This window comes from Chanodichthys erythropterus, chromosome 23 (assembly GCF_024489055.1).
Source record: "Chanodichthys erythropterus isolate Z2021 chromosome 23, ASM2448905v1, whole genome shotgun sequence".
NCBI classification, from domain to species: Eukaryota; Metazoa; Chordata; class Actinopteri; order Cypriniformes; family Xenocyprididae; genus Chanodichthys; species Chanodichthys erythropterus.
Genome location: NC_090243.1, coordinates 20559491 through 20631579, shown reverse-complemented (window position 1 = coordinate 20631579; position 72089 = coordinate 20559491). Strand labels below are relative to the sequence as shown.

The 72089-nt window shown below is 37.0% G+C and overlaps 4 protein-coding genes across 7 annotated transcripts; 3 read left to right on the top strand and 1 right to left on the bottom strand.

The window, feature by feature from the left end:
- Positions 1-26437: 26437 nt before the first annotated feature.
- LOC137014014 (uncharacterized) lies at positions 26438-32617 on the top strand. Of its 2 annotated transcripts, none has more exons than XM_067378098.1 (5): positions 26438-26486; positions 26861-26938; positions 27861-27961; positions 28264-30926; positions 31243-32617. In XM_067378098.1, exons 2-5 carry the CDS (start codon positions 26898-26900, stop codon positions 32374-32376), a joined length of 3939 nt encoding a protein of 1312 aa, XP_067234199.1. In that variant the 5' UTR covers positions 26438-26486; positions 26861-26897; the 3' UTR covers positions 32377-32617. The 2 variants fall into 2 exon arrangements, with proteins under 2 accessions (XP_067234199.1, XP_067234200.1); XM_067378099.1 differs by having other exon boundaries at positions 26447-26486; positions 26864-26938.
- Positions 32618-44007: 11390 nt separating this feature from the next.
- On the bottom strand, positions 44008-47331 carry LOC137014099 (uncharacterized). Of its 2 annotated transcripts, XM_067378243.1 has the most exons (3): positions 47294-47331; positions 46923-47001; positions 44008-46840 (listed from the first exon to the last, which is right to left on the bottom strand). In XM_067378243.1, exon 3 carries the CDS (start codon positions 46831-46833, stop codon positions 45253-45255), a length of 1581 nt encoding a protein of 526 aa, XP_067234344.1. In that variant the 5' UTR covers positions 46834-46840; positions 46923-47001; positions 47294-47331; the 3' UTR covers positions 44008-45252. The 2 variants fall into 2 exon arrangements, with proteins under 2 accessions (XP_067234344.1, XP_067234345.1); XM_067378244.1 differs by having other exon boundaries at positions 44008-47001; positions 47294-47312.
- A 2473-nt stretch (positions 47332-49804) lies between these two features.
- LOC137014204 (uncharacterized) lies at positions 49805-52518 on the top strand. 2 transcript variants are annotated; one of them, XM_067378400.1, is made up of 3 exons: positions 49805-49822; positions 50035-50110; positions 50225-52518. In XM_067378400.1, exon 3 carries the CDS (start codon positions 50232-50234, stop codon positions 51777-51779), a length of 1548 nt encoding a protein of 515 aa, XP_067234501.1. In that variant the 5' UTR covers positions 49805-49822; positions 50035-50110; positions 50225-50231; the 3' UTR covers positions 51780-52518. The 2 variants fall into 2 exon arrangements, with proteins under 2 accessions (XP_067234501.1, XP_067234500.1); XM_067378399.1 differs by lacking the exon at positions 50035-50110 and having other exon boundaries at positions 49809-49822.
- Positions 52519-56214: 3696 nt separating this feature from the next.
- LOC137014284 (uncharacterized) lies at positions 56215-59535 on the top strand. The gene is made up of 2 exons (XM_067378528.1): positions 56215-56236; positions 57542-59535. Exon 2 carries the CDS (start codon positions 57550-57552, stop codon positions 59116-59118), a length of 1569 nt encoding a protein of 522 aa, XP_067234629.1. The 5' UTR covers positions 56215-56236; positions 57542-57549; the 3' UTR covers positions 59119-59535.
- The last annotated feature ends 12554 nt before the right edge of the window (positions 59536-72089 follow it).

The following is a 72089-nucleotide window of genomic DNA, read 5'->3' as shown; positions in this document are numbered from 1 at the left end:
CCACGCCTCCTTATACCCGGAGGTTTAGATAGACTCTTTCGTTCCATTACCATCAAGCCTGATCCGCCTTGCGGTTTAGAGTCGTCGTTATTTGATCTCGACAGAGCGTTCGAGACTACGTCTGTCACTATATTTTTGGCTGCCGATTTTAGGTGAGGTTTGGCAATGCTGAACCCTCTTTTGAGAAATGGTATGGCCATCCTAAACAAACCTCTGAACAATCCACCAAGACCGGCCCCATACATAACTCCGCCCCCTGCGTATCCAGGCAGACCTCCGCCGGCCTGATTTCGGTAATAATTGACATATTCCGCAGCTTTCGTCTCACGGGGTTATAATAATTCATTTTTAAGAATAGAATGTTTCGACGGTTTAAAGTGAAGTTTTACAACAACTTTTCCGTAAGAAAATGGTATTTCGCAGTTATGATCGTCCTTCAATTCCACGACAATGTCCGTGATGAGCTCCTTGTTGACCGGTACGTAATGAGGTTTGTCGTATCTAACACTAACCGTTTCCTTGTTTTCACCCGATATATGTACGCATCTCAAAAGGGGAACGTGCAAATCCCCGACGGCCTGATATTGGATAATGTCTGTGTAAACGTAGGTCGCATAGAGACCCGCGTTAATATCAGCCTGATAAGGGGCGTATGTATTAACACTCGTTGTAAAATCAGCTTCAGCATGGTAGTCCTCACGTCCGAGAGGATCATCCGGCTTCACCCCTAAAATAGTGGCGAGTTTTCCATAGAACCCTACCGCTATGTTACGTATTGCCACTAGATACACCTTGTTTCTCAATTCATCATAACGCAGTTCTCCGTTCTTTGCAAGAATCTTATTTACCTCAAGGATTACATCGTAAATGATCGCGTAGTATCCACCATTTATTTTTAATTCCTTCCTTACAGTAGTCCCCGATATCTTTCTAATCTTTTTCTTTTCCCCCGGTTTATCTCCTTCCTTTTCCGTAGGGAGTGGGGCCTTGTAAAGCGTGAAACCCCCATCCTTATCACTTAAGGTGTACCAACTTTTAGGATATTCAATTTCAGCAAGCGCAACATCCCATTTTCCTTTCAAGTTGATGGTTGTAGATAGCCTTGTTCTGTAACTAGATATACGGTTTTCAGGATAGACGTCCAAAGATGCGTTGCACGGCAACGTAACATAGAAACCTTGATCTTCCATGATAGTAGCCTTTACATGAATGAACCGATCCGTAATGAGTTTACGCGTTTTAAGGCTTTTGCAAATCCACCAGAGTTTTTTTGTCAATATAGCTATTAAATTTCGACGGCCATCCTAACCATTTCACTAAAACGAGCGTAGACCTCCCCTGTTTTTTCTCCCCTAAAACCTTTTCCACCTTAAACGACTTGTTTTTGCTCACAATGATCTTTTGTAGCTCTTTTTCATAAAAAACTCCTTCGATGATCTCACCATCGTAATCAGATAGTCTGTAGACAGGTGGTTGACGAGGAATGCATGCGGATATTGTGAAAAATTCCTCCGTGTAGTTCTGCTCATACCCTTTGGCGAATGGCCCTCTCACATTAGAGATCCTAACAAGATCTCAGACTTTATATTTAAATAAAACCTTTTCATTCTTCTTTATATCACCGTACAAGTTTTGAAACACACTCGCCTCATTTTCTTTGTTGACGTCCAAAGGTCGCATCCTAATACTCCGGTGATAACTGCTGTTGTACCCCTCCATAATATCTTGTAAAACATCTATGTACCGGTGGGAGTTTGTGGTCGTTAAAAATCTCCACATACGACTTTTTAATGTTCGATTAAAACGCTCCACGATGCTAGCTTTCAAATCCGTAGCCGTTGCGAAATGAGTGATGTTATGCTTTTTCATTAAGTCTTGAAAACGCTTGTTAAAAAATTCCGTCCCCTGATCAGTCTGTAATTTCTGCGGTACACGTCGCTCTTTGAGTATAGACTCAAACGCCTTAGTGACCTCTGCACCGCTTTTATTCTTTAGTACACGACACCACGCATACTTGCTAAATACATCGATGCAAGTCAACAAATATCATTATCCTTGGAATACGCAGTCATATCAACAAGATCCGCTTGGAACTGCGCGTCGATACCATAAACCACAACTCTATTGCGTTTGTATTTCACAGGCGCGGTTCTGTGTAATGTGTAAGCGTCCTCACCGGCAAGCCAATCTGAAACCTCTTTATCGCTTAGACGGACGCCACTATCCTTAAAGACCGTGTCTTTTAGGCGTTTTTTCCCCCCTAATGATCCGGGGTTGGAAGGTGTATAATAAGCATCTTTCATGAGCTCTGCCATGTTATCGGCTCAACCTTTTGCAAAAGAATAAGACAAAGGCTGGTATGCGTTAAACTTTTTATTAAAAAATCGTTACAGGATATATGATAGGATATATGATAATGACAACTATCTCAAAGTAATAAAACAAGAAAGTATACATGATAGGATTTATGATAGCTATCTCCGAGTAATAAGACAATAAAATAAGAAAGACAAGATATTACATGCAGAGTATGAAGAGTAAAATTTTGTTAGATACACTCTAACCAGAAAAGAAATTCACGACATGTCTTTAAATCACAATCTAAGAAATGATCAACCGCTGTTTCAATAAAAGGATTTACATCGAAATCAGCATCTTTTAACACCAACTCCTCACAAACATCAGTTACAAAGGCACAGATACATGTGATGTCGGCAAAACGCAACTCTGCTTCACACACTATATCCAGAACATTTCTTAAAACAGAAAGCGGTTCATCGTTATTGGCACATTCATTAATTATTCTTTACACGCTTATCTTCATCATCATCATCATCATCATCTTCTTCATCATCAGAATTTGAAAATATGATCACTTCTTCCAGCAATCTCTCGAGTTCTCTTCTGTAATGTTCTTTGAACATATTTCCCATAAAATCTTTTAGGCTATATACCAGACCCATGTTGTTAGTGTCGGTGGTGCTGCTGACGGTTTCTTGGTTACTCTCCATCCGTAAGGGGTTTACCCGACCAGATATCGACCGCGTCGTAGACTGCTTTCTTGCACGATTCGTCCACAAGCTCGTCCCTGATTGCTTGCAGCCTGCTGCCAATGTACGGCTCTTCTTTTAATTCATGCAGAATAGCTCCGGTTGTTCCTTGAATCCGTTGAGGGTGCGACTTTAGTCCGCAGCGTTGTAGCGCGTGAGCGATAGCGCGGCGAAGGCTGGGTTTAAACAGCTTGCGGGTCAGTTCGTCAAAGTGAGTATCGAAGAAAAATGTAGGTGGTTCAAACAGGCAGGAGTGTTGGAGCTGGCTGGGGTGATCAATGGCACAGCCCTCACAGTCTTCCTTCAACTTGTTGCTGATGATGTGCTGCAGCAGCGCTGCGATCGTGGCTTTCACGGTCTTGAATCCGATATCGGTAAAGCAGCCGTCTGTCACGTCAAAATCCTGTTTAGTAGCGAAAGGTGTGTCGGCGCAGAGTTCCGTCAGGAAGGAGAGGTTGCGGTATCCGAGCTCTGTGCAGAATTTATCCAACCATTCTTTCGAAGTGTCCGTTGCAGAAGTGTTTTCTGTTAGAACATGATCCGTAGCATTATCATCAGGATGATCGAGATCGCATTTGTATGAGTTGATGAAGCAGTGCATCTGCTGTGGAGACATGTCTCGAGCCATGGCTTATAAATGAGAAGTGTTGGTGGGTTAGACTTACCCGCTCTTTTAATGGCTGTAGTGAATGGGCGGGGCCGGCAGTTCGTACATGTCGCTGCGGGGGCATCTCTCTGGGTGGAACAGGGCCACTTTAATTTTCTTGTAACCATCATGTATGTTGCACCAATTGAACATCTTGTTTATCGCCGAGAAAAAGCCACTCAGCAGATCCAGATCACGCCACGTGAACAAAAACTGCATCTCGTACAGTTTGTCGTGTTCTTCCTTTTCCACAAGGCGTCGGGGTGGGTCACGGAGCTTTGTCTTGTCTTTGCAGCAGAAAATGTAGACATATTCGTCGTCATTCTTCATAGAATGGTCTCCGACCACACGGAACCGGGTATTCGGCACCTCACCGTCAAACTCAGAGATGTACAACGGCATCCCCCGGCAGTCATTCAGATCCTTCCAGACACGGCCGTAAAACAGCACCCAGTCTTTCTCATGAAACACCACACACGGATCCCCCCGGTAAAAATCACTGAGGGTATCTGCTGTGTAGAGAGTCACGACTCTGGATGCTTTATGAAAGATGTAGCCAAATACCCGCTTATTGGACATTATATTCTCCTTTTTCACGACATCCGTATTGTCATGGAGAAACTTTGTTATACTCGTATGTCTGCAATGTTTTTTTGGTGCCATTTCCAGCCCGTCATATATCGAGTCATCATCGCTATCCATATCAGGAGTTCTAGGTGAGTTTAAATGCGCCATGTCTATGTAGCTCATAGCTCCTCTTCTCATTTTTGCAGAATGTCTGAACCTCTATTTATATAACCCTGTGACGGAATGCGACAGCCCCGAAATATCTGTTCAAACAACCGGGTCAAACGATCATTCACTCCCGGAGGTCACGGGTCAACAGCCAGATGGACAAACACAAACAACATTACATTCATCCTAATATCCGAAGGTCACAGGTCAACAGCCAGATGGACAAACACAAACAACATTACATTCATCCTAATATCCGAAGGTCACAGGTCAACAGCCAGATGGACAAACACAAACAACATTACATTCATCCTAATATCCGGAGGTCATAGGTCAATGACATCGGGGTCAAAGGTTGTGTTGACACAGCTGGACACTCAAGGTCATGTGGGGGAGGGGGGGCGACATGGGTGGTCCGGAAGGGCGTGGTACCGGAAGCAATAAATCACTTTTTGACACATGCCCCAGGGTAATGACTACTTTTAACTGCATTAAAACCAACCAGACAAGCAAAGTTAAAAGATGATCAGGTGTTGGTTATGTTTTCTCAAAATCATTATTTGATCTGAATCACTGAGCTCATTTAGAGCCCAATCTCTGAGTTAGTTTTACATTATTGATTACAGCAGCACTGTGATTCTGCAGAAGATCAGCTTTTTTTTAAAAAAAGTTGTCCTTATCACAAAAAAAAAAAAAAAAAAAAAAAAAATTATTTTAGGCACACACAAACATCAAGTATCAGCCTGTGAATCTCAACAACGGTGACAAGCAACATATTCTGATCAACAGATCAACTCTGAACATTAGAAAACAAGCTACTAAAAAGTTTAAAAAGAGAAACAGAACTCATTTAAACACATAGACATCAAGAATCAGTCTGTGAATCTCAACAGTGGTGGTCATCATAAAGCATGTTGCAGTGCATTCTGGGAGCCACCAATCAAAATTCATCCATGTCTCCCATCATGCATTGCTGCATGAATAAATTATGAGCGGAATTGTCTTAGTAATTTCCTTTATTCTCACTATTAAAATTTTGCTGTTTTTCTGTGACTTTTTAGTAGCTTGTTTTCTAATGTTCAGAGTTGATCTGTTGATCAGAATATGTTGCTTGTCACCGTCGTTGAGATTCATACGCTGATTATATATATATACACACGCACACGCACACGTATTAGTGATGGGATTTATGGCTCTTTGAGGGGATCCGGATCTTCGCGATCCGTTCCTTTCAAAGAGCCGTTCAAAAGAATGGCTCTTTTGGCTCTTTTTAAATATTTAGTCAGTTTTAAGAAGCCAGCTTGGGGGCATCTCAGTTTATCCTGGAAATAATCACTGGGAGGAATGATGAGGTGAGATTTGTAGTCAAATAATTAAAACTCGGATATCACACACCAATATTTGAGTTTGAATTATTCTGAAATATTGATTATTACCTCATTTGTCATGTGTGGACTATATTCCATAGGGTTGCACAAATCCCTCTGCTTAGACAGTGACATCACTATTTTGGATTTACCTTTAGTACAAAGTGTGTGTGTGTGTGTGTGTGTGTGTGTGTGTGTGTGTGTGTGTGTGTGTGTAAAGCTACGTTGACTTATGTTATTCATACAATACCTACTCACAAATAAACATCAAAAACAAAGCCAGGTGCAATGAATTTCTGTGCAAAACAGCTTTTACTACAAACACTTCCACACAAGAACATTGTTATCACACAAGAACATTTTGATAGAAAACAAAAAATATTTAAAGTAGATAAAATTAGAATAAATAAAATGGAAATGTCTACATACTACATACTATTACTACTGTAAACTTTGCAAATAGGACATCAGCCCCTTCAAGTCAATGAACAATAACAAAGTGGGCTGCAATGAATGTCTGTGCAAAACAGCTTTTAGTGAAAAATTTCAATACAAGAACAGTATCACAAAAGAACATTTTTTTTTAACTGGAGTAAGCATGTGACGGCAGCGTGCACACGTCATGGCTCCGCTCCTAGCCAATGACAGAGGAACGCAGGGTTTTTTTCCACTGGAGTACTCACGTGAAGGATGCGTGCACAACTAATAACTAATATCATCACGCTATAAAGGGTTGGCCTGCGCTGGGTGCGCCCCTCCCCCTATAACTGTTCTGTCTCGCGGAGGAGCTCATTTGTGTGCATCTGTGTGAAACACGCATAGGAAAAAAGAACGACAGAAAGAACGGCTCCCCTCCAGCCGCGACTCGGCTCCCATCGTTCATGTTTATGAGCCGTTCAAAAGAATCGGTTCGTTCGCGAACGTCACAACTCTAATATGTATATATATATATATATATATATATATGTATGTGTATATATATATATATATATATATATATATATATATATATATATGTATATATATATATATATATATATATATATATATATATATATATATATATATATATATATATATATATATGTAGGTGTATATATATATATATATATATATATATATATATATATATATGTATATATATGTGTGTATATTTATATTTTTTTTTTTTTTGTGAGGATGACTTTTTTTTAAAAAAATTCTGTATTGATAAAGCTGATCTTGTGCTGTAGAATCACAGTGCTGCTGTAATCAATAATGTAAATCTAACTCAGAGATTGGGCTCTAAATGAGTTCAGTGATTCAGATCAAATAATGATTATGTGAAAACATAACCAACAACACCTGATCATCTTTTAACTTTGCTTGTCTGGTTGGTTTTAATGCAGTTAAAACTGCCCAAACAAAAGCTAATATTACAAAAAATTGTGATTTTCTCCTTTGGTGATTCTGCTTGTTATCATCAGGTGACTTCAATAATGGTCAATCATCACTCAATTAATCACTTATTTATCTCATTAATGCTTCAGTGGGTGGAATAAAAATATGGCAGGACTTTTACTCTTTGACCCCTGGACTACCCACCTCTGCTTAACAGTACAAAGACAAGTCAAACTACCTAACTAAAATAAACAATGATCACCATGATGGTGACATTCTGAAAACATTGTCTTGTTCTTCACACACTCAGATGGTGGTTAAAATGTCCTGAATGCTGTTAAAGAGGCTAAAATCAAGTCTGCAGTAAATGACAAGAATCAGCCAGTGTATTTCCTGTTTAACAAGTTAACCCCCTGATGAAAAATGTGATGAAGAATATGAACAGACGCTGCAACAATCCTGGCGTCGCAGTGATCGAGGGATGACAGGATTTTTCAAATTTCTTGACAGTGTAAAACAAAAAACCTTAAAGATGACTTAAAATGTGTTACAGAAACAAGAATTTGGAGGCAAATATCTCCAATTTACGATTACGAGTTCAAGAGATGGAACTAAAAGCAAAATGAGCTGAAACAAACTCAAGAAGCTCTGGAAAATAATAAGAAAGATGTAGAAAAAATAAAAACTTTGAGTTTGAAGTTGAAGTGCCCTACAAAGAGAAGGTTGATATTGATCCTTCTGTAGCCAAAGCAGCGATGTGCTGCACCGTCTGTGAGGAGAACTGTCATTATCCAGGATGCTGGTGGGCCAAAAATCCCTTATGGTGCGAAGTGATTAAAGATGGTCACTGCACAGTGTGCACAAATAAATGCCACTACAGCAAACACATCAAAGAAGCAAAAATATATGTAACAAAGAAGGAGAAGAGGACATATGAAGAATTAAAGAAGAAATATGAAGACACAGTTGGGAACAGTGTGTCTGTGGTCAAGAAGTTGGAAGAAGAACTGAAAGAATTAGAGGCAAAGAAAATAAAGCTGGTGAATGAAGCTTTTCACTGTGTGGAAACTCTGCAGATGATCGCTCTCAATGCTGATTCTCTGTTCATACTTCAGAACATTGATTTTATGATTGAGAAACTGAAGGAAATAAATGAGCCTGCAATAAATGAGAAAACACTGGAAAACATCAAGAAGAGAGCAGGAGAAGAAAAACTAGAAGGACTTGAATTCATAAAAAGATATCTCCAAAAAATAAAATAAAATAAAATAAACATGAATAAAACGCTTCAGCTAGTCAAATCTTGCTGAAAAAAAATCAAATCAGCATATGCTGTTCTTAAAGGTTATATACATAGATTAAATGTTTTTATTATTACAAAATGAAATAAAGGATAAATGTGAATGTACCCATTTGTGAGGAGGAAATTTAAGGGTAAGATGTTTTAGTCTAGTGGTTGAAGTTTCATTTAGAATGCAAGGGGAGGTTCTAAATTTAGTTTACCCTCATCCATCCCTCCCATATAGCAACAAAAGTGTCCTTCATGGGTCAAAATGATCTGAAGCTCTAAAATTTTACTTCTTTTCTTTTCTTTTCTTTTCTTTTCTTTTCTTTTTTTTTGGAAAGCGTATATCATTTTGTTTTGATATTTTTTTCTATTTTAGTGCAATTTGTTTTGGATATTTTTTTATTTTAATTACCGTCAAATTGCTAGATTTTATCAACAAATAATAAGTAAATCATAATTTAAGCACATTTTTTACATTCTTTCAACTTGAATTCAAAATAACTTACAATTTCATGCATAACTGTTGATTCAGCTCAAAATATCTCACATTGGGTGCCGACGTCTTGTGGAAAGAAAATAATATAACCTGATATTTCATGACTCTTGCCACTAGATGGCTTTATAGCTCTATATGGAGCAAATTATTATTAGCAAATTTTTACATCATAAAAACAGGCATGTGGACTTTTTATATCCACTGTAATATGACAGCAGAAAAATGTAAATAGTTAAAGGGTTAGTTCACCCAAAAATGAAAATTCTGTCATTAATTACTCACCCGTAAGACTTTGTTCATCTTCGAAACACAAATTAGGATATTTTTGATCAAATCTAATGGCTCAGTGAGGCCTCCATGCCAGCGGGTTAATTTCCACTTTCAGTGCCCAGAAAAGTCCTGAAAACATATTTAAAACAGTTCATGTGATTACAGTGGTTCTATCTTAATGTTATGAAGCCACAAGAATACTTTTTGTTCACCAAAAAACAAAACAAAATGACAACTTTATTCAACAATATCTAGTGATGGGTGATTTCAAAACACTGCTTTATAAATCTTCGAAGCTTTACCAATCTTTTGTTTCAAATCAGTGGTTCAGAGCGCCAAAGTCACGTGATTTCAGTAAACAAGGCTTTGTTACATCATAAGTATTTTAAAATTTCAATAGTTCACGTGACTTTGATATGCGTTTAGAACCACTGATTTGAAACAAAAGATTTCAATAGTTATAAAACTATATTTAGAGAGGCTGTTAATTATCTTGGTGATTCAGGTCAAATAATGATTATGTGAAAACATAACCAACACCACCTGATCATCTTTTCTCTTTGCTTATCTGGCTGTTACAACTCAGGTACAGCAGACAAATAAAATCTAATGTTAAAAAGTCAAGGGTCAAGAGCTCAACTAAAGTAAACACTGATAATCACTCAATTAATCACTTATTTATCTCATTAACTTTAGCACTGATTCAGCGTTAATTTAAGGCTCTTATTTTAACACTTTAACACTCTTGATTATGGTCTCACATATACTCTCAGGAGAGATAATTTATCACTGGGTTTTTTTTTTGCAGTTAATTATGTGTTTGTGTATCAAATTTGAGCATTTTTGTGTAATCATTTTGCAGAAATCATTAAAGAAATTGGAACATGTAAAAACAGTGAAATGTGTGGTTTGGGAAATTGTGCTAACTGAATGAGTTATAGTGTGTTAGCAACTGAGAAACTGAGCACTGCCACCTAGAGGCCATATGAGAAAACACAGAGTACCATCTTGCAGGGGGAGAAGAAAGTCAAATGCCTCATCATTCCTCCCTGCATTGTGATTTCGGACACAACAAATCATATGACTTTCAGAAAATGGGCGTTGACATCAGTACTATAAATAAGCATTCTGATCCAGTTATTTGTCTAGTTCTCCTCATCTGCTGAAGAAAGATGGACTGTTTAACACGATCATATTGTAAGTAATTCTATTTTACTGGAAAATATCTTAAACTAATTTTTGTCTGATTGTTAAGACATTCTTTGCAGTATATGACAATATCTTTTATGCCTACATGAAGTATATAACTGTATATGTGTACGCTAAGAATTTGCAGTGTATTATTAAATTACATTATTGATGTTGATCTTAATTAATAATGAAGTACTGCAAGTATAATATTTGCTAATACCCGATACTAATAAAAATAGCAATAAAGTGAGAGGAAAATTTAATGTTCACATTCATTTAAAATAAATATTTGTTTTATTTTGTCTTTTTTTTTTATTATTTAACATTAAATTGCTTTATAAGCTGAAAGACCCCAAACCTCTGAACCAGTTAAGACAGAATCTCAGTTGTTATCAGAAAGGTAAGAATATCATTATTCAGTGTCATCTGTCTTCAGTTGTAACATTCTGTTCCTTTTGCTTTTTCTGTTGTTTATTCATCCTGATTTAACCAATTCCAATTCCCGTGTGCACTATCCTTCTTAGTTGACAGTTGAAGCTGTAAATAATTTTTATGAGGTCTGTAAACAAATCAACATTTAAATGCTGAGTTATAATTTGATTTGCAATCATGCAGTAAGATCATTTATCATCAAACATCTCGTGGCATGGATGTACCTAATATAAAAGAAATAACTCAAGTTAAATAGCCATTTGTGTGTTTGTGTTAAACAAGAGGCGATCTGGTGCCAGAGGTGTAAAGTCCAGGTTCAAAAAGTAAATGTTCTCCTCAGTATTTTGTTCCAGTCACCTGGATTTGTTAATTAGCACAGTTTTAATAGCCAGTAGGTACACAGCAAAAGCTCCAGTGTTAAAATAACTATATATGTGAGACCATAATCAACAGTGTTAAAGTGTTAAAATAAGAGTGTTAAATGAACACTGAAGCAGTGTTAAAGTTAATGAGATAATTAAGTAATAATTGAGTTATGATTGAGCATTATTGAAGATACCCAGCTAGAAGTTTCCCATGTGGACCCCAACGTCACCCCTAGACATGAAATTTTGATGGAAAATGAAAATCAGGTTGATGTCAATCAGGATAAATCAGGGTATCTTCCGTTCATTCATGTTTTGATTTGATATTGAAATCAGAAAAATGAGAAAACCACACTTTTTTTCGTTTTTCATTTTCAAAATGAAAACGAAAAAACAAAAAATTGGCTTGATTTTTCTTTTTTCGTTCTGGGGTTGGAAACAAATAGGCAGTTTGAATATTCGATCTCTACATGTGGGCGGGAATGAAACGCCTCTTTCCGCTGATTGGTCAACCAGACGTCAAACCATGTCGTCATCAGTTGTTCATCGGTTCAGCTCAACAGAATAAAAGTCCCTCGTTCTACAGCTGTACTGATTCTTAACGCGTTTATTCTACATTTTATCTCTTTCTCATCAAATAGCCAGACTAGTGAATGTTGACACAAATCGTTCTGATGCAGAGTCAGGGCTTTATTCTGTGTAGACATTAATTCATCACGTGAAATATTAGTTTATCTCATAAATATTAATTTACTTTGCAGCTGCACACAACTACCCCCAGCCTACAACTTTGATACATTGAGTGTAGAAATGTCTTTTGTTTTAGACAACATGGGATGGAACTGAAATGATAGATAGGCTATGAATATATATATATATATATATATATATATATATATATATATATATATATATATATATATATATATATATATATATATATATATATATATTTGTGTGTATTTTACAGTCACAGCACATCTATTATGCCTATTCTATTTTGAGTTTTTTTCATAGAGAAGTGTAGGACATGTCAAATGTCAAATATTAAGTTATCATTCTGTTTCATAATATATGTGCAACATGCTATTTTTTTCCTTTTCTTAAAGCTATAACTTTTGTTTAAGGCAATATTCTGAGTTTATTTCATTAATATTGAGTATTAATGAATGTCACACAAACCGGTGTTTTAATTTCTCTGCCGACTAAACTTCCAATGCAGATCAGAACCGTTGTCTGACTGACTCGTAGCGCACAGAACAGTGTTTCATTCCTGAATGAATCAGAGTCTTTGAACAAATCAGTTGACCGAGTGATTCAATGGCCCAAAAGATTATAGAGCTCCAATTGATATATTCTTGAATGAATCAGGGTTTTGAACGAATCGCTTAAATAAATGAATCATTAACACAAAGACTTGCTGACACCTACTGGCGACATTAATTTCATAATCCAATTATCATTTCATTTTGTCATTTAAAATTTTCTCTATTCAAAATGATGTGTAAAACATTAATATCATTACATTATGCAGTTGTAATTCGTACACATATACTGCCCTCTCTGAGCAATCTAACAACTCATAAATCTAAAAGCAACTTCAGGTGCTGCTTCTTTGACACCTCTGCAGGCCTTTGTTTGATACTGATTTAATTGGTAACAACCTATAGCATCATATTATTGTAATTTAAATGACAACATTTAAGAACTTAACATTAAAGAAAGCATACATATCTAATAAGATTAGGAAAAAAATCCTAAAATCCCCTGTAAATCAATTAATCAATTTAATCAATTACAGTTAATTTCTGACACAGACAGATGACAATAAATAGGCTATAAAATACTCTTTATCTCATTATTGTTAGTGTTATTTCAGGGTTTTGATATATAGCCTAATATTGATAAAGTATAATTGATATCTTCTTAAGAGAGCACTATTATGGTTATTTTTAACACTGTTTTATCATTTTTCCCTTTATTTATTTATTTTACTTTTTTTTTTAAATGTGTGAAAGCCTATTTCAAATGGGCATAAACGAGTTCACCTCCATCATCAAATCATCCAATTCGCATTTTAAGTCCATCTCTCTATAGCACCGCTTTGATGAACTAATAACATGTAATATATTTTCATATCTGTCATATTTCAAATTCATCCTAGATCCCAAAACTCAAGGGTGTTGTCTACAACAAAAGTTATGACTGCTGCATATTTACATCGGCTACTGATTTGCACTTTTTAATTCAATGTGTGCCTATACATTCGCTGCCCAGTGCGTTGAGCAGCTTCGCTAGATTTTTATAGTTGGTCACTTCAATAAAACAGGCATTGTGCCAACATTGTAGAATGGACGTAATTGTGTGCAGCTGCAAAGTAAATAATTATTTCATGAGAAAGAGATAAAATGTAGAATAAACGCGTTAAGAATTCGTACAGCTGTAGAGCGAGGGACTTTTATTCTGTTGAGCTGAACCGATGACGACACGGTTTGACGTCTGGTTGACCAATCAGCGGAAAGAGGCGTTTCATTCCCGCCCACATGTAGAGATCGAATTTTCAAACTGCTTATTTGTTTCCAACCCCAGAACGAAAAAAGAAAAATCGAGACAGTTTTTTGTTTTTTCGTTTTCATTTTGAAAATGAAAAACGAAAAAAGGTGTGGTTTTCTCATTTTTCTGATTTCAATATCAAATCAAAACATGAATGAACGGAAGATACCCTGATTATTCCCGCCCACATGTTGAGATCAAATATTCAAGTTGTATATTCATTTTCTACCCCTGAACGAAAAACGAAAAATCAAGCCGAATTCTTGTTTTTCGTTTTGTTTGAAAAAAATGAAAAACGAAAAAGGTGCCGTTTTTCATTTTTTGATTTCATTATTAAATCAAAAAACGAATGACCAAAAGATACACGGACCGCTTTAGTTGAGCTCTTCACCCTTGGCATTTTAATATTAAATTTTGTTTGGGCTACTCTAATTGAGTTATAACAACCAAACAAGCAACAAGCAGAGATAATTGGATGTTGTTTTCACATGATCATTATTTGATCTGATTTACCAAACTCATTTAGAGCCCAATCTCTGAGTTAGATTTACATTATTGGTTACAGCAGCACTGTGATTCTACAAGAGAAGATCAGCCTTTTCAATATAATCCAAAGGACTTAAAAGTTGTTCAGATAAAGAATTAAACAAAACTCCCATTAGAGACACATACATCAAGAATCAGCCTGTCAAACTCAACAGCGGTGACCATCAAAAAGCATGCATTACTCCAACACCACCATAATCTTTTTCTTTGCTTGTCTGGCTGTTATAATTAAAATTACAACATCTCAAAAAAAAATCATCTTTTCTATTTGCTTGTCTGGCTGAAAAATGAAAATAGTTAAAGGGTTAGTTCACCCAACAATTCAAACAATGTCATTAATTACTCACCCTCATGTAGTTCCACACTCGTAAGACTTTGTTCATCTTCAAAACACAAATTAAGATATTTTTGATAAAATCTGATGGCTCAGTGAGGCCTGCATTCTGTTATGGTTTGAGTTGTGTTTTGTCCTGTTTAGTTGTATATATCTAGAGTTTGTTTTTTCTTTGGTCACATGTTCCCCTTTGTTCTCAGTTTACCGCCACTTGTTTGTTTTAGTGGTTTCTGATTTGATTAGTGTTTGAGTTCAGCTGTGTCTTGTTAATTAGTATCATTAGATCTTCTGTTCACTGTGTATTTAATGTTTGTTCAGTTCCTTTGTCAGTTCTCTGTTGCATTTACCCGGTTGTTCTGTTCCTTATTCAAGAGTGTTCTGTTTTTGTTTAAGTTATTGTAAATAAACCTCACTGCTTGCAATTAGATCCTACAGCTCATCCTTTGCTTCAACCAGCGGTTACACATGCCAGCAGGTTAATTTCCACTTAGAGTGCCCAGAAAAGTACTGAAAACATATTTAAAACAGTTCATGTGACTACAGTGGTTCAACTTTAATGTTAAGAAGCCACAAAAATACTTTTTGTTCACCAAAAAACAAAACGACAACTTTATTCAACAATATCTAGTGATGGGTGGTTTGGTACATCGTAAGTATTTTGAAATTTCAATATTCACGTGACTTTGGTAGTTTGATAAGCTCTGAACCACTAATTTGTAAATTATGTAAATTTGTAAATTATTTAGGTGATTCAGGTCAAATAATGATTATGTGAAAACATAACCAACACCACCTGATCATCTTTTCTCCTTGCTTGTCTGGCTGTTACAACTCAGTTACAGCAGCCAAATAAAATGTAATATTAAAAAGTCAAGGGTCAAGAGCTCAACTAAAGTAAATATTGATCTCCATGATGATGACTTACATATGATTTCGTCCTTTGGTGATTCTGCTTGTTATCACCAGGTGTCTTCAATAATGGTCAATCATCACTCAATTATACACTTAATTATCTCATTAACTTTAGCACTCCTTCAGTTTTTATAGCCAGTAGGTAAACAGCAAAAGCTCCAGTGTTAAAATACCTCTATATGTGAGACCATAATCAAGAGTGTTAAAGTATTAAAATAAGAGAGTTAAAGTAACACTGAAGCAGTGTTAAAGTTAATGAGATAATGAGTTAATTAAGTAATAATTGAGTGATGATTGACCATTATTGAAGATAGCTGCTGTTAACAGGCAGAATCACCAAAGGAGACGCTCACAATTTACCATCATGGAGATCGGTGTTTGTTTTAGTTGAGTTCTTCACCCTTGACATTTAATATTAGATTAACTCTAATTGAGTTATAACAACCAAACAAGCAACAAGAAGAGATAATTAGATGATGTTTCACGTGATCATTGTTTGATCTGATTTACCAAACTCATTTTAGAGCCCAATCTCTGAGTTAGATTTACATTATTGGTTACAGCAGCACTGTGATGCTACAAGAGAAGATCAGCTTTTTCAATATAATCCAAAGGACTTAAAAGTTGTTCAGATAAAGAATTAAACAAAACTCCCATTAGAGACACATACATCAAGAATCAGCCTGTGAAACTCAACAGTGGTGACCAACAAAAAGCATGCATCACTCCAACACCACCATAATCTTTTCTATCTGCTTGCCTGGATGTTGTAACTCAGTAAACAAAATCTAATGTTAAAAAGTCAAGGGTCAAGAGCCATTGTGGTGACTTAAATTGAGATTCTTTGGTGATTCTGAGCTATCTTCAATAATGTTCAATCATCACTCAATGAATCACTTAATTATCTCATTAACATTTTAACATTCTTGATTATGGTCTCACATATACTCTCAGGAGAGTTAATTTAACACTGGAGTTTTTGCTGTGGGGGGAATAAACATATGGCAGGACTTTTACTTTCTGACCCCTGGACTTTACACCTCTGGACCTGGGCTGTCTAACTGGGGCCAGACAGTTTTGTCCTCAGTTTCCATGTTGGCCGCACATGACCTGTTTGCTGCTACAACCTACGCCTACTGACCAGCCAATAAAAATGTGACATGAAATCAAAGAGACATGGCGCTAAAACTTAAAACCGCTTGCCTCAAGCTCTTTTCCATTCCTCTTTTGTCGCTTCCTTTTTTTCTCAGCACACAAAAACTACAACTGCCAAAGTTTGATTCAACATTGTCTCTTTGTTTACCACTAGCGCATGCTGATGATGTTTTATTCTTCTATAGAAACTTGCATCTTAGTGTCTTGCTCTTCACACACTCAACTGGAGCTCCTCCTAAAAATGCCCTGACTGCTGTTAAAGAGGCTAAAATCAAGTGTGCAGAGAATGACAAGAATCAGCCAGTGTATTTCCTGTTTGACAACTGTCAGTCAGACGCTGCTGATGAAGATGATGATGAAGCTGAGGAAGATTGTGAACAGAGACTGGCTCAATCATGGAATCTCAGTTTTACAGGAATGAAACGATTGTTTAAGTTTCTTGACACAATACTACCAAAATCCCTGAGGATGACTCGAGATGTGTTGAAGAAACGGAAGCAGTTGGAGGCAAATATCAATAATCTACGCTCACGTGTTTTACATGACAGAACTAAAGCAAAATGAGCTGAAACAAACTCAAGAAGCTCTGGACAAGAACAAGAAAGATATAGAAGAAAATAAAGACTTTGATTATGAAGTTGATGTGTCCTACAAAGAATGGGTTGATATTGATCGCTCTGAAGCCTACATGGCGATGAGCTGCAGCGTCTGTGAGGAGAATTGTCATTATCCAGGATGCTGGTGGGTCAGTAATCTCACATGGTGCAGCGTGATGAAAGATTATCGCTGTACAGTGTGCACAAATAAATACTCTTACACAGAACACGTCAAAGCACCAAAAATATATGTAACAAAGACAAAGAAAGAGAAGAGAACATATAATGAGTTAAAGAAGAAATATAATGGTCAGATTAGGGACAATGAGTCTTTGGTCAAGAAGCTGGAAGAAGAACTACAAGAATTAGAGGCAGCAGGGGCGTAGCACCAAATTTTGGGCCCTGGGTACAAACCATCTTGCTGGGCCCCTGTACCAAATACCATAGTGATACCAATGGGTGGGGTATTGCATTTTTATCATAAAAACACTTAAAATGTAAACAAAATAAGCCACACTCTGATTAATATATTTTTGTTTCATTGTCAAAAGTACTACTAACTTGCTAAAATATCCTTTATTGTCACAATACCCTTTTTAAAGTGTAGACTAAGTACAAGTTAATTGCTGATTATTTGTCTGTTTAAAATAAATGCAGACTATAGAATCACAGGGTACACTAACCGCCAAACTAGACATTCAGTCTTTGAATTACGTTTTAAAATAAGTCATTTTCAATCATTAAGATCCTGTACTTAATGTAAGAGCGTGCGCGAGCTAATTTGCATAACAATGCGGTAAAATAGGCGCTAACGATCTGTGTTTTCGCGGGTGTTAGATTTTGATAATGGAGGGAAATATACAGTGTTTTCATGTAAAGTTCTGACTCTGGGGAGAACTGCAGCAGAAAAGGAGACCAGCTGCGCAGGCTCCGCCTCCGTCTGCTTCTCACTCCGTTATTTACTCAGAAATATTGTTTGCTCGCTATGTAGGGTGTGATACTATAAAGTATTGGTATATTATTCAAATAGAGTACGAACATAAATGTATGCTATTCTACCTGGAGTAGATATTTATGTTAAAACAATGTCAATGCTCGATGATGCATTTGTAGCTCACCTTTCTTTTCAAAAACCTGAGTGAGCAACTGCTTGCCCTCATTTGCCTTTCTCTCTTTAATCTTCTTTTCTTTTCGTTTTTGAGCCCCTGATTTTCCTTTCTTAAGGAAAGACATGACTCTTCCCCTGTCTTCCTAGTTCATATCATGGCTAACTCCAGCTCCTGTCTCATTAACTGATTCACGAATCACCGCAGGTCCGCAGAAGCACCTGACCTGCGGGTCGTATCATTTACATTGATTCGAGAGGGGTGGTGGGGCCCTGCACAGCATGAAAATGACTTTTTTTTATACCAAACCAGTGCCTAACTACAAGTTTAGTTTTGCACAGCAACTTTTTTATTTGTAAATAAATGCTATACAAATGTTAGTGCATGTATATGTATGTATAGAAAACTGACTTCTAAAGGCCCCCCCCCTGCCTCGGGCCCTGGGTACTCGGTACCCTTTACCCCCCCAGTCCGACGCCCCTGAGAGGCAGAGAAAATAAAGCTGGTGTTTGAAGCTTTTCACTGTGTGGAAACTCTGGAGAAGATCGCACTCAATGCTGATTCTCTACTCACACTTCAGCACATTGATTTTCTGATTGTGAAGATGAAGGAAATAAATGAGCCTGAAAAGGCTGAAATTGTCACGATCACCAGTGAGAGTGCCCTATCAGCCACTAGAGGGCACTCCATCCCGGACTCTCATTTCCACCCATTGCATTCACTACATTACCCATAACGCACTGCCGGACTCATTGTCTCATGATCACTTCATTACACACACCTGTTTTGTATTATGTTATTAGTGTCTGTCTATTTATACTGAGTTGTTTCTGTCCTTGGTTGTGGTTTATTGTATTGTTACGTGCACCGGTTTGTTTCTCTGGCTTTGTGTTATGTGGACTGGATATTTTGGATTTTGACCCTTGCCTGCCTTTGGATTAACGTTTCTGGATTCCCCAATAAATACTTATGCTGCAACTGGATCTCAACATCTTGTTCTTGTGTGCCCGTGACAGAATAAACCACCACCAAGGACAGAAACAACTCAGTATAAATAGACAGACACTAATAACATAATACAAAACAGGTGTGTGTAATGAAGTGATCATGAGACAATGAGTCCGGCAGTGCGTTATGGGTAATGTAGTGAATGCAATGGGTGGAAATGAGAGTCCGGGATGGAGTGCCCTCTAGTGGCTGATAGGGCACTCTCACTGGTGATCGTGACAGAAATACTGAAAAACATCAAGAAGAGAGCAGGAGAAAAAAAGCAAGGAGCTCTGGGATACATTACAAGATTATTTAGAATAATTAACACCAATCATGCCTTGGCTCAAAATCTGAAACAAATCTGCCAAAGCACGTCCTTCATGTAATGTAAAGCTATATTGACTTTGACTGTAACTGCAAAGTTATATGAATCTAACATTTTTCTATCTTCACACTTGCTTGTATTTTCCATTTGTAAGTTGCTTTGATCAACTGGATCTGCTAAATTAAATGATGTAGAATACTTTTTCTATAATACAGCACATACTGATACTATAAAAGTCACAAATAGCCAGAATATTTGTAAAATCATATGCATGTAATCATTGTCACTAAGAGGTTGTTTATGGTGATTTTCCACTGCATGGTATGGTTCGGTATGGCTCAATACAGCTCACTTTTTGGCGCTTTTCCACTGCAAGGGACAATCAGAAACTAAATGTGACATATAAACACTGCAGATCAATGATTAGTCAGAGAGAATCATCACTACCAGCGTCAATGTATTTGAAACACGAGACACTGAACCCACTATATTTAAATAGTCAGAAACAGCCACCGCAGTATCATTTGTTTGTGAAACGACTTGCTTTAAACGACCGTCACACTCAACTTGAAAAAAGAAATGGCTGTATCATGGTCAGTGCATGAGGTGCAGACTCTTTGGCAGATGAGGAGCGGATTCACAGCAGTAGAGGCGGTGCAACTATACGATCAGTCTTACACCGTGTCTACACACTGCTTGCGTCCAGTGTAGAAACGGTGTTAATCCCACCCACTTTGAAGCAGTACTAATTGTAGTGGAAAAGCAAACTAAAAGTGACATGTGGCCAAGTATGGTAACCCATACTCGGAATTTGTGCTCTGTATTTAACCCATCCAAGTGCGCACACACACACAGCAGTGAACACACACCCGGAGCAGTGGGCAGCCATTGCTGCGGCGCCCGGGGAGCAGTTGGGGGTACGGTGCCTTGCTCAAGGGTCTCAGTCATGGTATTGAAGGTGGGGAGAGCGCTGGAAATTCACTCCCCTCACCAACAATCCCTGCCGGACCTGAAACTCGAACCCATGACCTTTGGGTTACAAGTCTGACTCTCTATCCATTAGGCCGTGCCATGCCGATTCAAGCCAAGTAGTACTAGGGAGTGGAAAAGTGCCATCAGAGACTGTTTTAAGTGTATTATCAAGCACTGCCATCTAGAGGCCATATGAGAAAATGTTGAATATCATCTAACGTGAAAAACTTGATATAGGCCACATTTCTAAGCTCTGCTTTACTATAAATCTGGACTCTGCTGTTCATTTTCTGTGATATTTTTGGGCTTTGATATGTATTACTTCATGCTTCATGTGTTTATTGAGAATATACCAAGAGATTATGCAGGGGTTATCCTTTTACTTGTATACCGGTACATCAATAAATTAATTTAACCAGCAGTTTTTTTGTTGTTGTTTTTGTTGTGTTTACGTATACATGTGTTCATTTAACTGTGAAATGCAGCAACCCTGTTGGAATCAACACTACAGTTTTTCCAAGAAGGACCTGGCTGCACCGTGCAGATCAGAGATGCAGGTCACCCCTGCCCCATACCTCTGATTGGTTTCATCACCTTTCATAGGCATACATGATAGAAAGTTTGTTCGTAGTCAGTGTAGGAAGGAGTAGGCCTATGTCATTTAAAAAAACCTGGAAAACCTCTGCAGTTTCACAAAGCCATCATCAGGGGCGGAGCTTATAAACATTCTCAGTGCTGCGTTTGACACTATAGATCATATAATACTCTTCGATCGACTACAATATTACACTGGTATTCAGGGACAGGCATTACGGTGGTTTAAGTCGTACCTATCAGACCGTCACAATTTTGTTTATATAAACGGGGAAAAATCTAAGATAACGATAGTAAACTATGGAGTGCCGCAAGGATCTGTGTTAGGCCCTCTGCTATTTTCAATTTACATGCTGCCACTCGGCAATATTATAAGAAAACATGGAATTAGTTTCCACTGCTATGCCGATGATACTCAGTTATATATTTCATCACGACCAGATGAAATCTCTAAATTATCCAAACTGACAGAGTGTGTTAAAGAATTAAAACATTGGATGACTAGTAATTTTCTTCTATTAAATTCAGATAAGACTGAAGTATTACTTATTAGACCAAAAACCTGTACACAGAATCTCTCAGACTACAATCTGCATTTAGAAGGATGTACTGTTACTCCATCCTCGACAGTTAAAGACCTGGGTGTTATATTAGACAGCAACTTGTCCTTTGAAAATCATATTTCATATGTTACAAAAACAGCCTTCTTTCACCTCAGAAACATTGCTAAAATACGGAATATGTTATCTATTTCTGATGCAGAAAAGTTAGTTCATGCTTTCATGACGTCTCGACTAGATTACTGTAATGCATTATTAGCTGGTTGTCCTGCTTCCTCAATAAACAAGCTACAATTAATACAAAATGCAGCTGCTAGAGTTCTTACCAGGTCAAGAAAATATGATCATATAACACCAATCTTATCATCTCTACACTGGTTACCTATTAAGTTCCGTATCGATTATAAAGTATTGCTAATGACCTATAAGGCTCTAAATGGTTTAGCTCCTGTGTACTTAACCGATCTTCTATCGCCCTACAATCCTTCACGCTCTTTAAGATCACAAAACTCTGGACTTCTGGTTGTACCTAGGATAGCTAAGTCCACTAAAGGAGGGAGAGCGTTTTCACATTTGGCTCCTAAACTCTGGAATAGCCTTCCTGATAATGTTAGGGGCTCAGACTCGCTCACCCAGTTCAAATCTAGATTAAAGGCGCATCTCTTTAGCCAAGCATTCACATAATGCATCTCATACCAGATCAACTGCACATGACTATCTTTGCTTAAAGTTATGAACAGCAGCTACGCTAATTATTCTCCTTTTGCTTTTCTGTTTTACCTCGGGACACCCGCCCTGAGGTGACTAGAGAGTACATCAGCTTCAGTTTGGATCCAGCCTCTTAAGAAGACCTCAGATGACCATCACTTGTGAAGAGACGGCGCCAGCTCCTGCGAGGACTTCAGAAGACGCAATCATCTGGATCAACATTCACATTGCACAATCTCTATATCCTAATTTATTGTTAATGTAATTCATTTTCCAGGAGCTCTTTGCTTCTACCTTCAGTTAAACTGCTAACAGTGATTGTAATTAATTACCTAAAGTATATTATTTGCTAACTACATTCTTTAAATTGTAATGTTGACATCCATTTTCTGTAAAGCTGCTTTGAAATGATATGTATCGTGAAAAGCGCTATACAAATAAATTTGAATTGAATTGAATTGAATTCGGGGGCTTATGCTGCCTTCACGTGCTTTCGGAAATTTCATAATTCCCACGTCTTAAGTCGTGCTTGTTGCATTCAAGTGCTTGTTGTCAGAATAAGCAGGAATCATGGAGGACACCTGGTTTATTCTTGACTATTTATTGGGAAAATCTTATTAAAACCAAAATTATATTTAGTGTGTCATGCACTGACAACCCTAAACATTCATGATGCCATCTAGATAGTATGCTTGCTGACAATTCTGTAATTGGAATGATAGTAAATATAGATTCAAAACAAAAAGCTATATGGAGCTCACAGACGTAAACCACTCAGCAGCGAGTTAGACAGGAGCAATCGAACTAGCCAAGCACGGTAGGACAGAAGGTATTAATTTGCATGAAAGACACTGGGAGAGGGCACATCCACCACAGTAAGCAAAGTATCTCTAAACTCTTAAAATCTTTATTACCTTTTGGTTTATTTCTGTGAGGTTAGGACCATTGTACAGTCGCACTGAGACATTTCAAATGATACCAAACATGTGTAGTGTTGTATAATAACTGTTCGCATCATCAAATGTGTTCCTGTAAATCACATGACCTCCAGAAAATTGTCATTGCCTTCAGTATAAATACACTTTCCAGTCATGTTGTTGGTGTGTTCTTAGCATCAGCTGAAGAGTGTCTAACACAGATCACATTGTAAGCATCAATTTTATTATTATGTTTTTTAACTCATTATGAACTGAATTAGGTCTTAGATTGAATTATCTCTGATCACTGACAACAAGACATTTTGCAAATGTCACTAAATGATTAATTGAATATCACAACAAAGTATATATAGTTTATAAGTACATTGTATGCTAACAAGTCATAGAAGAAAAAGGAGCTCAAATAATGCCTCAGCTACTGAAAATACAATGCTGAAAATGTTTCTGCTCTTTTAGAAATATATCCTTCAGGTGATGCAAATCATTGATTGTAACGAATGTGTTTTATGAATAAATTTTATTTCATTACTCTTGCTTGTAATTTTCTCATTTCAACAGCATCTCTTAAATTAACTTACATAAAATAGTATATTGATTACTGTAATTATCCTGGAATACAACACAAATCAATAGCAGCATAATGTAAACAGCTTCTACTGTAAGATACTATTGAAAATACAGCAATAATATTGTGAAATCATCAAAAAGGAAGAATTTTTGTTATATAATAAGGGTGTGCATGCAATTGTCATTAAGAGGCTGTTTAGAGACTTTTGTATTACACTGCCACCTAGAGGCCATAAGAGAAGATGACGAGTACCATCCTTCAGGTGAAAAAAAGAGACTTTTGAGTTATTGCAAATCAAAAGCTCTGCTTCTTTGAAATCATGCTAAAATATAATCAATATGCAGTACATTCACCTTCTCACTTACATCAATAAATGTATTTAGCAGTTTTATGTCAGCATCTTATAATTATTTGTGTTCATTCAACTGCAAAATACAATAAGCCTTAAATGACTCACAGCAGCAATAAATTACTCTAATATTCATATAAACACTTATTACATAATATACACTATGAGCAGTACAAACACCACTAATGAATCTACCTCCATGAACAAAGAGTACAAAAACTGTCAGCTAATTACTTGTAATTCTCATTTTAATGTTAGGTTGTATTCTAAACAAGCTGTCCAGTAAAATATATCTCTCACATTAAACCTAAGTAGAGACACGGGCAGCTGAAATTCTTCATGGCCAATATTGTTTTCTGCTTATTGGAAATGAGGTCTTTATATGCCTATACTGAAATAGTAAAATGTGACATACGGTATCTCCAAAATGCTGCAGTAATATGGTTTCATATGAGGTGCATATAGTACGGGAGGTCCCCTACAAGAACTGGCCGTTGTTTTCCCCACTACTTATTAGAAATTGCTATTTATAGGCCTCTGAGGTAGTATAATGTGACATATCTCCAAAACCCTGCTGTAAAATGGTTTCATATGAGGTTTGCATATAGTATGAGAAGTCCCCTATAAGAACTGGTGATTTTTTTTTTTTTTTTTTTACTATTTAGAAATGAGGTCTTTATATGTGTATAAAGTGAAATTATGTCATATATCTCCCAAACGCTGCAGTAAAATGGTTTTATATCAGGCGTGCATATGATGGGACGTCTCCTATAAAGGGGCGTCCTCTTTTCTACTTATTAGAAACCAGGTCTAGGCCTTTGAAGTTGAAAAATGTCATATATCTCCAAAACACTGCAGTGAAATGTTTTCATATGAAGTGTGTATATAGTATATGACATTGCAAGTCAGTAATGCATATGCAGTAAGAGAGTAACACATGCATTTAAACTGTCATTCCAGTACAGTAAAACAAATGAAATAAGCAAAATTTTAGAAAAAGATATGTACATTATTTTGTCTACTTTTTTTTGCAAATAATTGCCATAAACATCTACAAAAAAAAATGCAGTTCCACACTAAATAAATTGCCATCCGAATGCATAAGTTCTATCACTGAGGTGCAATGCAAATTTATATTTACAGACGTCCAAATGAGAAACAATTACCACTCAAATAGGGCTTAAGGCTGTGGCTGGAAGTCATTTGTAGTTGTTGTATTTCTGTTGTTTTTTTTCCTCTTTTCTCAGTTCTTCTTGCTCCTCTTTCCTTCAATGTTTCTGCTTGTTAACAGCAGGTGTTCATCACTAATGCTCAATCATCACTTGACTTGGTAATTTAAAGCTGGGAATTTTGCTGTGTGGTTCAGGTGTGTTTGATTGGGGTTGGAGCTAAACTCTGCAGGACGGTAGCTCTCCAGGAGAAGAACTGCTCTATGCATTTGTATAAGAATGGGAAGGTGACAGTTAATTTTATAAAAATATTCTGATTAGATGGAAATGTATTTCAGCCAGCTGTCATTAGAGAGCAAAACAAACAATCAAAAATAAAATCTAGTGTATGGTTTTGCTGTTAGCTAAATAGAAATGAGTTTATTGTTAGAGTTGCTCTAGTCTAGTGCAAAGAAACTGGCCTCTGGTTTATGTGGGCGAAGCTGTGCAGCTTTTAGTACCATAATAGTTTGTGAGTTTGTTTGCTTTTTGTTTTATTCTTTCATAGTGAACTGTTCTTGCCAGAGCACAACTGATAAAAATTTCAGAACATCTAAAAATTGTCACCTTTGATTTGTGCATGAGTTAATTATCAATCAATCCTGAGTGTTCATATAGAGAGGAATTCGACTGTTCTACAAATGCCATTAAACTTTGAACTATTTTTAGTTGATTTGTTGTTTAGCAGAGTCATTTATGGTACCTTTATCTCCACCATTATGTGACCATATGCATGAACATTTTCCTCTAAATCACATGGCAATAATAAGGGTGTTGCCCTCAGTATAAAAACACCTGTTGATCTATTTGTCTGCAAGTGAGTCGGTTGAACAAGGAAGCTTCATTTAAAGAGTAAGTAAATCCATTTTAAATGTATTTTACTGTCAAGATCTCTCCATATTTATAAGACTAATTAAGTACATTACATTTTGTACGCAATAATATATGTGAATATACCAAGCATCTTCTGTATATGTATGTTAACAGTTTGTTTAGCACTAAAGTAGACAAAGTAGACATTGATTAATGTACTGATGGCTTGGGAAATCGTACATATGAAAAAGATAATTTGCTAATACTCCAAACAAACAAATAAATATATACTTTCAGGTTCAGGTGAGATCTTTTATGTTCCCACTGAAATAACTTTTCCTTCTTTGTATAACAAGCCATCTCTGTGTTTCTGATAAAAATAATAATAATAATAATAAAAAAACTTTATTTAGCAGCACATTTCTTGGTAACCAGAAGAATTCCCCATGCATGGACCCAGTCATGACAGATAACCACCAGTCTTCAAATGGGTAAGATTATGCTATTATGCACTGTAAAATGAGTTTGTGTATTTTTATTATTATTATTTAACTAATAAAGAAAACACATTATTTGAATATTAAAACTGAAATATCAAACTTAATATAAACTTTTAAATTCACCCTTTGTTTAACAAATTAACAAGGCACCACCAATTATCTACAGAACAAAGGAACTAAAGCAGTCTCTAACTTAAGTGGTTCAGGCTGAATGAACTGCCAATGTTTCATACTTTCAATATAAACGTGGCTCCAGCACATGCTTAAATCCTGCATGCTTACATGTCTTGACTAAAAAACATATTTTGAGTATGAAAACTAAATGTAATGCTTTTATTATTTTTAAAATTACTTTTAGTGCTAAATCTCAGGTTTCAGTTATTAACTGTTTGCAATAATCAAATTTCAAGATTTCAATGTAAACTTTCAATTTTTTTTTTTTAACAAAAGCATTTAATCTTCTAGAAGTTAGAGTTGGACAATTCAACTCTGAAAGAAGTTTTGATTTTCTTGAGTCTACTTCATCCAGCACTATTTGTTCTCTGTGTTCTTGAGTATCTCAATACTGTCTGTTTTACTGGCTGAGAAATCACTTAAGAAGATTCAGCCAGAGACTGGTTCGAACCAATGCAAATCAATTCAGACCTTTTTGCAATTTCGTTTGACCAATTCACTGAAAAGAAAGAACTTACTCAAAAGAATGATTTCTTCACAAATGATTGCCATTAATGGTTCAGTCAACAGAAACACAGAACACAAGTTATAACTGCTAAAATATCCACAGAGAAACATTTCTCAAGTCTGTTGGAGCGTTCATGGTAAAGTGTGTACGATTGTTTAGCTGCAGGTGCCACTGGGTCAAACCTCTATCGGAATCTAAAATGTCACTTCTTCTTTTCCGTGTTTTATCTAGCATGGATCCAGTGGGAGTGAATTCAATAGAGACTGCAGCTCTAGGGAGACCCTTCCAGCTGGGGATGCTGTATGACTGCAGGAGAGATGAACTCGTACCAGGTGATGAACGGACTGTTGACCCAAATCTGTACAGTCTTGAATGTTTTCAAGGCCCTAAAAAAATTTACTACAGACCTAAATAAAAATCTTCCTCAGCATCCATAACTCTTCTTTGAGATCTGATATGCTGGCAATTCTGGTTTCAAACTTGTTGAATTTATTGATAGCTCTGCATTATGATAGGGCATTAATGGCTTAATCCATGGATGTTGCTCATACAGTATTTAGTGATGCATCTGCTCAGAGACTTTTATTTAAATGAATATCAGAATAATAAAATAACGTTTTTTCTCCATTAAAAGGAATCAGACTTTGGAGTAAAGAGCAGCTGCAGCAGAACATAAGCACTAAACCCCAAATTAATACACTTTTCACAGTCACAGCTTCAGACTCAATTGAAGAAAAAACTAAATTGCTGAATATTGATGGTTGTCTGAAACTGAGTCTTTTAGGAGGACTCATCAATGTAAGTGGAGCTGCCAATTTTCTCAAAGACACCAAGAAATCATTCAATCAACAGAGACTGACATTACATTATCATTCAACCACTAAGTTTGAAGAGCTGATCATAAACCACTTTGCTTCTGGAGATATGGCTCACTATGAGAATGATGTAGCCACACATGTAGTGACAGCAGTGCTGTACGGAGCAGATGCCTGCTTTGTTTTTGATAGAGAAGTTTCTTCAGATGAAGACAAAAGAGTGATAGCAGGAGAAGTAAATGCTGCATTAGAGCAGCTAAAAGGCATTTCAGCTGGTGCTAGTATGAGACTGAATAAAAATCTGAAGACTGCTGCCCAAAAATTCAAGTGTACATTTTATGGTGACTTCCAGCTACCATGTAACCCGATCTCTTTTGAAGAAGCTATGAAGGTTTTTGAAGATCTTCCGAAACTGCTGGGAGAAAACAAAGAGCTTGTGGTTCCTCTGAGAGTTTGGCTTTATCCTTTGGACAAACTTTTCTCAAAAATTTTAAAGTTTCAAAATGAAATCAGCATGGGTCTAAGCACAGACATTGAATCTGTTATTGAGAGTTTAAGTACAACTGAGATGAAATGCAGTGATCTTCTGACAGACACACCTGCTTTGACATTTACTGCATTTCATGACAAAATCAATGACATGAAGAAAAACTGCAACCAGTGCAGATTGAGTCTCATGAAGAAATTCGGCTCTCTCTTACCAAAGATCCGTGGAAAATTCATAGAGGATTCAGCATTGATCGATCTTCTAAAATATCATGTGGAATCTCCATTTGAAAGAAGCGCTCTTGAACAATGGCTGAAAGAGAAAGAGGAAGAATCTGACATCATTAAATCATTGCTCACACAACTGAATGACTCAGGAGCAATGGTAGAAATCAACCTCAATAAAAATTTAATGAATCTGGAAGTTAAACATTTGGTCAGCTACACTTTCACATCATTGAGCTGGACAGATGAGCTGCTTTCTAAACAAAAGGCCTTCCTGAGTCCTTCAACAACAGGAAAAAATAAAGAGAAAAACTCTGAATCTGAACACAAAACTTGGCTCGCACCTGACATCCAAAAGACAATGAGGAACAACTTGAAGGTTTTTAAAAACTTGATTGGTTTAAATGATTGCACATCAGCCAAATTCATCGTTGCATCAAAAGAAATGGAAAATAATCCAGGTTCCTGCATACTGCTGTATGAAAATGAATCTAATGAAGCTGTTTGCTTCACTCCTCCATCAAAACCAGACTGTCCAATCATTGAAGATGTCAGATGTACTCAAGTGGTTCTGAAAGTGTCTCCACCGTGTCCTGCTACAGAGGAGCTCAAACTACTGTACAAAATGAAGGAAGAGGAAGACTGGAGATCTCAAACTGTGTCAAAGAACCAGAATACAGTTACTCTGACTGATCTCAGACCAGATACTGAGTACAATATTAAATGTGCAGCAGTGGGAAAACTCAACTACACCGTAGACAGTGATGTGACGCGTCTCACAGTCATAAACCAGAATCTCATCAAGGCCAAAGAGTCTGTTATCGAAAATCTAAACTGGACTGAAAACAAGTGCAGTGAACTTCTGGAAAACACCAGAGAAACAACTTTTAGTGCACTTCATAAGAAAATACAAGATATGAGGCAAAACTGCCAAATGTACCGACAAGAATTCAGTGACCGAATCAAATCTGTGATCCAGTCAGTTAAAGCTTGTGAAAAAGAGTCTTGTGCTCTGAAGGATCTTCTACAAGCTCATGATGAGTCTCCATTCAATGAAAAGAGTCTGAAAGAGTGGATCACAGTGAAAGAAAAAGAATTGAACACTGTTAATGAGTTTCTTCGACAGTTAATGGACTTTGGAGCCGAAGTGAACAGAAGTTTGGACTCATATCTGTCAGATATTCAGGTGGAGAATGTGTTTTGTTACACTTTCAGTTCTCTTGAGCAGCCGGATGAGTTTCTTAATGAACAGGAAAATTACATGAATCCTCAAATGATGAGAAATCCACAGAAGAAACCTGGTGCAGCGTCTCAATCATGGCTCACTGGAAGAATCAGGGAGAAAATGAGAGAACATCTGAAAACATTTAAAGAGCTGATGGTGTCATGTAGGAGTGAAAGCACTAAATTTATGGTTTCCATAACAGACCATGAAAAGCATCCAGGTTCCTGCATTCTTCTATATACAAACGGATCTAATGAAGCTGTTTGTTTTACTTCTCCATCAAAACCAGACTGTCCAATCATTGAAGATGTCAGATGTACTCAAGTGGTTCTGAAAGTGTCTCCACCGTGTCCTGCTACAGAGGAGCTCAAACTACTGTACAAAATGAAGGAAGAGGAAGACTGGAGATCTCAAACTGTGTCAAAGAACCATAATACAGTTACTCTGACTGATCTCAGACCAGATACTGAGCACAATATTAAATGTGCAGCAGTGGGAAAACACAACTATACCATTGAATCTGATGTCACCACAGTTATCACAAAGGTATGATGATCATTCAATAATTCAATTAATTGTATGATTAATATGATGAAATAACAGTATAATTTCAACAACAAAAAAAGTCTTTAAATATATCTGCAAGCAATAGACCCCGCTAGAAATTCTGTGTTCCCAGAACATTCTCAGAATGTCCCCATTGTGTTAAGAACGTTGCCTAGTAATGTTCCCAGAACTTTTAGGGAACATTGGGCAAGGTCACAACAACGTTGCCTTCTACGTGGGGGAAGCATCATTAATCATACAGCATTTATACATGAGTATCTTTATTGATTTTGTGTTTTTATGCTTTACATCACAGGACAAAAATTATGAACTCATCAAGAAGAGCACATTAATTGAAGATAGAAATCCAGTTCGATACCACCTGACACTGATTAAACATGATTTGGCTCAATCTAAACCATATAGAAAAATGACCTTTGGGGAGAGAGACTCAAAGAAACCCCATAAAACCATTCTGATGGTGGGAGAAACAGGAACAGGAAAAACAACCCTGATCAATGTGATGATCAACTACATGTTGGGTGTTCAGAGAGAAGACCAGATTTGGTTTGAGATCACAGATGATCAGAGTAAAGATCACAGCTCGACAACCATCATCACTGTTTATGGTGTTTATGACCAAAAGAGTCCAGATGATTTAACAATCATTGACACACCAGGATATGGAAATACCCGTGGTATCAGCTTTGACAAAGAGATTGCCATGAATTTGCTTCGCTTGTCTGAAGATCTCCATGAAATAGATGCAGTGTGTTTAGTTATTGACGCATCTCAAACTCGACTCTCTGACAGACAAATATACATATTTGATGCTGTTCAGTCTTTATTTGGAAGAGATATTGCTGAAAACATTGTCTTGCTCTTCACACACTCATCTGGAACTCCTCCTAAAAATGTCCTGATGACCATTGAAGAGGCTAAAGTCAAGTGTGCAGTGAATGACAAGAAAAAGCCAGTATTTTTCCTGTTTGACAACTGTCAGTCAGTGCCCTTTGATGAAAAATATAAAACAATCCAGGAAGAATCATGGAATCTCAGTCATAGTGGAATGATGGGATTTTTCAAGTTTCTTGAAACCATAAAACCAAAAAACTTGAAGATGACTCAAAATGTTTTGCAGAAACGAAAGCAGCTGGAAGCAAATGTCTCCAAAATGGAAGAACAAATGAAGAAAGAAAATCTTCAAGAATCAGAGAAAATAAAGCTGGTGAATGAAGCTTTTCACTGTGTGGAAACTCTGGAGATGATTGCCCTAAACACCGATTCACTGATCACACTTCAGCACATTGATTTTCTGATTGAGAAGATGAAGGAAATTAACGAGCCTGAAAAGGCTGAAAGACTGGAAAACATCAAGAAGAGAGCAGGAGAAGAAAATACTGGAGCACTGGGATACATAAAAAGACTAGAGAGAGACATAGAAACATAGAAAACAATCCTCTTAAAGTAACTGTGGAAAATAGAATGTTCAAAAATAAAACAATATTGTAAAACCTTTCTAAACAAAACAAAAATTCTAAAAGAAAAAATTCAAAATTAACTACACCATCCAACATCAAAACCAGCAGATAAAATTGCAGAGGGTGGCAGCATATCTCTTGTCTCCGCTGTTCATTTTCGAGGGGAATGAATAGTGTTGAATGCGGAGAGCCGACTGCACTGTCTTTCAATATATAATCCATATTGTATAACCATATATATATATATATATATATATATATATATATATATATATATATATATATATATATATATATATATAAAGACGTTCCTCAGTGTTCCTCCTTGGCTAAATTCAATTTGACCATCAGTTTTCACACTTTTATGTGAAAAAAAGCTTCAAAAACTAAATATTTATTATGCACTTTAGTTAGATTAACTGAATAAAATGTGTGTTTTTACAAGTGTGCTGAAATCATTGATCTTGCACTGCACTGACTGACAGCTGCTGTGATTACAAAGGGAGAGTGGGGGGCTCACTTTCTGTGTCATTCATTCACAAGAAAAGTTATTGTTTTTCATGAGATTTTTTGAGTACTTCATTCTTCACATTGACAAAATGTATTTTTAAATCTAGTTATTTTATAATGTTTAATATTTAGTCAAAAACTAAGTGAAAAACGATTAGAGGAAATATGTGATGAGAGGCTGACATAAGGCTGATATGTGCAAATAAATGCTACTCTGCCGCCACCTGCTGTTTATAGTGGTAATTATTGTCTTTTTTATTTTTAAATAAGCGTTTTCTGTCAAATGTTGAATTAACTAGGCCACATTTTTAAATGTTCGGTTTTACAATGGGGACAATATTATTTGCTACTACACTGTAATATATATATATATGTATATATATATATTTTTTTATATATATTTGCATTGTTAATAAAACAAAGATTGTTGTACAAGAAAGTAATTCAGTGTGTTACTTGCCTCTTTGTCATTATTTGTGCTCAATCACATAGGCTAAGTACATTTGAATGGAAAATCCAAAGTAACTTTCTGTTTTGTCATCTAATTGATGCAAAAAACTTTATTTATTTATTTATTTATTTATTTATTTAAATGACGCCACATGACGTTGTTATAGCTGCGCATGCGCTCTTCTGACATTAGAATTGGCGCGCAGAGAGAGCATACTACATGAGTAGGTACTACATTTGAATTTGAACGTACTTCCCGACCGTTAAAACAGTACGTTCTATATAGTATGAATATGGGTAGTATGAATGGAATTCGGACGTACTACATCCGCCATGTTAATGTTGTCACTTGTCATGCGTCGTCACAACAGCGCGCAAATTTAAATATGTCAAAGTATAATCACCTATTTAGCTAGGAAATTTTTACCTCAGAATAAAAATACATCTGTGAATATCACGACAGAGGCTGATTTGAAGCAACGAAATTAAGCAATTTATTGTTAAAATGAATGCATATAAAAATACGAGAGGTAAGACTCGAACCACTGGAGCGCGGTTCCCGTGATGCCCTTCGACATGAGTGTAGACAGGAGGATCTGGTGGTTCACTGTGTCAAAGGCAGCAGACAGGTCCAGCAAGATGAGTACTGATGATTTTGAAGATGCTCGTGCCAGTCTCAGGGCTTCAGTGACTGAGAGCAGGGCAGTCTCAGTAGAGTGGCCACTCTTGAAACCAGACTGGTGGTTGTCAAGGAGGTTGTTCTGTGAGAGATAAGTAGACAGTTGGTTGAATACAACTCTCTCAAGTGTCTTAGCAATGAAAGGAAGAAGGGATACTGGTCTGTAGTTTTCTAAAAGAGCTGGATTCAGAGTGGGTTTCTTAAGCAGTGGGGTAATCCTAGCCTGCTTAAAAGCTGTGGGAAATGTTCCAGTGTGAAGGGAGGAATTGATAATGTGAGTGAGTGCAGGTAGAATTGAGGAGGAGATGGCCTGAAGAAGAGGAGTGGGGATAGGGTCTAGCGGACAGGTAGTAGGGTGATTGGAAAGAATGAGTTTGGAAACATCTGCCTCAGAAAGCATGGAGAAGGAGGGGAGAATTTGTGTGTTTTCAATTAAGATGTTCTTGTCAGTGTGTGGTGTGGAGAATTGGCCGCTGATGGTTGTTATTTTATGTGTGAAGAAAGTGGCAAAGTCATCAGCTGTAAGAACTGATGTGGGAGGGAGGGGAGGAGGGCAAAGAAGAGAAGAGAAGGTTTTGAAAAGTGTTCGGGAGTCATTTGAGTTGTTAATTTTAGTGTGATAGTAGGAGGTTTTAGCATTGGTGACATTAGTAGAGAAAGAAGAAAGGAGTGACTGATATAAGCTAAGGTCAGTAGGATTTTTAGATTTGCGCCACTTCCTCTCTGCAGCCCTGAGTCTAGACCGATGCTCACGGAGAACATCAGAGAGCCAGGGGGCAGAGGGGGTGGCGCGGGCTGGTCTGGTTAAGAGGGGGCAGAAATCATCTAAGCAGGATGATAGAGTGGTACAGAGAGTGTCAGTAGCAGTGTTAGTGTCCATTGATGAGAATTTGAACGTACTTCCCGACCGTTAAAACAGTACGTTCTATATAGTATGAATATGGGTAGTATGAATGGAATTCGGACGTACTACATCCGCCATGTTAATGTTGTCACTTGTCATGCGTCGTCACAACAGCGCGCAAATTTAAATATGTCAAAGTATAATCACCTATTTAGCTAGGAAATTTTTACCTCAGAATAAAAATACATCTGTGAATATCACGACAGAGGCTGATTTGAAGCAACGAAATTAAGCAATTTATTGTTAAAATGAATGCATATAAAAATACACGAGAAACAAAAGACATGAATCAATAAACAAACTTGAATACATTATATATAAATAGTGTGTAGATAGACAGAGAGGGCGAGAGAAATGCACAACATGGCCTAAATATTATATACAATATATACAAATAAATACAATGATAATAAAAACTACAAACTGTGAGCCCTATAAACTACTGCTGCCTGAATGTTGCTGTCCGTTAAGTTTTCTAATCTCATTAAACTGCTTAACAACGAACGTCTCCGTTAAATAAAACAGTGTTAACAAGCGGATGTAACGTTATCTCGACCTGTTGGTTAGCTTGATGTGCTGTCAGTAATAATGACATTTACATTTACATTTAGTCATTTAGCAGACGCTTTTATCCAAAGCGACTTACAAATGAGAGTAGTAGAATCAATTAAATCAACATGAGAACAACAGTGTGTAAGTGCTGAGTGAAGTCACAGTTATGTCAGTAAAGTGCTCATAGCGAATTTTTTTTTTTTTTTTTTTTTTTTAAATAAATAAATACACAGATAGGAGAAGAATATTAGTCAAGGTAAGTGCTACTACTACTGGGTCAAGTGCTGACGAAAAAGATACGTCTTTAGCATTTTTTTGAAAATGGCTAGAGACTCGGCTGCTCGGATAGAGCGTGGTAGGTCATTCCACCAGCCAGGAACAGTCCCGGAGAAGGTCCGTGAGAGTGATTTTGTGCCCCTATGTGATGGCACCACAAGGCGCCGTTCACTTGCAGAACGCAGGTTTCTGGAGGGCGCGTAAGTCTGAAGTAGTGAGTTAAGGTATAGCGGTGCAGAGCCAGCTGTCGTTCTGTAAGCAAACATCAGAGCCTTGAATTGGATGCGAGCAGCTACTGGCAGCCAGTGCAGACTGATGAAGAGAGGAGTGACGTGCGCTCTCTTCGGTTCGTTGAAGACCAGTCTTGCTGCAGCATTTTGGATCAGTTGTAGAGGCTTGATAGTGCATGCTGGAAGGCCAGCCAAGAGAGCATTACAGTAGTCCAGTCTGGATAGAACAAGAGCTTGGACAAGAATTTGTGTGGAATGTTCAGATAGGAAGGGTCTAATCTTCCTGATGTTGTACAAGGCAAATCTGCAGGACCGGGTCGTTGCTGCAACATGATCTGTGAAGGTTAGACCAGCATCCATCACCACTCCAAGGTTTCTGGCTGTCCTGGAAGGAGTGATGGTTGAAGACCCAAGTTGAACTGAAAGGTTGTGATGAAGTGTTGGGTTTGCACCGATCACAAGCAGTTCCGTTTTTGCAAGGTTGAGTTGGAGGTGGTGGTCCTTCATCCAGGCAGAAATGGCTGTCAGGCAGGCTGTGATGCGACCAGCAACCGTCGGATCATCTGGTTGGAATGAGAGGTAGAGTTGTGTGTCATCAGCATAACAGTGATGGGAGAAACCATGATCCTGAATGACCGATCCTAGTGATGACGTGTAGATGGAGAAGAGAAGTGGACCAAGCACAGAGCCCTGAGGTACCCCAGTAGCAAGATGATGTGACTTGGACACCTCACCTCTCCAAGATACCCTGAAGGACCTACCTGAGAGGTAAGACTCGAACCACTGGAGCGCGGTTCCCGTGATGCCCTTCGACATGAGTGTAGACAGGAGGATCTGGTGGTTCACTGTGTCAAAGGCAGCAGACAGGTCCAGCAAGATGAGTACTGATGATTTTGAAGATGCTCGTGCCAGTCTCAGGGCTTCAGTGACTGAGAGCAGGGCAGTCTCAGTAGAGTGGCCACTCTTGAAACCAGACTGGTGGTTGTCAAGGAGGTTGTTCTGTGAGAGATAAGTAGACAGTTGGTTGAATACAACTCTCTCAAGTGTCTTAGCAATGAAAGGAAGAAGGGATACTGGTCTGTAGTTTTCTAAAAGAGCTGGATTCAGAGTGGGTTTCTTAAGCAGTGGGGTAATCCTAGCCTGCTTAAAAGCTGTGGGAAATGTTCCAGTGTGAAGGGAGGAATTGATAATGTGAGTGAGTGCAGGTAGAATTGAGGAGGAGATGGCCTGAAGAAGAGGAGTGGGGATAGGGTCTAGCGGACAGGTAGTAGGGTGATTGGAAAGAATGAGTTTGGAAACATCTGCCTCAGAAAGCATGGAGAAGGAGGGGAGAATTTGTGTGTTTTCAATTAAGATGTTCTTGTCAGTGTGTGGTGTGGAGAATTGGCCGCTGATGGTTGTTATTTTATGTGTGAAGAAAGTGGCAAAGTCATCAGCTGTAAGAACTGATGTGGGAGGGAGGGGAGGAGGGCAAAGAAGAGAAGAGAAGGTTTTGAAAAGTGTTCGGGAGTCATTTGAGTTGTTAATTTTAGTGTGATAGTAGGAGGTTTTAGCATTGGTGACATTAGTAGAGAAAGAAGAAAGGAGTGACTGATATAAGCTAAGGTCAGTAGGATTTTTAGATTTGCGCCACTTCCTCTCTGCAGCCCTGAGTCTAGACCGATGCTCACGGAGAACATCAGAGAGCCAGGGGGCAGAGGGGGTGGCGCGGGCTGGTCTGGTTAAGAGGGGGCAGAAATCATCTAAGCAGGATGATAGAGTGGTACAGAGAGTGTCAGTAGCAGTGTTAGTGTCCATTGATGAGAATTGGTTAGCGGGAGGAAGTGTGGATGAGACCGAAGAGGATAGATGAGATGGTGAGAGGGAGCGTAGGTTTCGGCGAAAAGTGACGTGTGGTGGGGTGTGTGATGAGTTGGGGGTCAGGTTGAGTGTGAAAGTAATGAGAAAGTGGTCTGAGGTGTGTAGTGGAGTAACCAGTGTATTGTCGGTGGAGCCACAGCGTGTGTAGATGAGGTCCAATTGGTTACCTGATTTGTGGGTAGCTGAGGTAGCCACTCGCTTGAGATCAAATGAGGCAAGCAGCGTGTGGAAGTCAGCAGCCTGAGGTTTGTCTAGATGGATGTTGAAGTCACCAAGTACTAGCAGAGGAGTGCCATCCTCAGGGAAGGATGAGAGTAACACATCCAACTCCTCCAAGAAGTTACCTAGCTGACCTGGGGGACGATAGACAACTACAACATGAATTTTGGTAGGGTAGGTGATGGTAATTGCATGTGATTCAAATGAGCCATTTTCAGAGAGAGATGGTAAAGGATTGAACTTCCATTCATTGGACATAAGCAAACCAGTACCACCACCCCTCCCAATCTGGCGTGAGGTGTGAGAGAAAGTGAAATTAGAGGAGAGGGCTGCTGGTGTGGCAGTGTCCTCTGGTTTGATCCATGTCTCAGTCAGAGCCATGAGATGGAGATCTGAATAAGTAGCAATAGCTGTGATGAACTCTGCTTTGTTGACAGCAGACTGACAATTCCAGAGCCCAATCGAAATAGAAAACAATGTACTAGGTGACATGGGTAAAGAACGCAGGTTGTTATGGTTGCGCTGGTTACAGCGTGTAGCATGCGATTTACGAGGGTTAGTAATAGTGGGAATTTGGAAGCACATATCTAAAACAAGTCAAAAGACAGACAAGAACACACGGTATAAAGAGGAAAGAAAGAAAAGAGCAATACTCAAGTGCCTTGTCGGTGTCGTTGCTCGGTGGAGTCGCACAGGTAGAGTCGCTGGTCTTTACACTCTTCGGTCTTCACACGAGGAGGGCTTCACATGAGGGCTGCCGCGTCCGCTGCCGCGGTACACTGTGCACTTATACCAGCTTATTACAACGTTAGTTCAGCAGACCACGCCTTACTGACTCAGAGCAAACGAAACCAAACGCGATTTGCCACGTGACCTCAGTAAACAAGCAGTAAAGCAACTATACAGCACTAAAATCAACTAGAAACGACAGCAAAACACTTACAGTATGCAGATTAAACATCTTTTTACAACCGACTCTTAATCTTCTCATTACATTGTTTAAACTTTCAATAAGTCAGCCGTTTACTTACATTATGTTAAACAAGTGCAATTTAACCACAATAAACAGTTTTTCCCTGAGGTACTGAAGGACTTGAATGAGCTGCATATCGCCGCTTTCCGCCATTTTTGAATTATGAAGAATCCTCTCTCCTGTGGCATCACGGGATAGCGCAGCGTCCATCGAATGCCTACTACAGAATTCGGGCGGAAGCAGTAGGTCATCCGGGTACTTCTCGCCTACTGTTTTTCGAATACTATGAATTCGGACATACTACTCGCCTCGCATACTGTTTTTCGCATACTATATAGTAGGGAAGTATGCGATTTCGGACGCAGCAATTACACTACAGGTTAAACTGAAGATTTTCATCCGCGATTAAGAATTCACTTAAGGAAAGAGAAGAGATAAGACAACGGTAAGTGGTACAACATTCAACTAGTTTTCCATATAGTAACGTTTGCAGTGATCTGTAGTCTTAACTTTCTGAAGTAATGTTGGTTACCAGTTTATTATTAAAAATACTCAAGTGCGCGCTAGCTATTAAATGTTAACAGGATTTTGGATAACTTTGCTAACGTGGTTCTGTTTTGTAATTCACATGGATAACCAAGCTAAAATACTATATAGCCTACTATTTTTCAACAACAACTAGATGTCGTGCACGAGCATCGCATCTCGCACGAAATCAAACGTTTGCTTCTGCCACACCCCCGCCCTCGGTTCATCCACAAACTGAACAGAAAACCCGGAATACAACACACAGGTGGGTTGTTTTGACTTCACTCTCTGCCAACATAGCAAATAGGTGTTTGCTGATATGCTAAATTATGGTGACCGGGAGGGGACATGTTCGGTTCACTTAGTTTTGTCGTGGCCACGACATTTGTGCTAACGTGATAATATGTCGTGGCCACAAGATATTAATTCGGGGGAACATGATAATAAGTCGTGGCCACGAGATCATTTTGTCGAGGTAACGACCATAGACATTAAAATAAACACTAGACGCCCTATTGGCCGCTTTGGACTGTTGCTGCGATACGTCAACGAGTCCGCCATATTGTGCGGGGCAAGACTGCGCTGTTAACAAACGCAAGTAAACGGACGTGCTGCGGTTTTTCTGGATAAAAACAAAAATAACGTTTACATTTATCAACCGATTTCAGTGGTTTATAAGGTACGTGGTGTACAAAAGTTCTAGTTACTTAAAATCTCTATAGTTAGACATATAAAATATTTATTATAATAAGAAATAGTCAAAGCTTAGGCTTGTCATGTATTTGGCTGCTTTATTATTCTTGCATAAGAATTGTGAAAACGCCCATACTGAGATAAAATTTTTAATTTTCACATTAAAAGTTGAAGTTTTCTTATTGTGGAAAAAGGATTTTCTGTCTTTAACGCAATTTTAGCTTTTCTTGAGCTTAGAATTGACCACAATTGATAAAAATGAAACAAATCATCAAATATAAATCACACAGGCTGCTTTCTGAATTTTTATAGCACTGCTTCATTAAGATTCGGAGCATAACGAATCAGCGTGTCGAATCATGATTCAGACCGCGTGTCAAACCGCCACACTGCTGAAATCACATGACTTTGGCGCTCCGAACCACTGATTCGTCACGCTGATTCATAACGCTCTGAAACTTCCTGAAGCAGTGTTTTGAAATCAGCCATCACTAAATAAGTCATTATTTTGTTTTTTTGGCGCACCAAAAATATTCTCGTCTTTTTATAATATTAATATTGAACCACTGTACTCACATGAACTGATTTAAATATGTTTTTAGTACATTAATGGATCTTGAGAGAGGAAGTGCCATTGCTGGCTATGCAGGCCTCACTGAGTCATCGGATTTCAATTAAAATATCTTAATTTGTGTTCCAAAGATTAACGGAGGTCTTACGGGTGTGGAATGGCATGAGGGTGAGTAATTAATGACAGAATTTTCATTTTTGGGTGATCTAACCCTTTAACAAAATATCAGTCTAGCCGAAACGAGTACTTGTCATAAAAGTCGGTTTTAATAAAATAGAGATGCATATTTAAACTTTAGGAAATTTGGTTTATAAAATAACATATAAGCTAAAACTATAATAGAAATCATGTAAACTCATGTCTCAACTTTCACAGCTAACTAGCGACATCGCTATCTATTTTAGTCTGACTGACTCCGGTGGCCAACTACTATCAATATAATTATATAATAACCAAATCCAGAAACAAATGTTCAGTCTTACCTGTGAAAGGTCATTCCCCGAGACCGGTTTTCAATTGTGCCGCAATTTGTACAGCCCCAAGCGGAACACGAAGCAGGCATTTTTCTCAATTCCAATTATGAGCGTTATGGGAACGTTGCCCCGCACAATATGACGGCGCTGTTGACATACGGTCCAGCGGCCAATAGGGTGTCTAGTGTTTATTATAATGTCTATGGTAACGACATCCATATGTCGTGGCCACGTAATGTAAAGTCAGAGCCTCGATCATATGGTGAGGGAATGATATATTTTTCTCGTGGCCACGACTTCATTATATTGAAGGGAATGACATCTATTTCTCATGGCCACGAGTTACACGTGTAAACAGTCTGCGCTACCATAGCAACCTGGAACTATTAGAAGTGGATAAGATTATAAAAATATACTTTATGGCTGTATTGACTGTAGCCGTGAAGATAGGCTAAATGAGCGTCTGTTATCATTTGTAGCCCCTTGTGCCCTTGACAGCATTTGAATGAAGTTCAAATAATTTGTTATTATTAATTGGTTATATGTTAAAAGAATATTTAAAAAAAAAAAAAAAAAAAAAAAAAAAAAATCCATTCACTGATATAGCCTAGACAAAAACTTAATTTTGTTCAACATTTTATTTAGGTTTAATAGGCATAATAATAATAACAATAATAATAATTATTATTATTATTATTATTATTATTATTATAAAGACACAATCAGATTAAAAGGCTGTGAGATGGAATGGATACATGTTTTCTTATAGGCCTTTATTATTTAACGTTCTTACATTCTTTTATCATTAAATGAAGTTTATTATCAAACTGATAATAACAAACTTCATTTGAATGCTATAGTGGCAACATTGCACGCAATAGGCTATTTATAGCTTATTAAATTGCACACAATGTTGACTATATAGACAGCATTCAAATAATATATTAATATAATAATTTCTTAATTCCGCCCTTATTTTATCATTCTTAATTAAAATACATTTCTGATAGTTCCAGGTTGCTATGGTAGCACAGGTTGTTTACACATGTAACACATGGCCATGAGAAAAATGTCGTTCCATCACTGTATGATCTTGAGGCCACGACTTTACATCACGTGGCCACGACATAAGGATGTTGTTACCTCGACAAAACGATCTCGTGGCCATGAGTTATCACGTTCCCATGAATTAATATCTTGTGCCCACAACATATTATTACGTTCCCACAAGTTTATATGCCGTGGCCACGACAAAACTAAGTGAACTGAACATGTGCCCTCCCGGTCACCATACTAAATAGTATATAGCACCTTAAAAATGTCACCGAGCTTAAACTATTAACAAAATTGAGTTTATATGCTAACAAGCCGTTTAGCTAAGATAAGATATAGATATAGATTTTTTCACATTTGATGTTAACATCATAAGCCAGTCGTTTAATGTAAATATGAGTGTTTTTGCAAGCTCACTCTGAGTAAAACCATAGATGTCAAGATAAGGGCATCGTCCTATTTTCCCATAGACAACTTTTGCATGGTAATACAATAATTCTGAGGTAGGTTTGCTGCCAACGATGTAATGCTTTTTCCAAATAAAGTTTAGTCTGTAAGTTAAGTAAGTTTGTCATAATACATATTTCCTAATGTTACCCCATAGAATTGTTCCCAACTTATTGGTAAGCTTGTTAGCACATTAGCTAACGTCAACATCAGTTCAGAATGAATCAGAATACTTTTGCTGAATTTAAGGCTAACTTCCACTGCATCTATAATTCTGCATTATAATTCTTCTCGTCATTCAAGGTCCAGAAAGAGTAGTGAAGATAGTAAAAGTAGTAAACATGATTGTGATGGTTAATTTGTATTCTTCAAGCCATTGTGTATTTTCATAAGAATAAACTATATGCATAAAACAATGCTAATCGGCATAGACTCGATTATTGTATAGAAAACTGTAAATCTGTGCCAAGACCTTTGTCAGATCACAGAAGGAAGTTATTTTAAACACTCAGCTGATGCTATATAGTTTGGAACAAAAACATTATATAAAACATTATATAAATTGTGTTTTGACTATGCTAAGATAACATGCTAGCTGGCCCTTATGCATCTGTTGTCAGTAATTAAGTTTGAGAAAATCCACCTAAGATCACTGGAATATTTCTTCATTGGAAGGGCATTTGATACAAAGGCAAATAATGTGTATTTAGGAGTTTAATCAAAGGAATAATGCATTTTTCCTACTATGGTAGTAAATAGGGGGTGAGATCTGTTTGGTTACTGAGATTCTTCAAAATATCTTCCAGAACAAAGAAATTCATACAGGTTAGGAACAATTTGAGGGTGAGTAAATTATGACCGAATTTGCATTTTTTTTGGTGAACTATCCCTTTAAGCTTATAAATAACAAACCAACCACAGTTAGCACTGTGCAGCTGGTTAGAAGCACTGGTTATTGATGTTAAGAGTAGGGCTGAAACCATTAGTCAACATTATCGACAATGTTGATGAAAATTGTTTAGGTTTGTGTAAAAGCTGTTTAAACTTGTCTATCATTTATAGTAACGCTTTTACAAGGGATTGATGCTTGTAAGTTAGAAATAACTCACTCAAAAATGAAACTTTGTCATTGTATATTCACGCATCTGTTGTTCCATATATGATTTTTCTTAGAATGCAAACAGAGATGACAGCCTCAGTTACCAGTTTCATCACATCTTTTAATACAATAAAAGTGAATGGTAAATTAGACTAACAGGAGGAGGAGAGAACGTCAAGTAGGTAAAAGTATTTTTCAAATAAATGTTCTTTAAGTAATGCAGTGAATATGACCATAATTATGGGTAACACTTTTACCAAATTATGTAACAGAAAAAGCCTCAGTGACAAAAACACATATTTCAAGGCTTGTATAAAAATTGCTTATTAGTCTAAAAGCCATTTACATGTCCATATACATGTTTTGGAATAGTCAGTTAAAGGTGCAATATGTAATATTTTCTGTCCGCTAGAGGCCTATTCAAAACAAAGGCACAGCTTGATGACGGCCAAGTTTGAGCGTGGAATATTGGGACATGTGATCTTCATCTCCCATCCGGTGGAAAATAATTGGGATAGGACTAAGGAAGAAATCATGTTCATGGATGCGATTATTAACGTTACTGTAGTATGAAGCAGAGCAGGAGCGAGTGTTGTGGAGCTGAACGAGGAGCTGGAGCGATTGATCAACACACGCCTCACGATCAGCGGGACTTTTATTATGATACAGTCATCGGCACCGCTTCTGCTTTTCCGGTCATGAGTATGAGGTAACGCAGCTCTGTTTATCATATTAGATACATTTGAGTGTGTTGAAAATGATGTTATAACGTTACTCTGAGCGTTCACTCGGCGGCTGCTGTGAGACACTGTTACACACTAGATCGAATTTACAATATCATATTAAATGCTGGATGGCTTGTGTTGATAAATGGCATGCAATTCATTTTAATACGTAATGAAGGAGAAAATTCTGTACAATTTACAAATATTTGGAAACATTTGGGATATTGTAAGTACTCAAGTGAACAAAACGTATAACACTGACCTAGTGGTTTTTGGATATTTTACTGCAAAATTCTTACATATTGCACCTTTAACAGCTAATGATTTGCAATCGCATTAATCGTCTGAACAGTCGATTAATAGTTCCAATAATCATTAGATTATCGAAATAATCGTCACTCGCAGCCCTAGTTAAGAGGTTAAGCATTAATAACAAAGACCATTTACATACAATTCTTAAAGGTACAGTGCGGAAAAAAAGCGGACTTTTACAGGCTATGCAAAACTAAACTGCTTTTGGTGCGACAACCTTGCAAAACATTATCAGTGGACCTTAGGCATTTTTATACTGTAATTTTCATATTTCATAACATATCATTTTTATTATTTTTGCTGAAGTCTTTTTACGTATTTAAGTCCGCCAGTGTTGTCTTCTCCTGCTCTCTTCTTGATGTCTTCCAATTTTTTAGCTTTTTCAGGTTCATTAATTTCCTTCATCTTCTCAATCAGAAAATCAATGTGCAGGAGGGTGAGTAGAGAATCAGTATTGAGAGCGATCATCTCCAGAGTTTCCACAGAGTAGTAAGCTTCATTTAATAGCTTTTTTTTCTCTTTCTCTAGTTCTTGCAGTTCTTCTTCCAGCTTCTTGACCAAAGAAACACCATCCCCAATCTTCCCATCATACTCTTTCTTTAAATCTTCATATGTCCTCTTTTCTTTTTTTGTCTTTGCTACGTATATTTTTGCTTCTTTAACGTGTTTGCTGTAGTGGCATTTATTTGTGCACACTGTGCAATGACCTTTTTTCATCATACTGCACCATGAAAGCTTTCTGACCCACCAGCATCCTGGATAATGACAGTTCTCCTGACAGACGGTGCAACACATCGCCTCTTTGGTCAAGTGCCCATATTTTTGATTTATGGGAATCTTCTCCATATAGGAAACTTCAGCTTCATACTCAAAGTTCTTTTTGCCCTCTACATATTTCCTGTTCTTCTCCAGAGCATCTTGAGTCTGTTTCAGCTCATTTTGCTTTTGTTCCTTCACTTGAACACGCAGCTGTAGATTGGAGACATTTGCTTCCAACTGCTTTCGTTTCTGCAAAACTTCTTGAGTCATCTGCAAGGTTTTTGATTTCATGTTTTCAAGAAACTTAAAAAATCCCATCATTCCACTATGACTGAGATTCCATGATTTTTCCTGCATTTTTTCATATTCTTCCTCAAAGTCTTCTGACTGACAGTTATCAAAAAGGAAATACACTTGCTTTTTCTTGTCATTCACTGCACACTTGATTTTAGCGTCTTTAACAGCCTTCAGGGCATTTTGAGGTGGAGCTCCATTTGAGTGTGTGAAGAGCAAGACAATGTTTTCAGCAATATCTCTCCCAAATAAGGACAGAACTGCATCAAAAACATATTGTTGTCTTTCAGAGAGTTGATTCTGTGTTGCTTTAATCACCAGACACACTGCATGTATTTCATGGATCCCTTCTGCAGATTTACTTAGGCTATGTAAACTTATGGCAATCCTTTTATCAAGTTCAACTCCTCTAGTTTCTCCATATCCTGGCGTGTCAATGATTGTTAAATCTGTTGGACTCTCTTGTAGATAAAACTCATAAACAGTGACGATGGAGGTCTGACTGTGCACTGATTTTTGTTTACTCTGATCATCTGTGATCTCAAACCAAACCTTGTCTTCTCTCTGAACACCCAACATGTAGTTGACCATAGTGTTGATCAGGGTTGTTTTTCCTGTTCCTGTTTCTCCAACCATCAGGATGGTTTTATTGGGTTTCTTTAAGTCCCTCTCTCCAAAGGTCATTTTTCTGTATGGCTCAGATGGATCCAAATCATGTTTAATCAGTTTTAGACGGTATCGAGCAGGACTTCTTTGTTCAATTATGGTGCTTTTCTCGATTAATTCATTAATTTTTAACTCTTTGTCTGAACATGCCATGTTTTTCCTGTAATGTTAAACACAGAACATAATATCAACACAGATTCACACAAGTAATGGACCTATTGTTAGCATGTTTCTTGTCTTACTTTTTTGATGACAGTTGAATATTTTTAAAAAATGGTTTTCAAGCTGGTGAGTCTTCCAGGTTAACAAGCATTTTTGGTGCTAAATAAAATGCAAACATCACATTTTACAGAAACGGGGAGATTAATTGATGTACACAAATATTATTTTCTATAGGAATTTTAAATATCTCATACATTATGTATATATTTATTCATTTTAGAATATTAGCCAATGATCTAACAGTTCTATATTTAATATTTCACAAACCATTACAACACTAAAGAGCACAAGCAACTGTTAACATACGCATTAGATGTTATATTAATCTTAAAATATGGAAATCGTGATAGTAAACATGCTAAAATTCCATTTTAAAAATAGATATACTTACTGTTATAATGAAGCTTTCTTGTTGAACTGACTTGAAACATTTGCAGACAAATAGATCAACAGGTTTTTTTATACCGAGGGCAACTCCCTGATTATGGCCATGTGATTTAGAGGAAATTGGTCTTTTATGCTTATCATGGTATAGATAAAGGTATTATGAGAGTTCAAAGTTTATTGGCATTTGCAAAACAGTTTGATTCCTATAATAGAAAATATGCATTGATTGTGAATCTGCGTAGCCCTACATTACATCTGAAATAAGTTCTATCTGTTTTTTTTTTTTTTTTTTTTAATATGTGCATATAATAAAGGTGATTATGAATGTAAATTAACAGAAAATAATATAATAAAAAAGGTGTAATAATGTAATATATTCTTTTACTTATTTCACACATAAAAAATAGCCTATTTCTGAAACGTAACTAAAGCCGACAGAAAATGCTAATATTTTTATGTTGTCCCCACTCAATTCAAACAGCCATACCAGTGCCCAAAAATCCTCTGCAGTGTCTCACAATGACTTCCAACCCTGTTTCTCTTACTCCCATAATTGTGTTTTGATAAGATGGCCCTCTTCCCACCTGAATTAATTTATTTATTTCAGTTCTATTTTTAACATTGACATTCCATCCAAGCTGGCTGCCAGACTCACTCTTAGTATTAGCACCTCATATGCAACTGAAATTTGGACTTTTTTTTTTTTTACAGACCAATCTGTTCAGTGAAAATTTTGTACATTTTAAATTTAAATGCATAAATCTGGTGCAATCTGAGAGCAAAATTAAGTGACCTGATCAATGAATAATTTTTTTCTCTTGTAAACAATTTGTGCTCAAGTAATTTTATTTATTGGTGATGGTAGGGCACATTAGTCACGTACACAACATATAGTAGGCTAAAAGATAGTTCATAAGTGGTCAAACATGTAGAGTATACATTTAAACCATTAAAAATTTAGTAAAAGAGGTTACTTTTGTTGAATTAATTTATTAGTGGGAGCCTGTATCTATACATCTGTATTTGTTGAACTAATGGTCAATCTTTGATTTGTTAAACAATCCAGAATGCACTAAACACAACACTTCATTATAGAGAAAAATATCAAATTAATAAAAAATATATAATCATTAGCTGACCAATAAATAAATAAGTAAACTAGGTGAGTAGCCTATATAATTCAGCAGCAAAAATTATTCTAGCCTAATTCTTGGGGGGAAACAAAAAAAACTTTGCACAGTAATTTTATCAATCCAAATGTTAATAAAAAATTTAAAATTACTATTTGTATTCTTATATAATGAAAAAAAAAATTGTATTAGATTTATATGTAAATAATTATATGTATTTATATAAATGTAAGATTAAAAGATGCTTATTTTAAATGTATTGTGCAGCTTTTTTTTCAGCAGCAAAAAAACGCATATGCACATCCCGGGTGCAGAATGATGTGCTTGAAGCAATATCGAGTCAGAGCGCGCAGTTTTGCTGCGCATTGAAAATTTCACGGTACAAACAGAATCCCTGTATATCTGCATCTAACAGTTTATTAATCATATGCTTCTTCTCACTTTTTAAAATCCCAGTTATTGTGCGTGTGACGCAAATTCTTAATCCTTGTGTTGTGCGATCTAACAGACATCCTGTAGCCAATATGATGACAAAAAAACGACAATAAACTCCAGCAAGATTGTTATTTTATGCAAATCCACAGCCCTTTATCTACATATCAAGTATTATAATAGGAATATATCACATTGGATTACAGGCTCCATAACAACACATCCTCTATCCTCACACTGAACACTGGTGTACCCCAGGGCTATGTGCTGAGCCCTCTTCTTTTCTTCATCTTCACCTATTTCCGCAAAGCATGGATCTAACTCCATAATAAAGTATGCAGATGGGACCACAGTGGTAGACCTGAACCCATCTATCATATCAGTTGCACATGACAACTTACTTCACAGTGTTCTTCTGTTATACTTAAATACTTATTCTATGCACCTGTTTATTTACCCTGCACATATCTACCAGAGCATCTTCTGTATATACAGATTTCTGCATCTTATATGCAATTTATCATAAATTATATAGTACTTTTTTTTTTTTAATCTCATATTTATACTTCTTGCTGCAGTTATTTACACGTCTAATAGTAATAAAATGTCTGTTTTCACAGAATTATGGGAGCGTGTGCTTTGTATTTCATAAGATCAAAACATTTTACTATCCTTCTTAGCATTTTGTCGATTTACCTGGTGTTTATTCCTTAAAGGGATAGTTCGCTTACAAGATAAGGTGTGAAGTGGTGTGCGAACATGCACTAAACGGTATATAAACTTTAATCTCCTTTTTTATTGTTGTTTAGCAGAGTCAGTTTACCTTTATCTCTACCATGATGTGACCATGTGCATAAATGGCCTGTTTTCCTTTAAATCACATGGCCATAATAAAGGTGTTGCCCTCAGTATAAAAACACCTGTTGGTCTATTTTTCTGCAAGTGTTGAACAAGGAAGCTACGTTAAAACTGTAAGTAGATCCATTTTAAAACTGAATTATTGTCTGATTTCAGTCAAGATCTCTCTATATATATCATTAATATTTAAAATGAATGCATATACATATGTATATATAATGTATGAGATTTACTTTTCCCATGGAAATAATATTTGTGTACATCAAGCCATATCCCTGTTTTTAAAACAAAGTTTTGTGTGAAGGAAATAATTTTATTTTGTTAGCAACAAAATGCTTGGTAACCTGGAAGCTTGGTAACCAGCTTGAAAATCATTTGTGAAAAATTCTGTCACCAGAAGAGTAAGACAAATGTTTTCTCATTGAACTAAACAAGCAACAAACCATCACACATGTACTGCATTAACACATGATAAATGCAATCTGTGTTATTTTGTTTTGTGTTTAACATTACAGGAAAAACATGGCGAGTTTAGACGAAGATTTGTGCAAAATTAAAGATCTCATAGAGAAAAGCACCATAATTGAAGAAAGAAATCCTGCTCGATACCATCTAAAACTGATTACACACCATTTCAATCAATATAGAAAAATGACCTTTGGGGAGAGAGACTCAAAGAAACCCCATAAAATCATTCTGATGGTGGGAGAAACAGGAACAGGAAAAACAACCCTGATCAATGTGATGATCAACTACATGTTGGGTGTTCAGAGAGAAGACAAGGTTTGGTTTGAGATCACAGATGATCAGAGTAAAGATCACAGCCCGACAACCATCATCACTGTTTATGGTGTTTATGACCAAAATAGTCCAGATGATTTAACAATCATTGACACACCAGGATATGGAAATACCCGTGGTATCAGCTTTGACAAAGAGATTGCCATGAATTTGCTTCGCTTGTCTGAAGATCTCCATGAAATAGATGCAGTGTGTTTAGTTATTGACGCATCTCAAACTCGACTCTCTGACAGACAAATATACATATTTGATGCTGTTCAGTCTTTATTTGGAAGAGATATTGCTGAAAACATTGTCCTGCTCTTCACACACTCATCTGGAGCTCACCCTAAAAATGTCCTGACGGCTGTTAAAGAGGCTAAAATCAAGTGTGCAGTGAATGACAAGAAGCCAGTGTATTTCCTGTTTGACAACTGTCAATCAGACGCTGCTAATGAAGAATATGAAACAATCCAGGAACAATCATGGAAACTCAGTCATAGTGGAATGATAAGATTTTTCAAGTTTCTTGAAAACATAAAACCAAAAACCTTGCAGATGACTCAAGAAGTTTTGCAGAAACGAAAGCAGTTGGAAGCAAATGTCTCCAATCTACAGCTACGTGTTCAAGTGACCGAACAAAAGCAAAATGAGCTGAAACAGACTCAAGAAGCTCTGGAGAAGAACAGGAAATATGTAGAGGACAATAATGACTTTGAGTATGAAGTTGAAGTTTCCTATAAGGAGAAGATTCCCATAAATCCAAAATTTTGGCACTTGACCAAAAAGGCAACATGTTGCACCGTCTGTCAGGAGAACTGTCATTATCCAGGATGCTGGTGGGTCAGAAATCTCTCACGGTGCAGTATGATGAGAAATAATCACTGTACAGTGTGCACAAATAAATGTCACTACAGCACACACGTCAAAGAAGCAAAAATATATGTGACAAAGACAAAGATGGTAAAGAAAACGCATAAAGACCTAAAGAAACAATATGATAAAAAAATTAGGAATGGTGTGTCTTTGGTGAGCAAGCTGGAAGAAGAACTGCAAGAATTAGAGAAAGAGAAAATAAAGCTGGTGAATAAAGCATTTCACCGCGTGGAAGCTCTGGAGAAGATCGCACTCAATGCTGATTCTCTACTCACACTCTTGCATGTTGATTTTCTGATTGATAATTTGAAGGAAGCAAATGAACCCCAAAAGGCAGAAACACTGGAAAACATCAAGAAGAGAGCAGGAGAAGGAAAACAAAGAGCACTGGGATACATAAGATGTTTCATATAAACAATTCCATAAATCCATTTGAACTAGGGCTGTCAAAATATTTAACACAATTAACCCAGCTTCCATTTTTATCTTCAACCTTTGGCAGCACGCTATCATTCATTCAAGTGCTATTAAACCATTCAAACACGATAAGTAAAATAAAGAACTTAAGTCTGTACAACCTTTGTAGGTTCAGCACTGCAGTCAGATATCTCTTTCCACTGAATTAAGACAAAAATAATAAAAGTAAATAAATTGATAAATTACTCAATTTTGTTAACTGTTTCTTCATTGACTCTGTATGGAGGCAACAGAATTGTACCAGTACTGTAGGTGGTGACAAATACATGATTTTGAGTAACATTCACAAAATGGCAGAGTACACTGAATGCTGCATGTTATATATGTGTGAGGAAGATATTAAAAATTATATTGATCTTGATGGTTTCAGTGAGCTTTGTTCTTCCAGCATTTTTTGATCAATGTCATCTGGGTATTTTATTCGTACTCAGTGTAGTAATTATTAGTGTACATATTGTCAGAAGTATGTTCACTTACATAGGTAATGTTTTTTTTGAGACAAGGATAAAACAAAATTCATTTACATGTGTTTATATTAGCTATTCATCATGTTTTTACAGGTTTCAGAGTGCAAGGTTTTGAAAATGATGCCTTTACTGTCTCCATGTAAACAAAAAAAAATGAGAATATGTGAATATGGTGATGTTATTTATTTATTTTTTTTATTTATCGAGTTTGTGACTTAAGTATTGTAATTTATGCTTCTGAATATAGTATAGCAGTGTAACCAATAATATACAATATACAGTACCGTTCAAGGCCTGACCCTTTTGTTATTTTAACGATATACTGTAGATAACAGAGAGAGATATATGGATTGTGGGAGTTTGTTCTTCAAGCAAGGCAAAAATGGACACAATTGATCTCTATCTACAAACAGGTGCACTGTATTAGCATAAATAAAAAGTGTTTCTGTTGCTACATGAAAACTTCTGAAATGTCTGTGAATTTGACAAAAAATGCATTTAATCCACTTCACTGCATAAAAATTATCAAATCTGGTAATATCTGGCCATGGTAAACTGCTGTGTAATTTTGGGTTTTCTGGATGTATGCAGAAAATATACTCAAACCAAAATGAATTCAGACACCTTGAACATTTCATTCATTTGTACAGTTTATTCACTATAGTTTAAAAAATGATAATAAATATGACAATCTCAGAGTTAAACTATTAGAAAATATTAATCTTAATGAAGTCAGATGACACTTAAGCAAAACATGGTCAGGTCAAAGTGTCTGAATAATTTTTGGTTCCAAATTTGTATCAGTTTTACTGATATTCCACTGAATGAAGAATTTTTGGGTATAATATGTCACAGTTTACTTTATTTGGCTATCCTCACTTACATAAATGTACAATAGTGTCCTGCATCAACTAGTAAAAATATATCAAAAATGTTACACAGAACATTACATATATAGAAATACCCAGATACTTGCTGTGTTTTCAGATGTAGGGAGGGGGTATACCAGGGAAGTTTCACTAAACTGCCTTAAAATAACACTGGACTCTAATATAGCTTTAACATTTTTGACAGAGCCATTACAGAATGTATCTATGTGTGATTTATAATTTGAATCCTCTCTCCCCAACTTCTGTCTTTCTTTCCATATTATTTCACAGACATTAAGACATTAGAAAAGTGTTTTTTCTAGCTGTATCTCTACAAATAATCATTAATACCCAAAAAAGTCAATGTGCGTTATGACGTATATTTTTTTCCTGGGCAATAACAGTGAAACTGTTCAATGGTTATGTTTAGTCAAAACTAGAAAGGAGTATTTATATATGAATAATTCTAAACTACATATACATAAACAATCATCCTTACAAAATATATTTCCTCTGAGAACTATTTTATGTAAAAAGAGTGTCAAACATCCCTGGTTGCTCATATATCTAACTCTTCATAAATGATCCCCTCCCATCACACACACCCCACCCCCTGTTGCAAAGACTTTTGTGTTTTAACTGATCTCCGGTTGGTCACTCTTCTTGAGGAGTCCTTTCAAACACATTAACAGCTACTGGCTGAAACGTTGTAAGCCTGCACAGTTCTGAGAAGAATCCCCTTCAACATCATGCACAAATAAGGTAAGACTGATTATTTTTATTATATAAAACTAATATATCAAATACTGTATTTTCTCTGATAATCTTTCCTCTTTTCCACAGTATCCTACATACAAGATGGGGTCAACTCAACTTCTGAGATTATAAACACTGTAACAAATTCAGAGGGTTGTTGCATTCTTTTAATATCCATTTTTGCATTGTTTTACCTATCCAGTTATAATTTAATTCGGAGCCTACCCTCGATGTATGGACAGGGACTGGCCTGGTGGTGGTGGGGAGGATGGGAGTGAACGCCGGCAATGGTATCTGCGAACGCAATAGTGGGTGGGAACAGAATGTATATCCTCAGGTGACGTGTAATGATTGGTTAGATAACGAGCAATGACGTGCATTAGAGTCTTCCGGGTAGAACTTCCGCTAAAGTTCCCATTTCTTAGTTTCATTCCAGAAAGGCCCAGATTCCGAAAAAATCCAGATTTGCAACACGAAATTTACACGATTGTAACTCCTTTTAAATAGGCTGTAGTGAGTATTGTCAGTGGTATTTTGCAGTTGTTGGAGACAAGGTCAACAAAGACAATCACAGAAAGAGCATTGTGGAGGACAGAAATGATGGAGCTCAATGTAAAATGAGGAAGATGATGTGGATTCATGCAGTCTGCTGGGACACATCATCTCGTGTTATTTTCAGTTATTGGTTAAACTATATTTTTTATATCTGCCCACCTGGCCTGCAACCAATCTAATCAACCTCCATGAAGTTGGCATCCTATAAAATGAAATAATCCCTAAAACTATGCTGTTCATTTGTGCCATTGATTGATTTGTGCCGCAAAAAAAAAAAAAAAAAAAAGTTTGGTGTTTGAGATTATTTTATTGGTTGTATGATGTCACTCTCCACCCCCTGTCGTTCAAATCACTCCAAACTGGTGACGTTAGTTTGTGCTTGGTTTGTGCCATTAAAACGAACACTATTTTCCTTCTGCAGATACAGCAAATTTATCTGCCCCATTTCATCCAAATTGCACCAAACCGGTATTGTTCATTTGTGCTCAATTGTGCCGGTTTGTGTCGTTAACACAAAGACTGTATCTATTTCTCCTCCATAGAAATAATAAAAAAAATAATAATAATTCAGGAGCTGTAACACCACTCTCCACCCCATGCCGTCCAAATTGCTTCAAATTGGTGTAATTCATTTGTGCTCAATTTGTACTGTTAAAACCTGTAACCCTTCTTAAATGTCATTATCCACCAAATTGCTCCATTAAGTGATGACCTCTTTTAAATATGACTGACTCCATAACCTGCCAATAAACAAAAAGTGCACAGTTCTGATAATATTTTATCATCCAAATGAATTATATTCATTATCTTTAGAAATAAAGTCATGTGTTTTATGCAAGGCATCAGGCGTTTCAATCACGTGAAAAGACAGACGTGACACTCGTTTAGGTGACTCACATTGCATCACTGTATGTTGTTTTGCATTAAATAAAATTATTTAAAGCACAGTAATGATTTTATAGATGAAATAAAACATATACAAAACTTGTAGATAAGTACCACCTTGCTTTTGTAGGAAATACTTCTTCATAAACTTTTACTAATAATTGTGTCGACTTGTATTGCTTCTGAACGCAAGAATTCAAAGAGTAAACATTTAACGGGAGTATGTTACTTAGGGATTCATTGAAGGATTCAGCGTGTTGTAGGCAGCGGTTAAAGGCTGCAAAGAATCGTAAATATGGAGAGAACACTGAGATGGAAAATGTGAAAAGCCTCTGTATAGTCAACATTTCAAAATTTCATTTTCCCCCAATCCCTGAAGAAAAACGCAGTCACGTACAGGAAAGAAAGCTGTTACCATACTGTCCCATTTCTAACATTAATGCTGTTGATAGAGTAGACAATGTGTAGACTGTACTGTATAGAATTTTCAGTGATAAGGAAACTTCTATCAATCAATTTCTATCATTTTAGGATAATTTTTGTAAGTTTGAATATAGATAAATATCTGTTATGTGATCAGGGCAGAACTCATCTTTGTTTTTTATGATAAACATCTTGCAGGTTCAGTGAGGTGGTGTGCGAACATTCACTAAACTGTATATAAACTTTGATCTCGTTTTTTGTTGTTTAGCAGTCAGTCTACCTTTATCTCTACCATAATGTGACCATGTGCATAAATGGTCTATGTTCCTCTAAATCACATGACCATAATAAAGGTGTTGCCCTCAGTATAAAAACACCTGTTGATCTATTTGTCTTCAAGTGTTTCAAGTCAGTTGAACAAGGAAGCTTCATTTAAACAGTAAGTAGATCCATTTAAAACTGAATTATTGTATACTTGTTTACTGTTAATATCTCTGCATAAAATTAATGAAGGACATTATGCTTTATACACAATGATATATGAGGAAACTATGTAAAGTGCACAGCATAAATGAGTAAACCCCCTCTGAAATTTTTTTCAATGACATTGACGATATGCATTCTCTGAAGGAAAAAAAAACCTTCTGTGGATTGTATTGGGTGTATTTCACGCAGTCTTAACACGTTTGAGCACCTGTAGGGGATTCTGTAGAGGCGAGTTGAGCAACACTCCCCATTAAAGGTGCTAAAGAGGATGTTTTGTTTTATACATTTTTGCAATATTACTTGAAACTGTCTTTACTAACTGATAAAAGACTATTTATTAGGTGCACTGAAAGGAATATTAATATACATCATCTGTGCATGAGGTAGGGCCTTAAAAACATCAGCCAATCTTTTACGCGATCATCGCGTAAACGATTGGCCCTCTGGCTTGTCAATCACTGCCGTGACGTTCCTTGTGAGAGACGAGCGCAGCTGCGCGCTCTAGTAACTTTCCACACTCCACAGGCACTGCATGCAATGTTTTTGTCAGGAGACAGGAGTAACAACTGCAGATTATTAGTTACCTGCGGTGAGTCCGACATAATGAATCCACTAACACGACACAGTGAATGCCGGTGGTAAACACTCGTGTTCCAATATTCGTGCACGAGTTTTGGGAAGCGTTCTCTCGAAATGAGCTGTGAAGGAGGGGTGTTGTTCTTACGCATGTGCTCATTTCAAAAACTCACTAACAGTCTTTGGTTTATCAGTCGACGAAAAGATCCTCTTTAGTACCTTTAAAGATCACGGCATTTAAGGTGGTCACAGATGTGACAATTTGTCATTATACACTCCGTGCCAAGAAGGGTCAGCACTATGGTCAAACAAAATTTGCTAATTTACTTATTTTATGGATATTATTTCACTGTTTTTATTAAGTATATGTTTAATACATTTTGGTTTTGCCATCTGTCCATTTTTAGTGATCATTAAGAAAATACATATTTTGTGTTCACCAGGGGTGTACTCATTTATGCTGTGCATTATATATGTTAACAGTTTGTGCTGTTCAGTCTATAGTGATCATATAATGTTGTGATGGTTTGTGAAATCTTAAATATAAAACTCTGTAAGATCATTGGCTAATATTCCAAATGAATAAATATTCAGTTTAATGTATGAGATATTTAAATTTCCAATGGGAATAATGTTTGTGTACATCAATCCATCTCCCTGTTTCTGTGTTTAACAATTACAGGAAAAAACATGGAGAGTTCAGACAAAGAGTTGTGTAAATTTAATGAACTCATCAAGAAAAGCACCATAATTGACGAAAGAAGTCCTGCTCGATACCGGCTAAAACTGATTAAACATGATTTGGATCCATCTGAGCCATACAGAAAAATGACCTTTGGGGAGAGAGACTCAAAGAAACCCCATAAAATCATTCTGATGGTGGGAGAAACAGGAACAGGAAAAACAACCCTGATCAATGTGATGATCAACTACATGTTGGGTGTTCAGAGAGAAGACAAGGTTTGGTTTGAGATCACAGATGATCAGATTAAAGATCACAGCCCGACAACCATCATCACTGTTTATGGTGTTTATGACCAAAATAGTCCAGATGATTTAACAATCATTGACACACCAGGATATGGAAATACCTGTGGTATCAGCTTTGACAAAGAGATTGCCATGAATTTGCTTCGCTTGTCTGAAGATCTCCATGAAATAGATGCAGTGTGTTTAGTTATTGACGCATCTCAAACTCGACTCTCTGACAGACAAATATACATATTTGATGCTGTTCAGTCTTTATTTGGAAGAGATATTGCTGAAAACATTGTCTTGCTCTTCACACACTCAACTGGTACTCCTCCTAAAAATGCCCTGATGGCTGTTGATGCTAAAATCAAGTGTGCAGTGAATGATGAGAATCAGCCAGTGTTTTTCCTGTTTGACAACTGTCAATCAGACGCTGCTAATGAAGAATATGAAACAATCCAGGAACAATCATGGAAACTCAGTCATAGTGGAATAACAAGGCTTTTCAAGTTTTTTGAAAACATAAAACCAAAAACCTTGCAGATGACTCAAGAAGTTTTGCAGAAACGAAAGCAGTTAGAAGCAAATGTCTCCAATCTACAGCTACGTGTTCAAGTGACCGAACAAAAGCAAAATGAGCTGAAACAGACTCAAGAAGTTTTGGAGAAGAACAGGAAATATGTAGAGGACAATAATGACTTTGAGTATGAAGCTGAAGTTTCCTATAAGGAGAAGATTCACATCAATTCAGAGTTTTGGCACTTGACCAAAGAGGCAACATGCTGCACCGTCTGTCAGGAGAACTGTCATTATCCAGGATGCTGGTGGGTCAGAAATCTCTCACGGTGCAGTATGATGAGAAATAATCACTGTACAGTGTGCACAAATAAATGCCACTACAGCACACACGTCAAAGAAGCAAAAATATATGTGACAAAGACAAAGAAGAAGAAGAGGACATATGTAGACTTAAAAAACGAATATGATGGGAAGATTGGAGACTGTGTGTCTTTGGTCAAGAAGCTGGAAGAAGAACTGCAAGAATTAGAGAAAGAGAAAATAAAGCTAGTGTTTGAAGCTTTTCACTGTGTGGATACTCTGCAGATGATCGCACTCAATGCTGATTCTCTATTCACACTCCTGCATGTTGACTTTCTGATTGAGAAGATGAAGGAAATTAAGGAGCCTGAAAAGGCTGAAATACTGGAGAACATCAAGAAGAGAGCAGGAGAAGAAAATACTGGAGCACTGGGATACATAACATGTTTCATAAAAACATTTTCATAAATAAAAAAAATCAACTGGAAAATGCTTTAAAAACAGCATCTTTAAATAAGATCAGTACTGATTGAATTTAATGATTGTAATTGCAATTTCATGCAATAATACAAAGGAAAACTAAGTGTTTCAAATCAAATTGTTGTACTGAGTAGGACTTTAAAATATCTACAGTGAATTAGTCAAAGATCAGAGGCTTTCCATTTTAAAATTAATTACATATCATGCTAATTACTCAGTCAAATTAATCTGTCTCATCAACATTTAGAGACAATAAATGAATGTCAATAAAATATATATTTTTTGTTAAACTTCAAAGCATTTTCATAAAGTATAGCCCTATAGCCATTAATTAGAGGTGTGTTCGACTCCATGTGGCACTATAGATAGATAGAGATATACTGTATGTATATGTCCCTTTGTGATCTCCTGACATAACTAAAAGAATATTCTCATTTAATGTTCTTAATAAAAACTCCTATTTAAAGTTTCAATATGTAATTGTTTACTTGTAACATCCAGTGAAGATATGTTGAACATGTTACTGTTTTTACAGACACCGGCACTTGATAACAGTTCAGTCAATAAAAACTTAATGATGGAAGCATTGATGTCATGCTGTAACTTATGAGAAATTATTTTCATTTGTTACAGTCAGACAAGCACAGGATACAGGGCTGCCAACTTTTGAGTTTAGCTTTGAGTGAGAATTATGGGGCTGGAGGCTTTCCTGAGGTAAATGTAATGTTACATGACATCTCCAGTTGTTTCATTGACATCTTTTGGAGGTTGAAACACTGATTGATCGACTAATGGAACCACTATTTACTGCTATGGTGACTTCAAATGAAACACATTAGCGTTAAACCCCTGTTAATTCTCAATAACAACTTTTGTAGATGTCTAACATAAATAAAGTCAGTCTGGTTAGTAATAAGTGAAGCTGGTAATGCTGTTTGTGGAGTTGTTTAATCAGATCTTCAGAGATTTAATGTATTTTATCTTCAGTTGAATTCCTCTAAGGCTGTGGCTGAAGTCAGTTGTAGTTCTTGTGTTTTTGCTCAGCTCTTTTTCTGTTGTCTTCTTTCCTTCAGTGATTCTGCTTGTTAACAGCTTATTAAGGCTGACATGACTCTATACTTAATATACACAGATTTTGTGGCTCAGGTAAGTTTTGATTTATTTCTTTGCTCTTGGCTGACATGTGGCATTGCTGTGGCCTGCTTGTGGCTCAGATCTGGCAAACAGAAACGGCCCACACAAGGACCATAATTCATTGCAGCATGTGGGCCAGATCATCATGCCACATGTGCCAGATGTGGGCCGACACAATTTTGCTATGTGTCAAGTGTAGATGATAAACACTTGATTCTGACATGGGAGTGTTCAACATCAAACTCACAAATATAAATAAAACACCAAACCAATAAATAAATATAATGAAGATAAATAATTATTTTCAAAAATCTGTATGACAGAAAAACTGTAAGTAGTGGATTTATTAATGAAATGTCTAACCTAAAGTTCATAAGGGGACAAATGTTCCAAAGAGTTCTGCTGTCACAGAGACAAACTCCGTGATTCCCTCCTCTGACCATCAGAGGGAGCCCTCGCCCGAATACTAACACACACATACACATTCACACTACATTACCCACAAGCCCATGCCTTGGACTGATTACCCCACCAGCTGTTGCCCATAACCCGGACTATAAAAGACTCTTATTCACACTCATGCATCGTGAAGTCTTGTATTGCCACAGTGTACATTTCTGAGCGTTAGTCCCCTGTTGATTATCTGTTGCTGAACCTGCTGTATCCCATTTACGATTCTCTGCTGCCTGCCTTTGACCCTTTCCTTGTCTACTGATCTGTGAGCGATATCTGCCTGTCCTGACCTCTGCCTGTATACTGACCACATATCTGCCTGCCCCCTGCTGTCCTGTTTGCCCCTGATTGACCCTGGCTGTCTTACTACGCTCTGTTATAATAAAGCATGCAAATGGATCCCAGTCTTTGTGATGAATCATTACATCTGCCAATAAAGAGGTCTTTTGAACTCCAATGTTCTTCAGATTTTTCATTGGCAGAACTCTTTGGAGAAACTCTAAGAATCTTTTAAGAAAGAGCAGCTCTGAAGAATGTACAAAATGGAGCCCATAAGTTCCTACATAAACTTTATACACTGTCGGGAACTAAAATGGTATAAAACTAAGTATCTTTTAATTTTTACAGTGCAAGGTCTGCTTCCCCCCATTGTCCAACCAGAGCTACAGTACTGTAATATAATCTGTTATGAAAACTGTATATTAAGAAACAGTTTAAAATGTGTTAGTATTTGTCTTTACCTTAATACTTTCTGTAATTTATGCTGATTACAGTAGGACTGTGCAAAGTTCAAAACTTTTGTCAGTTTCACTGAAAAAGGCATTCAGTGTATCAGGTCTTGGAACTTGGTTTGGATTGTTCTGAGAGCCACTTAAGGCTATAAAGTTTGAATTAGATTAACAATAATGTAGTTTAAAATAGAGTGTTCAGTCAATTATTTTTATGGTTTTGAATTTGTAGTTATAGCTTTAAGAAATGTGTTAGAGGTGAATTTATTGATACAAGTGAGATACAAGTGATATTTCATATTCTCTCTGCATATTCTCATTCACTAAAGACACATTTTTGCATAATTTTAAGGACAATCCATGAAGCGAATAAAAATGAGGCCCATAAATATCACAATGACTCCAGATTTATCTGGGTCAGTGCATGCTGTGTGCACAGCAGAGGTGGGACAAAGTCATTGTTATGCAAGTCACAAGTAAGTCTCAAGTCTTTGCCCTCGAGTCCCGAGTCAAGTCGAGTCAAAGATGAGGCAAGTCCTGAGTCGAGTCAAAAGTCAAAGCCAACAAGTCTCAAGTCGAGTCCAAAGTCCTACCATTTTAGTTTCGAGTCATTTCAAGTCCTCTTACCACAGAAATAAAATTTATACAAATCATGTATGTCTGTAAGATTTGTATTTATTTAAACCTCTTTTTATACAATGACATTAATCAAATACAGTAAAAAAACATAACATTTTAATTTTCACAAAAAATAGGGGTGCTAGGGGAGCCATGGCAAGTTGGCATGAAAAGTACAGCAAAACAAAATAATTGAATGAATTAAATAACTAAAGTAAACCAAATTAAACCAAAAATAAGCTAAACAATATTCCCATTAGTTAATATTATTATTCAAACGAAGTAAAAACGATTGAGCCTATTTTGCCGACGTTTTGCACTGGGTGGGGGGGGGGGGGGCAGCTTCACGCAGTGATTGACAGGGCGGGATGGGCACATGATCGGCTCAAAATGCATTTTCAAATTGCACATTGAATTTTGCTACATTCATTGTGGGACACTTAATGGAAATGCAATCACAAGTGTCTTACCTGTGACTGTGAGTGTAAATGCAATTAAGAAAAAAATAACACAATTTTGCTACAGTTTTTGCTTGAACATGTTAATAATTTCTGTAATACATTTTAATTTTAATTTTGCAACTTATAAAGCGTTAAAATTATTATTCAATTTACATATTAAAACTAGTGTATGAAATGGCAAATGTAAATTATATAATTGAATTTTCATTTTCATTTTGCACCACACATTGCACAAATGTATGGGAAAATTCAAATTTAAATACAGAAATGCATTGCCATTTTGCATATTACATTTCAAATTGAATATTACACATAAGCTTCCATACAGTTCAGCTTAGTTGTGATTAACCAAAATTACATAAACGACCTCAATGAGGCAGCACACCAGCAACTCTGAAACTGAATAATTGAAAGAGTAAAACTGGAAGGCCTGTTTTTGTCAAATTGCAACTCGTTTTTTGTCGACTACCTCATAATTTTTATAGCTGTGACGAGCAGGGCGGGCGAGAGCTGTGAGGGAACGGCGCGAGGTCGGTGACGCGAGTGATAATGAGCATCACCTGCGAGGCGCACCGGCCTCGAGTCTCTCACAGAGGAGCTCCGGAGGCATAAAAGGAGGAGCAACGTCAGTGAAGGACGAGAGAGGACCAGGCCTGGACTTTATTTTATGTTTTATTATGTTTGTGTGGCCGGTAGACGTCCGCGAGGGTCTGCCGGCATTACTTTCGTTTTGTATTTGTTTATTTTGGTATTAAACTTTTGTTGAACGTTCGCCGGTTCCCGCCTCCTTCTTCTCACATTTACGAACTACGTTACAATAGCCAAACGAAACTATCTTTGGTATCATTTTGCCAACGGGCGCGTTGTTGCGCTTCAGTGGTTGTCTTGCAATGTGCCTGCTTAGATGCTGTCGAATCAAACCAACGTGGGACTACAGTGATTGGATATCGTGCAGGCAGCGCACGTGCTCTCTGCATGCATACAGGTGGTGCACATTTTTTTTCACAGATGCAGATACACTGAGAGCGGCGCGGCCGTGTGAACAATTTTTTTCCAGGTTTTCATGGGAAGTAGCAAGTCTTCTCGAGTCAAAAGGTGCAAGTCCAAGTGAAGTCACGAGTCATTGATGTTAAAGTCCAAGTCGAGTTTTAAGTCTTTGTAAACTTTGTCGAGTCTGAAGTCATCAAATTCATGACTCGAGTCTGACTCGAGTCCAAGTCACATGACTCGAGTCCACACCTCTGGTGCACAGTGTGCAGAAGTCACCAACTTTCTGCAGAGTCAATAGCTACAGACCTCCAAACTTCATGTGGCCTTCAGATTAGCTCAAGAACAGTGTCTAGAGAGCTTCTTGGAATGGGTTTCCATGGCCGAGCAGTTGCATCCAAGCCTTACACCAAGTGCAATGCAAAGCGTCGGTTGCAGTGGTGTAAAGCACACTGCCACTGGACTCACATGTTCTCTGGAGTGATGAATCACGCTTCTCTGTCTGGCAATCTGATGGAAGAGTCTGGGTTTGGCGGGTTGCCAGGAGAACGGTTCTTGCCTGACTGCATTGTGCCAAGTGTAAAGTTTGGTGGAGGGGGGGTTATGGTGTGGGGTACTTAGTTCCAGTAAAAGGAACACTTAATGCTTCAGCATACCAAGACATTTTGGACAATTTCATGCTCCCAACTTTGTGGGAACAGTTTGGGGATGGCCTCTTCCTATTCCAACATGACTGCGCACCAGTGTACAAAGCAAGGTCCATAAAGACATGAATGAGCGAGTTTGTTGTGGAGGAACTTGACTGGCCTGCACAGAGTCCTGACCTCAACCCGATAGAACACCTTTGGGATGAATTGACTCTTCGCAGGGAGTTTGATTTTGTCAAGCGATCTAACCAATCAGAATGCCGAATCTGCCATTTTGTCCGACAAAGCAGTCAGGAGTTAGATTAACCTCGGTGGACTTGAACTTGAAAAATGGTGTGTATTGATTTCTTTCCGTGTTTGAAACAACATTGCTACTCATGTTCATTCATGTTCTTTTGATGCTATAAATGAACTAGTAGGAAGAGATGATCGATTCACGAGCCGCTTGAGCTGAGGCGCTACAGCGATCTGTCAGGACACATTAAAGAGCCACAAAACGTTTTTTACTGTTTGAATTTCTGAAAAAACTACACAGTTTGAAAGCTGGGACTTTGTTTAATATCATAAGTAACCTGCTTTGTCTTGTCTGTCGACGTGTTGTCAGTGTCCTCTTTGCTCCGCAAAGTATTTTTCACTGCGTATGGCGTGACAGCGTGACGGCTTGTCGGACAAAGCAACAGTAACTAAGGGGGGCGGGTCTTTGCGAAGGGTCAATTAGAGCGGAAACTGTGAGCCAGGCCTTCTCGACAACATTACTACATGACCTCACAAATGCTCTTCTAGAAGAATGGTCAAAAATTCCCATAAACACACTACTAAACTTTGTGGAAAGCCTTCCCAGAAGAGCTGAAGCTGTTATAGCTGCAAAGGGTGTGCCAACTTTATATTAAACCCTACGGATTAAGAATGGGATGTCATTATAGTTCATGTGCACATAAATACAGCTTTTGGCAATATAGTGATAAGATTGTACTATATTTAGCAATTCAAAAGTTGATATTTATTCTACCACCACTGGTTATTTTCATTGTTTGTATCACTCCTCTTGACAGAGTTTCATCCAGAAAGACCGTCATTCTCCATATTAGTGGTAGTTTTCATTTACCTTTCTGTGGGTTACACTGTTACATGATGACAAGGATGGTATTTTTACAAACATATTTCCCTGAAGAGGAAATGTGGCATATTATTGTCACACACTCTACCACACACAATCTCAAGAAGGTTTTACAGTTCGCGTGACATGCTAATAAAATGAACAACCCACATGCAAAGTAGCTTCAGTTCTGTTCATTATTAGCCTTATACATACACAGTAGAATGGACTGATGTTTTTCTACCAGCTAGAATGCTAGAACAGCTAATGTTCTCAACTGCCTTTTTCACACATACACACACGTAGGGCCTTAGAACCGTTTCTCTCTCACTCTTTCTCACTCACTCAATAAGCCAATAAGTAATGATCAAAAATCTTCATAGCCACACCCTAGCAACCAGTTACTGCACCCTAGCAAACACCCTATAGACTTCCATTGAAAAATAGATGAGATGGATATAAATGAATCAGAACATCATAGAGACACGCAAGTTTGGATCTTTTGATTTGGATAGACATGCAGTCTTTGAAGCCTTGTTCAGACTGTCAGTCCAAATCCGATTTATGTGCATATCCGTTTGAAATCCAATCAGATTTAGCAAGTCTGAATGCATTTCTGGAAATCTGTTTTAGTCTGACTGCTCTGATCGGATTTTGTGTAGTTTATGTGACTCTCTCATACAACGTAAAACATAAACATCAGACGTTGTTATAAGAAAATGCTGAAAGTTGCTGCAGAAAGAGGCTGTGTTGTTGCAAAGTGCCGGACGAGCAGAAATTAGCAATAGGCTATAACCTAGACATGTTTTGAGACCGGTGGAGACGACAGCACGGAATAAAGCCACTCATACCAGCCTCCTATGTTTCTGCCATTGCCTCATCGTAACGCATTTGCCCAGCGCCGGTGGCTACACATTTTCATGTTGTAAATAAGACAACATATGCATTGAAGACCCCTCCAGATTGCGGTTGTTGTTTTTGGCGTATACCTATGAACTAAACCTCATTGCCATAGAAACCAATGCACATATTCCAGAAAATGAAAAAGCGCCATGAACACACAAATCGGATCTGAACACTTGCAGTGTGGATATTAACATTTTTAGATCAGATTCCAATCGGATACACAAATAATCACATTTGGACTGACAGCCTGAACGAGGCTTTAGTTTAAGCTTGCTAACTGTCTAGCCATGCCTTAGCAACCATTTAGAGCATCCTAGCAACCCAAACCCAAAGAAGGATATCTTCAAATCTTAACATCATAGGGTTGGTTTATATCATTCATACTGACAAGCAGCCTTTGGAGTATCATCATTGGCAGCTGCCACTCCCTAGCAACCAAACAGAGTACCATAGCAACCGTTTATCAAGACCTATATCTCTGCATCAGAACACTGTAGAGACATGGGGGTTGGCTCTTTTGACTCAAGCTAACAAACTGGACTTTCAGCGCATGTTAGCAGTGAATAGCTACATGCTAGTGATTAGCTAAGTGTTAAATCAGGCTAAAAACATGCTAAGAACTTCATAAACACTTCATAGTAACTATCTGTGACAACTACCATCCACATAGCAACACCCTAACATCCACCCAGGTTACCATAGCAACCACATAGCAACCGCCCAGAACACCTTAGCAACCACCCCAAGTACCTTAGCAACACCCTAGCAACTGCTCAGAACAACCTAGCCACCACCCAGCAACTGCCCAGAACGCCTTAGCAACACCCTAGCTAGAGTGTCGCATTTTGCCACTGCAAGCACCATTCACATTTCTTCAGGAAATGTACATTCTAGTTTATTATTATTGTTATGGGAACTTTGCATTTCATCTATAGAAATGGGTGCTTCTTAAACAATGTTTCCAAATGGGTCAGGAGCAGCAGAGTCCCGAATGAAACGTATGTGAACATTCTGTTAACATACCAAATGTCCTCTTTATAACATTCTTACGTGAACATAAAATAACCAAAATGGAACGTCCCCCCTAAAGTCATATAAGGAACCTTGAACTGAAGCACTTTCATTACCAAAAGAAGATTTTTTAAGAACATCCCTAATGTTTTGTAAATGTTCAGGATTTTCGTCACCATTAGAGAACTTTAAGGCAGGGGCGTAGCCATCATTTCAGAAGTGAGGGGGACAGAAATGTTGGGTGTTAAACCGGTTTTTATCTGACCTTTGTCTTGATAGATTTATTTATTTTTTTATCTTATCTCTTGCTTTTTAACTTGAAATCAATTTGCTTTTAATAAGAAATCAAATACACTGCTGAACAATAACCAATATCGAATATTTTTTTCCCTATAATTTATGACAATTTTATGAGTGGTTTATGTACTACAAACACTTGTCTTAATAGTCCTCATGGATTTTATACAATAATAAAAAAGCAGAATAAAGCAGAAAATAGTATATATATATATATATATATATATATATATATATATATATATATATATATATATATATATATATACTTTGCGTAAAGGTGGACTTCCTCAGGAGGACTTCTAAGCTGTCGTAGGTTTAAGAGCTTAAAATCCTTGTGAATTATTCTTTGCTGAAAATCTATACAATTCTTAAACTTAGGAGTGACTAGTTTATAATAATTGCTCATAAATGTCTGCATTAGGACCATCTTTTAGCCTTTAGAGTTTTTTGTGACCCATGTTGTTGTTCTTTGATGTGCTGTTTGACACACCCACCTGATCAGAAACTCTTACCTGTACCAGGAAGAGACTATCATGTTATTTCTCCTTTCTGTCATAACTCTACTTTCTTGGGCAAAGAAAATGGAATCAGTGATGAAGAACGAAGAGGAAAATTTCAGCAATGATTTTATGAGTAATTTGTTTCTGAACAAACTGCAGATTTTTGTGATTCTCATGGTTATTCATTTTTGAAAACATCATTCAGAAAGTGAAAGATTGCTGGAGCTCAAGCAGTGAAAATGTCGTCACTGCATGTATCTCCAGAAGAACTATCTTGTCCCGTGTGTTTTGAAATCTTCAAGTCTCCTGTTCTTCTGTCGTGTAGTCACAGTTTCTGTAAAGAGTGTCTCCAGCAGTTCTGGAGAACCAAGGAAACTCAGGAGTGTCCTGTCTGCAGGAGAAGATCTTCAAAACATGAACCTTTTCCTAATCTGGCATTAAAAAACTTGTGTGAGTCGTTCCTGAAGGAGAGAAATGAGAGCCGTTCATCAGAGTCTGAGGAGATCTGCAGTTTACACAATGAGAAACTCAAACTCTTCTGTCTGGAGGACAAACAGCCAGTGTGTGTAAAGTGCATAGATTCACAGAAACTTGTGAATCACACATTCAGATTTATCAGTGAAGCCGTTTCATCATATAAGGTAAGATATATTTCTGATATATAGATATATTAATGCTTCTCATAAACATACAAATGCCTCGATGCTATTTTGCTTATATAGTGTATTACTCAAAAAACATTGGAGCATATTTTCATTGTAATGTTCTACACTGAAGGCAAGTCAAAGTTGAGAACCCATTTTATTAGAAAATGTGGTACAAAACAAACAAAACAAAAACTGGAGACTTAAACTTGACACGTATGGCGTCAAATCCATGCCACATATATTTGCAAAAGAATAAAGTATTGCAAAAGAAAATAAAGTTTTGTAATACAAAAATAAAGTATTGAGCAAAAAAGTTTTGCAAAAAAATGATTTTGCAACATATTTTTTTATGACCATACCAACTAATTCATTTGCTACACTCCTTTTAATCTGCATTTCAGTCAAGTGTGAGTTCGCTATACTGTTGTCCCTATGCTCTTCACTATTCTGTGTGCTTCATGGCATTGTTTTGACATGGAGTGGAGTCAAGAAACTGGGGCGTGTTCAGCTGGCCTGACCACGCCTCCCTCAAAGTGACATCATCAGTGCATGTAAAGGGTGGGCCTTTGAATTGAAGTGGAGGAAGGTCTAACTGATGTGCAGGGTTGCCAGGTCAAAACCATCCCAAAAGTAGCATAATCACGGCACAAGTGTAAAAGTAGCCCAATTGACGTGGCAACAATGAGCCGAGCGTCGTTACATGGCCTAGCCGCTGTGTGTGACAGCTGACAGCAGACGTTTGTGAGGCGATTTTAGGGAAATGGATGCAGAAAAGTTTTATTTTTATTGGGTTTTTGACATGCTTCAATGCTGGTGACAATGGGACACCGGACTTTATAAACAGGTAATATATGTATGGTTAAACTGTGTAATGTCAGTTTTATATCGTTAGCAACTATTAGTTAACCTTGTTTATATCTTATGTTAAATGTAATGTTAACTGTGAAAATATATTTTCACATGTATACATTAACTTAAATTTATTGTACAGTACTTTAGGATTTTATTCAACTCCACTCCATCTCAGAGACAAATATTGTTTTTATATAGAACTGATGTTTTGGACATCATCAATTTCCTCCTCGAAAAACATCCAAAAGTCCAAAATTAATGCATTTGGTCCAAGCTCCATGCTTTCCAACCCAGTCTCCCAACCTGGGGAGGGTGGCTCATTCCTGGTCAAAGATCTGTCCGCCCTCTGGAGGTGGTCCGAAAGTTGAAATTGCGATCCAGTTTCCTGTGTCAGGCTTTGTAGCCTTGTAGTCCTATTGTTCATTGGTTCCCTCTTGATTGTCTCCTTAGGTGTGTCTCATTATCTTGTTAAGCTTAGCCCTTATGTATATATAGTGCTTTTGTTTCTCTTGTTGCGTTGTCGGTTGTTGAATGTAGTGGTTGCCTGTTTGCTTGTGTTTCTGTTCTCTTGTTCCCGATTGTTTGTTTATTTTATTACTTTGTGTTCCGGTGCTCCATGCTTTTGTGTTTTGTTTCATTTATTAAAAGTCCTGCTATTAGATCCACGTCTCAATCTGCCTCCCTCAGTTCCCTGCACATTACAACATCTATCAGTATATATATAAAGTCACTGATGTAATCTTTTCTTTTCTGTGTTTTGTCTAGCATGGATCCAGTGGGAGTGAATTCGAAACTGCAGCTCTAGGGAGACCCTTCCAGCTGGGGATGCTGTATGACTGCAGGAGAGATGCTCTCGTACCAGGTAATGACTGCTGTTACCCAAAATCTGTGTAGAAAGTACAATAATTGATTTAATATTTATGGGGTTGTAGTGGAGGACTTACAAAAGCAGTACTAAAGGTGTACTAAAATTTTTATATTATTATTAATTCTTTTTTGTACCAGACATGTTATGTGATATATAAGATATTCTTCTTCTTATTATTATTATTATTATTGATGTTGTTGTGTTTTTTTTCTCTAAATTTCTGTTTTCTTTTCATTTAATAATTTATTTTATAATGATTTCTTCCCAAGTTTGATGGCAGCATTACCAGCTAAATCAAAAATCCTGGCAAAAATACAACTCTTGATTTTTTTTTTTTTTTTTTTTTTTTAACATGTTGATAGCTCTGCATCATGATATTGCTTTAATGTGAGAATCCACAGATGTTGCTTATTCACCTGCTCAGAATCGTCTATATAAATAAATAAACATAGGTGGATATGCCAGGAGTCAGAAATTAGAAGTCCTGCCATATTTTTATTCCACCCACTGAAACAGATTTAAAGTTAATGAGATAATTAAGTGATTGAGTGGTGATTGACCATTATTAACCCTCTGGAGTCTGAGGCTGATTTGGGGCTTGGAGAAGTTTTGACATGCCCTGACATTTGTGCTTTTTTCAGTTGTTCATAAACATATAAATGACAAAAGTGTCATTACACTGTATTCAGCACAAACTAGGCTACAATAATATGTGAGGAACATGTATGTACATGTTTGTATTTTTGAAGGAATAACATTTATGCGTGGTTATTGAAAAAACAAAAAACTTAAGTCACTGAAATAAGGCCAAAAAAAAGTATATTAAATCTGTGTTCACAAGACTTCTGGGTATTGGAGGTTGTAGACTAGAGTTTTTGCTTCAGAATTATGTAAAAATTATGCTGCGTACTCCTTCATATAAAACAATATGTTGATTTAGTTTTTGTAAGACACTTTTTGTCAAGAAACACAGTATGCGTGGAGGCGTGAATCATCATGAATAATGGGCCATTTACACCTGAGAAGACAAAAGAATCACATAATAATGACCTGAAATGACTTGCATATTAATGAGGCCTTTCAGTCAGGTAGGCTGTGAAAAAAACCCTCTGCAATAATGTCTCAGCTCATCATAAACAGCAATACTGTGAAATATTATTACAATTTCAAATAATGGTATTCTATTATATTCTTTAAAATATAATGTATTTCTGTGATGCAAAGTGTCTGAACAATTATGTTATCTCTATGGCATTTCATATAGGCTTTTAGCTTAAAAGCGTGCACATTTGGAGAAATATTGACAGATTCTTATATATGTATGTCAAATTTCTATACTTAGAAGTAATATTTATTGTCATCACTTTGAGTGCTGGATACTGTGTTTTCAATTCATACTTGCAGCCGGAGGGCGCTCTGTACACCTTTAGGCCACAAATTCATATAAAGAAGAAAAGGAACTAGGAACTAACGGCATGTCTTCTAGAGATCGCTAACCATGGCTTTAACATCCAAATAAACACTTTTCAAGACAATAAATACACGATTGAGAAAATGCATACAAGTATTGCCTCTGAATTTGCGTCTGAATAGTGCTGGCTTTCTTTAGACATAAGTGTCATTTTTTGTCATTAGTATTCATAAGTTACAGTTAATTTTCTGAGAACTATCAGATTGGACTTCGTTCAGAGGGAGACGAGAGATCACGCATCATGTTAGTTTTCTTTATTTTACAAAAAGCACAACATTGT

Bases quoted from the DNA above. Each gene is read 5' to 3' on its own strand.
- LOC137014204 (XM_067378400.1), top strand. From the start codon at position 50,232: ATGGCGAGTTTAGACGAAGATTTGTGCAAAATTAAAGATCTCATAGAG.
- LOC137014284 (XM_067378528.1), top strand. From the start codon at position 57,550: ATGGAGAGTTCAGACAAAGAGTTGTGTAAATTTAATGAACTCATCAAG.
- LOC137014014 (XM_067378098.1), top strand. From the start codon at position 26,898: ATGGACCCAGTCATGACAGATAACCACCAGTCTTCAAATGG. The intron at 26,939-27,860 runs GTAAGATTATGC...TGTTTTATCTAG, and splicing joins AACCACCAGTCTTCAAATGG to CATGGATCCAGTGGGAGTGA. The intron at 30,927-31,242 runs GTATGATGATCA...TTTACATCACAG, and splicing joins TCACCACAGTTATCACAAAG to GACAAAAATTATGAACTCAT.
- LOC137014099 (XM_067378243.1), bottom strand. From the start codon at position 46,833: ATGGCATGTTCAGACAAAGAGTTAAAAATTAATGAATTAATCGAGAAA.